The 72,089-nt window shown below is 32.1% G+C and overlaps 1 protein-coding gene across 1 annotated transcript; it reads left to right on the top strand.

The window, feature by feature from the left end:
• Window positions 1-15,387: 15,387 nt before the first annotated feature.
• LOC137390652 (adventurous-gliding motility protein Z-like) lies at window positions 15,388-45,234 on the top strand. Its single transcript, XM_068076979.1, has 3 exons — window positions 15,388-15,424; window positions 16,062-16,190; window positions 44,666-45,234. Exons 1-3 carry the CDS (start codon window positions 15,388-15,390, stop codon window positions 45,232-45,234), a joined length of 735 nt encoding a protein of 244 aa, XP_067933080.1.
• The last annotated feature ends 26,855 nt before the right edge of the window (window positions 45,235-72,089 follow it).

The following is a 72,089-nucleotide window of genomic DNA, read 5'->3' as shown; positions in this document are numbered from 1 at the left end:
TGGTTAATTAATTGATTCAAATGAAATTGATGTTTTTTGCGTTCACTACTTTGGTTAACTCAGAAAACCATTTGTTTTGTGCTTGAATCAACTAATCAAGTGTGACCAGTAAATTTTCTTCTACAAATTGATACTAATGACTACATGTAGATAGCGTTGACTATACATAAATTTTTTAGAGATACAGTTGGTTTCTCCATATATTCGAACAAATTTTGTTCGAAGATGAGACTTACTAACTTTTTTGTAGTAATTAGTTTCTGGTGTGGGTAGCAACTGAAAAGTTTGCTGATACAAAGGCCTTGGAGGAAATAAGTTAACTCAATGACGTAATTATCGTACACTTGTAGAGTCGTAGTTGGTACTCAAATGTTTACATAGCATTCAGAGGAACTCATATGACAATTTTTTATTTACCCTCTTGTGAGACACCTATAGCAATATCTACACAGCTAGATTAAAAATTTTATTCTGGTAACTATAAGCAAATACAAATTAATATATATACCAATAGCGCCACATAGCACTCGACTTTGATAGCAATATCCGATGTAATACGAGTGAGAGACAGGCAGTCTCACGGCTATACACATCATTTTGGGCAAGTCTGGACACATATTTTTCTTCTGAATATTTTAACAGCGATAGTTTTGTCAATTTTAACCTGGAAACATCTTAGCAGTCAGAACATCTCAAACATTAAAAACAACAGCAAATGATAGAATAATACCTGTACTTTCTGATAGAATCTACCAAAATTTGGTGCAATTAAATCTTTAAGTAGTCAGGTGCTGTTTTCAACATTTTCCGACTTTACCCAGCACTACAGTAATAACTGGTCTGATGCAGCACTTGCTATGTCTTAGATTTAAGTTATGATGAGTAAAATAATCATTCGCCAACAATAAATTATTCAAGTTTCTCATCAGGACAACAGACTCTATAGTCCATGTAAAACAACTGGCCATCAATGTTTCACCAGTCTTCTACGCAAGCAATCAATGCTGTATTCAATCTGTATTTATTGAATCTTAACAATTACGATGTGCTGTTGATTTGCTGCCCCCAGTTATGTGTCATATATATTAACTTACATAAAACAAAATAAGAAAAAAATTACGATGTACCAAAAAATATGTGTTTAAAGTTTTACTTAACACAGTTTCACCTGATTAGTCTGAATTACTCTACAGTTTTACCTGATTAGTTTGAGTTATTCTACAGTTTTACCTGATTAGTCTGAGTTACTCTACAGTTTTACCTGATTAGTTTGAGTTACTCTACAGTTTTACCTGATTACACTTAGTCACTCTACAGTTTAATCAGATCAACCTAAATTACACCAAACTACCAATTTGAAATTTTTTGGACGATAATGCCAAACTAAGTTATCAATTGTGGGAAAGTTTTAGGTGGTCAAATGATTGATTCAGCTACTAGACTTCATTCCATTGGGACATTAAGCAGATGTGGCTTGCTTGTATTTGACTTGCTATGCCATATTTTAATGTAAATGGTATAAACCCCCTGAACAATTGTTAGACTTCGATTTTGCTTAAGCTGAGCATATTCTTGCCAAAGTCTTTTTTCGGTTTGAGCCAACCTTTGTGACAGCAAACTAGCAAACGAACCAATCCACATGTACACTGTCTATTGATGGCAGTGTACACGTGGATTGATTCAGTGTACATAGCATGCGAGTATGTTTGTCATGCTTACAGATTATTAGTGCACGCTAGCTTGTTCAATGAGACAAAATAAAATCGTACTGATTGGTTGTTGCGGCCGATTATTTGTTTATAAATTGAGCAAGTCCAAACTGCAGCTTCAGTAATATTTCTAGTCTACCAGATACAAAGGTTTTTCAAAATTTATCAGCTTCTCAAATGTTTGTCAAAAGCTGCCTAATTATTGGATAATGCACAGACAGCTTTACTCAAAATATTAGCCTCATTTTCATTTGTTAATCAATTTGATCTTAGTTGATCTTAGATAAACATGATCGACTATCTTTTCAATGTTCTATCTCCAATATAGTATATCAAAAGGTTGAAATGTACATTATATGAAAACTAATAATGCAAGGTAAATAAGATTTTATAAACTAAAGTGAAAATACATGTGCACTCTTCAAGGTCATACCGTGATAAATAACACAATAGCGAAACAAGACAAAACAATCGAAGCATCAACCTGTTACATAATCTATGGCTTTTTGCCGGATAAGTTTTGACTTGTCCTTAAAATGTTTGTCAAACATATAAACTACTGTAAAAACTAGGTAGAAATAACATATAACTTTGTTTTGTATGAATTCACGCTATGTATGTAGTACGGAAACTGTTAGCTATATCTTGCTGTCAATGTGTTGTATAGGAATACACTTATCACCGGTGTAACATGTTTTAATTTGTATAGATAGCAATTATCACCTTGTTAGCAGTAAACAGTTAAATTGCTTGTTTCTTGAGTCTCATTAGATAACCTTGGGCCATTTTAACTATGATTCTTACAGAAGAGTGACAAGTGTCACATAGTTGTAGCTGTACACGCATGCTGGTTGTTATGGAAACGATGAATACAATAGTTTGTGTTTCCCATTGGAGTATACTCAGGTTCAACTCGGTGAGTTGGAGTTCGTCGAGGAATCAATGGTGTGATCACTTCACTTCACTCTTGAAAACAGTGTTTGCATTTGTCTTTTCAACCGAGATCTTCATAATGTTCCATTTTTTACAAGATATGCATCTTGATACTCCGATCAGCTTTAGTGTACATATTTATGCTTTCACATCTGTCATACTTGTACTGTGTTTTGCTGTTAGGATGAGACTCAGGTCTCTATTTGGTGCCTCTAGGCTATGGTTTGCAGAGTTTAGAACTTTCAACTGCACTTTTGATTGAACATACTATATTCTTTGTTGCTGAGCTACCACATACATTCTGCTGATTTGTCGGCATTGGCAAATGTTAGTACTCAGATTGTAACTTACCACTTTATTGATCATCATCTGAGAGTGCACTATTGCTGAGGTCAGACACAGATGTTTGAGATGTGCCATAGTATGGCTGTAACTTAAGGCAGTATAGTTATGGAAGAGGTTTGTAAAACAAAGGCAAGGTATGTGTGTAGGAAACTACATGTAGTTAGACAAATGTTCTAAAATAGTTAGTTCTATGGTATACATAAAACTGATTATTGTATAGCTGGTTGTGACCAAAATTGAACTTTATTTCTGGTTTTTTATAGAATTTATATAAGAGCTAGCAGTTGGTTTGACTGACACTAATGCTATATAGGCCAATCAAAACCGAGCTGGACTGACATGAACCGTTAAGCATTCCAAGTGAGAAGCCAACTCTGCTGGCTATCTGTTACATACTCAAGTGAGTGCTCCACCAATGAACCGTTCCAGACGAGGAAAGAAAGACTCATTGATTTTTAGTTTATAAAGCTATGTTGTTTCCTGCTAACAGTTTTTATTAATATTTTTATTCAAAAAATTGAAAATTAGGCTTACAAAAACTAAAAAATGATGCCATGTTCATATAACAGAAAACAAGCTAAGGTATATCGACCTGCAACACCTAATATTTGATATACTAATTCAGTGCACCCTCGAGATACGATGTTGATCAGTTCCAAGGTTGGCATCGTATAGTGAAAAAATTGGATGTAGGAGTACAGAAACCATTGTAATTACACAATGCAAAGAAAAAATGGTAAAAATCGTTCAAAATTTTATAAAAATGTTGTACATAATAAAAATAAGCAACAAAATAGTATGTTAACTTTAGTAACTGTAGTTACCTACAGTAGCTGCATTGTATTAAGTGCACCTAGTGATTACAATCTGCAAAACTGTAAAATGCAACATCATGTGTTTACTAAACACACATTCAAAGCTAGTTAAAGCTGAGTTTCAGTATGTATTTTTAACTATTAACTTTTCATCACTAAAATCTTTTTGCTTACCAGCTTAACTGTCGCCTTTAGCGAGTTTGGTTAAAACCTTTTTAAACCTAACTCGACCATAAAAGCCATGCGTTGCAATTCTCAAAAGCGGCCTCTCGTACACTTGACCATATAATGGCCATCAAAAAATGAAATTTTATTTACTATACAGTGGTGTACGCACATCCCTTTGGAGAAATGTGACTTGAGTCGTTGATCTAGTTTATTTTTTTGGGTCGTGAAGAGCAGAAACTGCCAGGAAGACACAACTTTGCTGCTGGTGCAGAGAGTGCTCAAAGAAAATAACCTAACTTAGTGCGGATTATCACTTATCGAGAATGACGCTTGCTCGTGCACTGTAAATGCTAGTGCAGTGCAGAAAATTGCTAGCTAGCTAACATTTGCAAAAGGATTTAAAAAAGGTTGTACAGTAGTTTGTCTTGAATGAAACGTGCACCAAAATCAATGTGCCCATACATACAGAGGTTTGTATGTATTTATACCCTAAAGGGCATGGTTTTAGCATTTTCTAGCAAGTAATATGGATGCGTCAACTATCTTGAGTAGCTAATTATATATGAGTTACCTACATACAAGGGTTTGTATTTACGTAATAAAAAACAGACCCATCTGCAGACATGGTTAAACAAAAAAATAAAACATAACATAAAAATAAAATAAATAAAACATAAAATGTATTGAATAAAGCACCAAAATTAATGCCACACAAAGAAGATAAATGATGATCTGCATTGTACAGTAATGTTTTTATGTACCAGTTCACATCGGTAAATTAACACTTAACACTGTTCTGTCGATGTAGGTTTTTAAGTCTCTTCTACATCCCGTGTATTGCTTTCAACTCCAAGTCGTCAGTCGTAAGCTCCTCCTTGTGCTTGCTTCAACGAATTTCTTATTTTTAATAATTGCAATTGTTGATTGGTTGCAAACATATTCCTTGGCAATATTAATAATACAGGCATCTTCTTTCTATTTATTTATGACCTTCAACTCTGTTGTCATGGAAATCATTTTTCCTTTGTCTTGTAGAGGGATTATAACGCTAAAAATGAATACTCGCTCTCGATTATGTGCTTTTTAAAAACTTCCCACGTGGAACGCTGACCTGAGAAAAGTCGGTCATTGTGTCTCTTCTAAACTTTGTGAAATTTTTTCGGCAAACCACATTTTGGCGTCTTTGTTATTTTGACGTGCGTTATGAGCACGCCGACTGCCAAATTTTAACTCTGGTGAAACTTTTCTCAAATTCGTATAGTGAAATAAAATTCGTATAACGAGGTCAAGATCGCACGATGTTCAACTACGTAAGGTGAAAAAAATCGTATATCAGGGTAATCGTATCTCGAGGGTGCACTGTAGATCTATGTCAATCACATGATTTGCTTAGGAGAATTATTAGTGGCTTGCAACATGAAATCAGCTGCTTGAAAAAAGGTTGTTCGTGTTAGCCCAGGCTTAAGTAAGTAGAGTCTGTTTGTCTGTTGCCAGATTGACAAGCCTTCATTCAAGCCAAACTAACTGCAGCTGTACTTGGTATAAATGAGCCTGGCCTGTAATGGTACTTGTCTAGTACGACTGTATTTCTAAGTTAATCTAGAATGTAAACTGGTTTTTCTACACTAGTACACTGTTATAACGATACACCCCAATGATCTCATTCGATGTATTGAGAAAAATAGGGAAGAGAAATGCCGATTTGAAGTTAAAAGCTATTTCTTTATTTTTATTCATTAATATTGAAGTGGTTAGTTGGATGTTAAAGCATTAAAACCTTTGGTTATACGGCAACCAATGATAGGTAAGCGGTGCTTTGAATAAAGGATGTGGTGATGTAACACCAAGTAATATGTTGATTTACCTAAGTTCTTGTTTAAATCTTACATAAAGCTGAAGCATTGACAATTGATCTAATGACTCATAGAAATGAAACTGCCGTTTGATCTGCCAATATATAACATGACAATAGGTCTGAGAGCTTTTCAATATGTTCAATGAGTGTGTTCACTGATACCTTAAAGTCATGCATCACTTTTTAAGAATCCTAGGAAGTACTTGAAGCTACATATGCAGCACAGCTGAACAGCCATGTTTGAGGTAAGATAGAAATTGCTTTCAAACTACCAAATTTGTAAATGAAAGTGTCTCCTATTGCTATATAGAATTTAAAATAGAAAAAAATATATTTCTGAAATACATTAATGTTAATATACTTGTGTATTGTTGATTACTAATGACAAGTGTTGTATCATCAAATTATAAACATTTATATCAGGCTCAACGTTTCAGCACAAAAATAAATTTCTTATGCTGCTTGATAGACTTTTAACACAGTAGTATCAATAGAGGAAAATTGTCTTTTGCCCTAGGCTTAGAATAACATTCGTCTGGCATAAAAGGGGAGACAACTTCACATTTGTCTGTTATTGATGATGTGAAAGCTCACATTTCAATCACAGAGTATATTTTCATGTATGTATTAAATAGTTGGCGTTAAAGCAAATTTAGAGGGTCTGTAGATTTGTACAAGAATAACAATTTGCAAAAAACAAATAGTTGGTATTAGACAGAGCAAACATGGACGGCCTGTAGATTTTTGTAAAAAATGTAAAAATAACAATACTCTGCTCGATTGACTGAAGGATAATGTTGATGAGCATGCATAGATGCTATTCTATAATTGATAATCGCTGTCAAAAATTTTTAATGCATCAATTAAAAAACTTCATGTTATAAATTGACCTCTTTCTCTGAATTGTTTGTCTGTCTTTAACACTGTTCACTAGTCAGACTAACTTAATCAAATAAATCCCAAGGAGTAAAAGTATTTTTCACTTTTATATTGAACATGATTATATATGTAGTGTATATACAGCATATATATGTAGCGTATATATGTAGCGTATATATACTGTATATAGCTTAGAGTACTTATCTTGGTTAGCTAATGGCAGTTTAATGCTTTTGCAGTCATCCAGTTGTAGGTCTCAACTCATCAGGCTGTAGTTGAAACCTACGGCTTGATGACTACACAAAGTACAAAACTGCCAGTAGCTAACCATTATCCAAGTTCTATATCTACTTCTCTATTACTTTATACAGCTCCATTACACGCTGAGCACTGCGCGGTTTTAGCTTTACTTCTGATAAATTGCAGCATATATATCACATCTCAGTGTTTGTCTTTTTGTGAAACCCTGTGTCTAATTATTGTCATTAAAATCTAACCATGAAAAATCTGCACTGAACTAGATTTGATCTCAAAACCACCAGGTCTAGGTTAACCATTAAACTACATAGAATACAGGGGATTTATTGGGTATTCATTCATTGTTTGGGGTTAATAACTAGCATGACATTTGTTAAGCTGGCCGAAAACGCAGGTATATCATTTTAGTAAAAATTTTAGTAAAGCTCCAGTTTTCTAGGTAAGTTACTCAAATTTATTAGGTAATCATTCTGTTATACATGCAACACGGGGCATTTAACTAGTATGTATATATAATCATGCTACAGACAGTACTGTTTAAGCTATTGAAGACTCATCTGTGCAGCTCGAAGCTGGCAAGGGATATAAATCCCATTGCAGATGAGAGTTACCTCCCTGCCGTGAAATAACTAAGTTGTCTCGCGGACTCCCTACAGTCAATGTGCTGATATAAGAGTGCTCAAATTACAAATGTGATGAGCTTAGCACTAAGGCTAGTAGTGTCCCACCTCTCACAGAGTGCTCAACCAAACCGAAGTAAGGGAGCAAATACTCATGCTACAAGCAGTACTGTTTCGGTTATTGAAGCATCATCAGTGCAGCTCAGAGGGTTTTTATTTAAATATCAGAGGCTATATATATATATATATATATATATATATATATATATATATATATATATATATATATATATATATATATATATATATATATATATGATGAGGAAATTGACTGTCACACGAAACCTCTTCATGGTGCTTACCACCAACAAATATCTAAGGTTGGCGATCTTCACCAGACATATATGTGGCTGAACAAAGGAAACCTAACGGCCAATACAGAGTCGCTAATCATGGCAGCCCAGGAGCAAGTGCTCCCAACAAGGCAACTCCAAACGAAAATCTATCACACTAGAGACGATCCTAGATGCAGACTGTGCAAAGATGCACCTGAGACCATCCAACACATCATTAATGGATGCAGGCAGCTAGCAGGGAACGCATACGCTGAGCGGCATAATCATGTCGCAGGTATTGTGTATAGAAGTCTATGTGATGAGTATGGCTTTAATAAACCACAACACTGGTGGGAAGCTCCTGGTAAGGTGAATGAAAATGACCGCACTAAGATCCTCTGGGACTTCTACATCCGAACTGACAAGCATGTCCTAGCAAACCAACCAGATATAGTGGTGGTAGACAAGGAGAACAAGAGGACTACTATAATAGATATAGCAGTACTCAATGACTACAATATAGCCAGCAAAGAAAAAGAAAACATAGAGAAATATCTCCCTCTTGGAGAAGAAATTGAAAAATGCTGGAATGTAAGAACAACTGTTGTAATCCCAGTAGTCATTGGGGCACTGGGCGCAATAACACCGGCGCATAAAATGTGGCTTGCCCAAATACCAACAACAATCAACTCAGGTGAGTTGCAGAAAAGTGCGCTATTGGGAACAGCTAAGATCTTGAGGCGAGTGCTCAAACTCCCAGGTCTCTGGTAGGAGACCCGAGTTAGAGCAGAATTTACCACCCATACGGGGTATCCGGGGTGAGGAAACAATTTTATATATATATATACATATATATATGTATATATATATACATTATATATTTTGATAATTATTATAGGACACAATTAGGCAATATAGATGTTTTGTGGCTGTCCCATCTCAGTTTAATAGCTAGATTTATAGCCATAGATACAGCCTACCTCTCGTAAACTAACTAACTTTATCTATGTGTTAGAATAAACTGAACAGATACTTGACGGCTACCAAGAGGTTAGCAATTGTCTCTATTAACTTGTCATTGTGTGAATCACTAAAGGCATTTATGGACATTTGATGAATACCGACTTCAGGTTGCTATGATGTCACTAATATCAAATGAGAAAGTAATCAAGGGTTAATAATGATAACATGTTTTGTTATTGTAGTTAAGGGCAAGCTTGCTGATTTGCTACATTTTCTTGGTGACAACTGACATCACTTTAGCAGAGATTTCGGGGTGAGTAGAGGCTAGGGAGACCTTCTACGAAGCACTAGTTATAAACATGTGATTATTTACTATCATCACTCAACTATCTTGATAGCTTCTTACAATCCACGAGTGTGGCTTGAGAGCGGCTTGAAAGGTTGGCTCGCAACAAAATTCACATTACAGTTATTTGGTATCAAAAGATTCACCATGTCTTACTCTGCTGTGTTGTAAGTGCAAAACATGTGGAAATGTGATTACAAGCTCTTAAAAGCTCAAAAACGAACAGTTAATCGCAGCCATCACAAAAACGCTGTAGATTGGAATCCCTTTTCAAAATGGCACAGTCGGGACATTGCTGAACATGATGGCTTCTGTTTATACTTTCATGCAACCTCATTCGTCGAAATATTTTCACAAATATACTTCACGCATTCAATAAAACCATGTCTATTGTTCTTACGCGTTTATTTCGTCATCATTGTAATGTTGTCACTTTGAGCACTAATATCTCAAAATCTACCGTAATAATTCATTTAATTTTTTAACCATAGCTCAAAGGAATACATATCATTCTCTGATAAACATGAGCAGCCTGTTGGTCACCTGTGATAGTTGAAAATTGCTGCAGAAATTATTTGCGCTATTTGGCAGAAAGTATGGGTCACATGATTAGATTACAACTAGGTGATAAGACCAAGCTGAAATGAAACTGTAAAGTAGCAAGCATCTATATTTGATACGGGCATTCGGGTAGAACCCGAAGTGTTTGTCATAAACTAATGCTACGAGACATTTTATATTGAGCCTTTCATTAGCCTTTAATTTCACGTGATAACATCACGTGTCAAAACACTAACCATAATGTTTAGACTTGAGTACCTCGTCGAACTAAAGGGATTCCAAACTACGGCGTTTTTGTCATGGCTACAATTAACTGTTCAATTTTAAGCTTTCAAGAGCTTTTAGTCACATTTCTTTTTATTTTGCATCTACAACACAGCAGAGTAAAACATGGCAAACCTTTTGATACCAAATAACTGTGATGTGAATTTTTTTGCAAGTAAACCTTCAAGGTATGTGAAACACTACGAGGTATAAATAGATGCTATTTTGCAACTACATGTATACTGAAGTTGTAGTATGTTCATTCACAACAAATAAAGAGGTCAAATATGTAAAAGGAAAATTTAGAGCAGTTCCTGTAAAATAAAGCATTTGTTAATTGACAGCACTCTGATATATTTTAGAGTGAGATATGGAGCTAACAATATGACTGAGGTTCTCTACACTCCGTATTGGACTGCGTATCACTTTGAAAAAAGTCTCAGCTCTCAAAAAAACATTTTGTTTTCCAGTTATGAAAAAATCAGAATTAGTAGTGGTACTGATGAAACATCATTAAAAAACAATGAAAATATTGTTCAAAGTGAAGAATTTCGTATCATCTCCGGGTTTTGTCAAAATGGAACTCACATTCTTATGGTTGATTATCTCAACCACTGCATCCGCTCAACTCAATACCCGACCTCACAACCGATAAAATCACCATCGACAATCGCAGGACAATGTGGACAAGCAGGTTTCAATAATGGCTATGCATTCATGGCACGCTTTAACGAACCACAGAGTATCTACCGAGTAGAGCAAGGAAATCAGTCATTATATCTAATCACTGACAAAATGAATGATGCCATCAGAATATTCAGCAGTGGAAACAGCGAAGTATCAACATTTCTAAACGACTCTATTAAGTTACCTGAACCGATAGACCTGATTGCGAGTGAAAACGGAAGTTATCTGTACGTCACAGTTAAAACAGGTTTGGTTAAAGTTGAAATTGCGTCCCAACAGATAACAGCGGTAGATTTACCAGGAAACCCAAGACTCTATAAAATTATCGCTATTACACCCAACGTTTATGTGACCTCAGCTAGGTTTGACAATAGACTGATAATCATATCCTGGAAGAGTGGAACACTCGAGTCAGAGTTTATATGCACTGGTGAAAGAGAGTCTAAAGTAGGAAACGCATCTGAATGTAAACTCAACCAACCGCATGGCTTGTTTTGGGACGAAAAGACTTCATCTATAGTCGTAGGGTGCTATCAATATATACGACGGCTAAAAGTGAGCATAGGTGAGTTGCACAAGTTAAACTACAGATAAAATCTATAGTAACTGATTATGATTATTAATGGAAAATATGTGCTATATAACAATTGAGGAATTATATTTAAACAATTTAGTCAGTGCAGAAATATTACATTAATGCAAGCAGTAATGAGAATAACTAATATCCTGAGGAACTTTAATGCATTGATGATCTTGGAGTTACTGAGAGTGTTAGTGCTGTCCAAACTCTGAAGTGATGTTAAAACCACTGTAGTAGATTAACATCATAGCTTAGGTTAACATAGTAGCTTAGGTTAGGATGTTGTTATTAACACAATAGCTTAGGCTAGGAAGTTATGATACCAACATAATAGCTTAGGCTACTGTCATAATACTAACATAGTAGCTTAGGCTAGGATGTATGATACTCACGTAATTTAAGCTAGGATGTTATTATACCAAACATAGTAGTTTAAATACAGTACAGTTAATAGTCCAGAACCATGCATATTGTAAGGCATGGTAAGGCTTCAGCCGACCTCCGCTTTGGATGGAGGATTGTCTTTGCTGCTCTGCCAGATAAGTGTGGTTGGGCCAAACCTTTATGATCTGATTTGGCCCAACAAACCTGGCCTTCAGCTAAGGGTTGTCTTCTCTCTTCCACTGCTTATTCACTATCCAGACCCAGTTTCCAAGAACATAAAGGAGTGGCTTGTGTCGGTCCTCTTTTTGGATTTCCATCTGTGCCTGGGAGAGAGTGTTGTGCATCTCTTCCAACCTTTTGAGTAGCACCACCATGTATTCATATGCTGGCTAGGACTCCGCGAGTAGAGGGTGCTAGTTTAGCAAGCCTGGCAGGCACAGTTCTCATTCAAACGTGAACAGGTTTGCTGTCTCCCCTGTGGTCAGTGAGGGGTACCCCAGTGCGCTCTCCTCACCTAGAGGAGTACCACAGCCCATTCCTCATGGTCTCAGTTTAGTAGCAGCTCCCTGAATGAGTCACCCAGTTGCCGATTGTTGGGCTCCACTACTCCGCTGGTCTGGTGATAATATAGGGTAGTTTGTAACTTATCCACACGCCAGAGTTGACACAGCTCAGTCATCAATTGACTCTCAAACTGGGTTCTTTAGTTTGTGTGAATCTGTTCCAGAAAAACCCATGCAGCAGAAGACCCGCTTGTCCAGAGCTCTGTCTACCATTGGCACCGTGAAGCATCCTGCCATCGGGTAAAGTGGTTGGTTAACACCAGTATCCATTTTCTACCATTTGGTACCACTGACAGGGGCTCTACCAAGTCTACTGCTACCTTTTTTAAGGGCATTTTTTGTACAGCCTTTTCCTTTGTTCTGGATGTCTTCGTCCTGCTGTGCTTTGTGGCTTGGCACAACTCACTACTTTTGACCAGTCTCTTAACGATCCCTGTCAGTCTTAGCCACTACCAGATCAGACAGAGGCAACTAGTGATCCTGATCACCCTAGAGTGAGCCAAGGCTTGCTCACAGTGTTTGCCACACAGTGTTTTTTTTAACAGACAGTAGACAGACTGCACACCATCTGGGTTGGTCGTGGGGTAATGTCTGGGTTTCTAACACTTCGTCTGATCACATTCTGAAAAATGGCCGGATTTTGTTGTGGGTGCCGGAGCTCTGATCTCCAGTTTCAATTGTTTCCTGGTCAGCTCCTTTCCCTCAAAATTGATTGGTACACGGTGGCCACGGGCCCTCGGCATTAGCCTGCATTTGTGCCAGCTTTTAGCCAATGTTACTTGAAGCCTTCACTTGAGCATGGTCGCAGTTTTCAGGGTGGCCTCAGCTGGTTCTGAGTCAATCTCTCTAGTTATTACTTTAAAGGCAGCGGGTTGACTTAAATGGCCAGCCATCATGCATGACAAGGGCTAGCTCTTCGTGACAAGTTTTTTCTGGATGAATTCACCATTCCTTAGCTCAATGAGCTTGCACTGCCAGCAATCTTCACAAGTTTGCCGAATCAGCCCATTGGCATTACCGTGTATTGAAACTTTACCATGATCTCCAATCATCTCAACACCTAGTTAAACAGCTCCTTCCCCCTGCACAGCCAATGAAGTGAGGCATGGTCAGTTTGGAGTACGAACTGCCAGCCATATAGATACAGTCAGAAGTTGTTCACAACCTTGACTATGGCCAGTAAATCCCTCCATGCGCTGCCATAGTTCTTATTGACAGTCGTCAGGGTTTTGCTGAAGCAGGCAATCTATCTGCTCTATTCTGGACTTGAACAATACTGCCCCTACCTGCATCCACTCGTATCCGTATCTAAGATAACAGCAGACTCAGATTGGGGTATCCCTAAACAGGTACTGAGGAGGTGCGTTCCTACAAATCATCAAAGGTGACCTGCTTCTCCTCCCATGTCTCTTTCTCTGATTTATCTGTCATCTTGTGCAAAGGCCATGCCATAGTAGTGAAGCTTGGAATGAACTGACAGTAATGACCTACCATACTTAAGAAACCTTGCAGCTCTCTGAGTTCTTTGGGTTTTGGCTATTTTTGGACCGCTCTTCTTTTCTCAGAGTCGATAACCACTCTTTCTTCCCTTACAATGTTGACCAGGAAGAAAGTGCACTTGCGACTAAAAAAGTTGGCATTTGGCTGGCTTGAGACCCATTTCCTTTAGCTGCAGCAACACCTCCTCTAACCTATGCAAGTGCTTGTCAAAATCTGTTGCAAGGACTGTGATGTTATCTAAGTAGAATAGCAGTGTCTGCCGATAAAGGCTGTGCAATACCAGCTCTATCAGCCTCTAAAAAGTGGCTGGAACAGAAGTGAGTTCAAATGGTAGGACTTTCTACTTCTATAAGCCAAAGTGGGTTGCAAGCGCTGACTTCTCCTGTGCGGCAGCATCTAAAGACATTTGCCAGTAGCCACTGATGACATCCAGCATACTAAATAACTTGCTGCCGGTGAGGCCATCAAGTTTGTTGTTGATCTGGAGAAGGGGTAGGCATCCTGTTCCGCAACTACATTTAGCTAGTGATAGTCAACACAGAACTGCCATTTTCTATCCTTCTTCCAAATCAACACTACAGAAAAACTTGTGGCACCTCTGGCGAGTTCAATGAGCCATTTGCTAAAAAGATCCTAGATCTGGCCCGGGATCCTGAAAAATGAATACTGGCCTCCTTCTCTGATCCGAGCCATTTTGGAGATTGATGTATAGGCCGAGCTTTCTCCTTCAGTTGAATGGAGTGTTAAACTTCAGAGGTCTGGCCAAATCTCTTTTTCTGATGCTGAATGGGGCCTGGCGGCGTGTCTGCAGTCTGGCCAATTGTTCAGCTTGTTCTGGCTCCTTACAGTTTTTTCTCGCTGCTTGGAACAGGTTTTTTAGGTGGGTTGGCACCTCTAGCTACTGTTCTTTCACGTCCTGGGCTATGAAGCTCATACAGGTGAGGGACGGTTCTTTATCAGTCTGGTGGTCCTCTACTCCCACATAACTCAGACATTGGTTGATAAGGTTCAGACATAAAGTGACTACGCTTCCCCTCAGCACAGGCTGGTTTGACCTTGTAGCCAGCAAGGGATCTCCTCTTCCGACAGTCGTGTATCAGTCTTAAATGGCAGTAGTTTCAGGTGGTGAGCCGATATGGAATGATAATTTTGGTTTGGGCTAGTACTACCATATCTCTCACCACCTGCACTTTGCTAAGTAACAACCACCAGTGTTTATCGGTACATGTCAATGGTTGTTCATTGACAGAAATCACGAGTTTGGCCGAAGTGGCCTTCTTCGGGCCATGACATTTCTCTTGTAGATTTCAAACTTGCTTCATCGACTGCTGCAGCAAAAGTACAAGCTGACTGACAGTGTGGTCCTGGACCACCGTCACTTGTTCGGTGACTCCTCCTCTACGAACCAGACAGCCAGTTGTTGGCATTCCCAGGCCATATCTGAAAGAACTCCTTGATAGCTTGCACTACGTCAAACAACGTAGAAGTAGGCACAGCCAGTAGAAACCGTTGCAGGCCGAGGTTGTTCAGCATATTACGAAGCATCTCTTTTGCCATGTTTGTCTGGTGAGGGTTTGGCAGATGTCGTATGCTACCCGGCCCAGCTTCTCTATTCAGACAGCATGCTTTTAGAAGATGGTCTGCGCGTCTCTTCTCAAGGTACTCAGTTCAGACTGAGCCTGCCTAGAAGAAAAGCCAAATGCAGCCCTCTATGCACCAAAGACGTCTTCGACATGATTTGCCTGACAGCAGTTTTCTGCATTCTTTTTACATGTTGAACTACTCATAGGTGTAGCAGCCTGGCTACCCTCGTTTAACGGTTGACCTCGGCTACTTCTTGGAGGCGGCTTATGAAGTATTCTATATTCCCGGGACCTGCATATTGAGGTGTGTTAAATTGGAGAGCTGGAACCAGAGTCCAAGGCACCATCATCAACTTTTCCAACACATTGGCCAGATGTGTTTTGTTTTTTGGCTTGACAGAAATCAAATTGAAACTGAAGTCACCAATTTTTGCCTCAATAAAATATTTTTGAGACTGTTACACCAAGCTCCAAATTTTTTAGTACAAATCAACTTTTTTAACTGATGTGGCTGCTATGAATTGAAAGTATTCACCGTGTTAAATAAACTAGCTATCGACAAAGCAATAAATAGTATCAATAATATTGATTTAGTAAGTAGTAGTTCTTGCTCCTTAGCTTTTGTTTGGCTATATTGATGATGCAAAATGGAGCAAAAATTTTAGTCGACGAACATGTATTAGATTGCTACTGTTGTACAACTTTCTGTTTAGATGTAGGCGACAGTGTTAATTTTACAGCTCAGGCACCACAATGGCCTACATCAACTGTTGATTCTAATACGGTGGCTGCATATTTGACTTCATCTACGTCTACATATTCCATTTCTCCAGCTCTCAAATGTACGTATATAGGTTATATATTTTCAATATATTAATATATCTTTATACCTTATATCAAATCTCAGTGTTTGTTTGTTGGTCGATCATTCATATGTCCAGTTATAGTAGTAAAGTTATAGGAAACTTGCCATATCATGAAATACATGTTACTATGGATTCAAACTAGCAGGCTTGAAGATCACGATTGGATGAGAGATCATGACCTGTATTATCATAAGTACAATTATTCCAACCTGTGGCTAACTGGCTGCGTTGCTTAATGGTATTGCGCTCGGCTTCACTTTCCTGCATTCGCCCAATTTATGGGTTGAATTCTTGTGAGGCGCAATCTTTTTTCTAGCACCCTGAAAGACAGACACGGTTATTAGTATAGTAAAGGTTTAGACTGACCGAAGTTACTCAAATTCATTGGGTAGACTGAGCCCATGGCAACTACAATACCTGACACTGTTTATAAGCTGTTTTAAATCTTGAGCAAATGTGTAGCATAAGAAGTAAGAAATGTTTTCAGCAATCTGTCTTAGCTTTGCAACAATCTGTCTTAGCTATGCAACAATCTGTCTTAGCTTTGCAACAATCTGTCTTAGCTATGCAACAATCTGTCTTAGCTATGTAACAATCTGTCTTAGCTTTGCAACAATCTGTCTTAGCTTTGCAACAATCTGTCTTAGCTTTGCAACAATCTGTCTTAGCTATGCAACAATCTGTCTTAGCTTTGCAACAATCTGTCTTAGCTTTGCAACAATCTGTCTTAGCTTTGCAACAATCTGTCTTAGCTTTGCAACAATCTGTCTTAGCTTTGCAACAATCTGTCTTAGCTTTGCAACAATCTGTCTTAGCTATGCAACAATCTGTCTTAGCTTTGCAACAATCTGTCTTAGCTATGCAACAATCTGTCTTAGCTTTGCAACAATCTGTCTTAGCTACGCTTCAAGCATTCAAATATTTGAATTATGGATTGACCAGACACAGAAATAAACAAGTATCTTCATTCAAAAGTTAGAATAGAAAATGTTGATTAGAAATAAATCATCTGTGCAAAATATCTTTTATTACCCGTGCAATGCTGGGCATTCACCTAGTATTATTATAGAAACATTAACAATAGCTAACAGACAGTAATAAATTTATATAGCTTGTTGTTGGCCTTCACACTGAGGTGATATATGAAGCCAATTGAGAAAACATCTAGTATTAATGTTTTAGTGAAATATTATAGTGTTACACTTAAACATGACAGGGGAGACAATTAGCAGAGTTAATTGTGAGCTCACCTCAACCTTTGGTATTATTAACATAAACTCTTAGGTGATTTTACAATTCATAAGCTAACATAATTTAGAGATAACCAATAGAAATATGGCAAGTACAAGTAGCAGTGATATAGAAGACTACGTAATAATAATCACTAATTTTCTTTGTAGAAACTTTGTGATCTGTAATCTAACCTTGATAATATCATATAATAACTTCTCTTTAAATACATACTCTATGAGGAGGTATCATCTGTCATTTAGAAATTTTCAAATCGAAGTCACCAATTTTTGTCACAATAATATAAGCTGTGAGAAACTTACACGTAGCTCCAATTACTTTTTATTCAAATCAATTTTTTAACTAAAGTCACTGCCATGAATTGAAAGTATTTAGTATTTACTATGTTAAATGAGCTAGCTATTGACAAACCAATAAATAATATCTATATTATTGATTTATTAATTGGTAGTTTCTGTTTATCAGCCATTGGGTGGATATATTGAGGATGCAAAATGTAGCAAACATTTCAGTCACGAAATAAGTATTAGATTATTACTACTTTAGAACTTTTTGTTTATATAAACAGTGTTATAGATTGTGATAACATATTTATATATAAATCTGTCGCCTACATATATGTAGGCGACAATTCCAACTTCACAACTCAGGTAACACAATGGCCTACATTGACTGTTGTTTCCATTACAGCGGCTACAACTTTGGCTTCATCTAAGACCACATACACTACATCTCCACCTTGTAAATGTAAGTACGTAAAGTATATATTTCCAATATATGTATATCTATATATATATATATAAATAAATATACATATGTATAACATTTTTAGTGCCAATTAAAATATGGAAAAAATTAAAAAGTTTATATACATGTATATATATATATACATGTATATATATATATATATATATATATATATACGAAACCTTTTCATGGTGCTTACCACCAACAAATATCTAAGGTTGGCGATCTTCACCAGACATATATGTGGCTGAACAAAGAAAACCTAATGGCCAATACAGAGTCGCTAATCATGGCAGCCCAGGAACAACTGCTCCCAACAAGGCAACTCCAAACAAAACTCTATCACACTAGCGACGATCCTAGATGCAGACTGTGCAAAGATGCACCTGAGACCATCCAACACATCATCAGTGGATGCAAGCAGCTAGCAGGGAACGCATACACTGAGCGGCATAATTATGTCGCAGGTATTGTGTATAGAAGTCTATGTGATGAGTATGGCCTTAATAAACCACAACACTGCTGGGAAGCTCCTGGTAAGGTCAATGAAAATGACCGCGCTAAGATCCTCTGGGACTTCTACATCCAAACTGACAAGCATGTCCTAGCAAACCAACCAGATATAGTGGTGGTAGACATGGAGAACAAGAGGGCTACTATAATAGATATAGCAGTACCCATTGACTACAATATAGCCAGCAAAGAAAAAGAAAGGGTAGAGAAATATCTCCCTCTTGGAGAAGAAATTGAAAAATGCTGGAATGTAAGAACAACTGTAATCCCAGTAGTCATTGGGGCACTGGGCGCAATAACACCGGCGCATAAAATGTGGCTTGCCCAAATACCAACAACAATCAACTCAGGTGAGTTGCAGAAAAGTGCGCTATTGGGAACAGCTAAGATCTTGAGGCGAGTGCTCAAACTCCCAGGTCTCTGGTAGGAGACCCGAGTTACAGCAGAATTTACCACCCACACAGGGTATCCGGGGTGGGGAAACAATTTTTATATATGTATATATATATATATATATATATATATATAGACAAAGTGGATGCTGCCCAGTTCATTACAGAGTGCTCAATGATAAATCAGAGCTAAATAAAATATGTATAAGTGGAACTTCACTCTATAAGTTAAACATTAAATGTTTAGCTTATAGAGTGAAGTTCCACTTATACATATTTTATATATATATACTAGCTGGATGCCTATCGTTGTACAGCTAATAAAAAAGTTTTTGTACAGAAAATTTGCTTTGAGACAACATATGCAACATCAAACATTCTAACTTTTAAATGAAGGTGTTTGTTTATTTCTGTGTACTGTGTTATTTCTGTTTACTGTGTTTATTTCTGTGTAATTCATACCGAACTGGCTGCAGTGCCTACTACAGATCTATTCTGATTGCAATAGTATTGTTGGCTATTTGAGTTTACGCATTTTTCTTCACTTATGGAAATGCAGTTTTCTTCTTTTATAGCTCCACAGATTTTTTTTCTGGTATGGCTTTACGCATAACGCTAAATGCAGTGTTTAACAGAAAGATATGAAAAATTAGCATGTATTCCAAGTAAGTGCCAAGTATGTGCGGTGTATTGGATAAATGAATGTCGGAAGAACTGGAGGTTGTGAGTTCAAATCCAGTTCGCAGCGGATATCTCATTCTTAAAACCTTATCGCTATAGCTGGACAGACGGAAGTACAGACAGACAGGCGAACAAACATTAAGATTTATATATATAATTAGCTGTGCTACCCGGCATTGCTCGGGTATTAAAATCAGCTTATAAATAATGAGAGGTAATGAGAGTTGCCTGCCACTTGCTATTAGCCTATTTGGATTAATTTGAGTAAGCTTAATAATAAGAGCTACCCCTCTTCGTGACGTTAGGCCATGACTTTGCGTCGTGACCAAAAGCAGTAGCCTATTTTCCCATATAGCGACATATATCGCCTAGCAAACCTATCAAGCACATGTGGCTTAGTTAGTAAGGCTTTGGACTGGTGAACGGTAGGTCGCGAAATCAAATATTCTACTTAATGGATTCTTTATTTCAAGACTTTATTAGCTTTAACTGGACATATACAACGACGACGAACTTTGAGAAATATATATATATATATATATATATATATATAGATAACTTGCTGAATGCCCGGCGTTGCCCGGGTAATAAAAAAGTCTTTAGACAAAAAATTAATTTTATTTAACATATACAACATTTACCAGTTTAAATTTTTTAAACTTCATAATATGAGCGAAGTGTTTTCTGTGCAGTTCAAATGAATTATGAGAAAAATAAAACAACTTACATTCAAACTTTTTCAAACAACTTTAACTTTTAAATTTCATATAATCAAAGAAGTGTTTTGGTGAAATAAGTTAGGAGAAAAAATAAAATTGTGTGTTAAATAGGTTGTTGTATTATATTGCGTTAAAATAAAAAGGTGTTTAAATGTAAATGTGAAATCATTAACAAGTAATGGCTATGTATAGTCTGTTTTGTTAAGATTGCAATGAAAAACTATTTGGTATACGATTAAATGATTTTAGTGCGTTTCCGTGTTGGCATCATAAGTCGAAAGTATTGTATAGAGTAGTATAGAAACCCATAGTAATTGTCTTATGCAAACGCCTAATAAAAATCATCAAAATCATCATCACAAAAAATTAGTAACAAAACAATATGTTAACCTTAATAATTATAGTTACCTACAAAAACTTGAATGTATTTTGTGGTTATGATCTGTAAGAAAATGTAACATTACAATGTATTACGCGTAGAAAGCACCGTGGAGAGTTCTTACCTTCGAGACAGACGTGTAATGTAAACGCTGAATCTAACTTAAATGAATTTAGCTTACTAAACACAATCATACTTAAAGGAAGTTTTAGTATGTATTTTAGTAAACGTCAAACTTTTAACTAAAATTTTATCACCTATCTGTTTGCGAATCCGTTTTTACCATAACGGATAATGCTGAACTCACCATGGCGAGCAACATACATATTTTAATAACATACTTAATCAGAACACAAATCGCCAAATTTTAATTTCGAGAGAAATCTTTGTTAATATTATATGGCGAAAAAACAATGTTGACACAGTATGGCAAAGACGAAAAAGCATCGTGTTTTATAGAGTTAAGCAAAAAGTATTTTATAACAGCATCATCATAACCCGTAGACACAATGTATCAATTAATATGTCATTTAGCGTGTGAAATTGGTAAAAGTATTGGTAACTTTTTCTTACTATACAGCAGGGGTGGGCAAAGTTTTTTCTCAAAGAGCCAAATTTCAAAGTTGCAAGATTTTTGGGAGCCGCATAATGTGTGTATTACAGTATAACATTTCATACTAATAATACAAATTTGGTAGTTGTATTGTAATTAAATTTATTTATTAGAATACTTTTACAATAGCATTGAATAATGTTGGAGTAAGCCTAAAGAGCTTTGTATAGCTTAAAGTTTAGTGAGATACATGGAATTGTTTATGGCTGCTCATTATCTCTTGGTTATCTCTCTCTCCTGCAGCATAATATTCTTAGCAGCTGAGACAAGTGATCTTGAGTCAAAGTGGATCTCAACTTGCTGTTGATATTATTCATGTATCAAAACGCTGATTCACCTATAAATGTGTGCAACCATCTTCCTAGTTGAGCAAGCTATAGACATTCAACCTTTGTTGAAGCTTTCAAGTAGAAGCCCTCCTCAATTTCATTTATATCTGTACCTTTGAGGTGACACAACTCCAGTTGCAGAGATGAAGCATTAACACTCTTCAATGGCAACTGAGTAACCCCTCTCTATTAGGCTTTGCCTTCTGAGGTGCTTTTATGAGTTGTATGATGTGTTTCAAAAATTAAAACTGACTAAATCGATTGTTAAACTTTTGATGCAGCTTTTCTATGAAGTGAGTGTAATCAGCTGCACAAGAGGCATTTCTTCATCCTCATCTAAAACTGCTTTTAGTGTAGGAAAGGGAAACACATCATCTAGCACATCACCTTGCACATCTACCAGAAACAACTCCAACTTATGGGAGAAGGCTTAAACAGCTGGTAGTGTATCAATGATAGTCTTGTTCTTCCCTTGAAGCTTGAGGTTCAGATCATTCAAATTGCCACAAATGTCAACAAGGAAAGCGAAGTCACTCATATCTTTAGCAGAGCTCATCATCTCTTAAAACTGTTTTGCATTCAGGTTTGTGCATGTATTTAAAAATGAGGTTAGCTCTTGACGAATACTTCACAACCTCGACAGAGTATTTCCATTACTTAGCCAAATCTGATTATATTGTATGTTAGTAAATCTTCACAAGTGGCATCACTTTCTTTGAGAAACTTCCTTAAGTTTCTGTGTCTGAGAGTTGATTGACTTCTGAGAAAATTGATAGTCTTCATAGCCTTACACATTAGTTGTTGAAAGTGATCATTTAGTTTTTAGCATAATACAATTTGGTGGATAATGCAATGGAATTTTAGCATTGATGGCATATCCTTCTTCGATCTAGCTATGAAACCTTGCTCTCTTCCCTTCCAACCATGGCTGGTGCGCCATCTGTTGTTGCAGATATGCATTTTTTGAGAGGTATCTGCATATTATTAAGTCCTTTAACAAGGGCATCATAGATAATCTGACCAGTGGTTTCTCCTTCTCATCCAACCAAAGTAAGAAGCTCCTCCTTCATTTCTTCACCATCAAAGAATCTGTAACACAGGTTATAGGACTAAAGCATAATACTATGCTTTATAAAGAAACATGCTGATGCTTTATAAAGAAGCATGTAGTATAAATGTGTGGTTAGTAATTTTGACACAAATATCATAAAATAGGTGCATCCTTTTCCAGTTGGAGCTGCGTTCTCTCTTTACTGTCTCTTAAAATGCACATGTATGATTTCAGCTTGCAACTACATGGTAAAAATGGCATTACCAGTTGTTAGTGTACACACAGTAGCCTATATACCTTACAAAGACTGCTAATTGAGCTACATCCATTATATCAGTAGATTCATCAATAACGATTGAAAAGTAATCTGACCAGTCTATATGGGTTAGCTAAGTCATACTGAGATAATCATTAATACCTTCAATTCTGCCAGTAGAAGTTTTCCTAGAAAGTGGTATCGCCTTGACTTTACCAATCACATCACGCTTATCTGGAAAAGGTGTTTGCATAGCCTCAACCATGCATTCTTTACAATCTCAGCATGAGAATAGGCAAGCATTGCTTTTGCTGGAATCTTTGACACTCGTAGAGAAGCTAGCATATTTTCTGAAAAACTTAGTGATTTTTGAAGTTTATCTAACTTTTGATGTCTAGCTACAGATCCCAGTAGAAATGTAGTAGTAAGCTCTCTGTGTTTCGTCTCATGATGTCATTTGATGTTCATCTTCTTGTTAGCGGAGATCGTTTCCTGGCACAATAGACATTGCGGTTTGCCATGCCTAAAGATGAACGCATATTCCAAGGTCCACTCATCTTTGAATTCTCTTGTAGATTCGTTTCAATTTTGTTTACTTTGTGAGGCTCCCATTGTAACTCTGGAAATGGTTTGTTTTGTTGAAGATGCCATCGCAACTCCCGCTGCATTAATTGGCTTAACTGCAAATGACATGTTCAACTAAGACACAGCATCTTATATAAGCCAGCATTATGAAATCATGATGAAATGACTTCCAGATAAACGTTTCTGGAGCATTCTAATTTTGTCATTATTAAGTCAGCAACCCACGTTATTACATCAGAAAAGCTACATGTGCACGATGTCATGAATTATGACTCATGATGCATGTGTAGGCTATATATAATGCAGTAATAATGCACTTTCAAATAAGCCTAATATGTCACAATGCATGTAGTTTTGTACAGCATATTACAAGGATATTTTTATATACGTTAAAAGAATCAGAATTTTCACAGTTGAAAGAGCCGCAACAACAACTTTACCCAGTTCTGTTATACAGTATATAGTAAGAGCATTGGAGTTGTAAGAACCTTTGTGGACTTGTGGTTAGATGATTGGTTCCCAAACATGCGGGTGCAATATTTGTGAGTTCAAATCCAGCACAGTATGAGCTTTTCGTCGTAGGATTTTAATAGTTATAACTGGACACACAGAATTACAGAATAAGAAAAAACACACAAAGACTGAGATTTATATATAAACTAGCTGTGCTACTCGGCGTTGCCCGGGTTATAAAAAAGTATTTGGACAGAAAACTTATTTGTATTTAACATATAACAACATTTCCCATTCTAACTTTCAAACTACACATCATGAAAGAAGTGTTTTGTGTAGTTGAAATAAATTAAAAAAGAAAAAAGACAGCTGTAAAGGTTTTCAGACTTTGTCAAACAACTGTAACTTTCAAACTTCATATCATGAAAAAAAGGTTTTGCGCAGGATAAGAACAACTAAATTAAAAATAAATAAAACAACTGTAAAAGTTTTCAAACGACTGTAAATTTAAATTTTCATATTTTTCAGCAGCGTATATCTTTTAATAACGTACAGTGGAACCTCGGTTCTCAAACATAATCCGTTCCAGAAGGTTGTCCGAAAACCGAGTTGTTCGAGATCCAAAACAACTTTTCCCATTAGAATAAATGTATGTAAATTTTAATCCATTCCAAGGCGAGAAAACAACTTTGGTAAAGTATTTTACATTTTACACCATAAACTGTACTGTATACTGCATACTATAAATAAAAACGGGTAGAAATAGATCGTGTTTAATTTTAATAAAAGGTTTTCTATTTATGATGATGGAAAAAGAAAACAAAAGTAAACATTTTGTATGTTTTGCTCTTAAAAGGAATATGATATATAGCCTCATGCAGTGACACAGGAGATAGCCTCATAGACTATTATAATAACAGAGGATATAGGCTATTATAATAACAGAGGATATAGACTATTATAATAATAGAAGATATAGGCTATTATAATAACAGAAGATATAGAGTATTATAATAACAGAAGATATAGAATATTATAATAACAGAGGATATAAACTATTATAATAACAGAAGATATAGAATATTATAATAACAGAGGATATAGACTATTATAATAACAGAGGATATAGAGTATTATAATAACAGAAGATATAGAATATTATAATAACAGAGGATATAGGCTATTATAATAACAGAGGATATAGACTATTATAATAATAGAAGATATAGGCTATTATAATAACAGAAGATATAGAGTATTATAATAACAGAAGATATAGAATATTATAATAACAGAGGATATAAACTATTATAATAACGGAAGATATAGAGTATTATAATAACAGAAGATATAGACTATTATAATAACAGAGGATATAAACTATTATAATAACAGAAGATATAGACTATTATAATAACAGAAGATATAGAATATTATAATAACAGAGGATATAGACTATTATAATAACAGAAGATATAGAATATTATAATAACAGAGGATATAGGCTATTATAATAACAGAGGATATAGACTATTATAATAATAGAAGATATAGGCTATTATAATAACAGAAGATATAGAGTATTATAATAACAGAAGATATAGAATATTATAATAACAGAGGATATAAACTATTATAATAACAGAAGATATAGAATATTATAATAACAGAGGATATAGGCTATTATAATAACAGAGGATATAGACTATTATAATAATAGAAGATATAGGCTATTATAATAACAGAAGATATAGAGTATTATAATAACAGAAGATATAGAATATTATAATAACAGAGGATATAGACTATTATAATAACAGAAGATATAGAATATTATAATAACAGAGGATATAGACTATTATAATAACAGAGGATATAGAGTATTATAATAACAGAAGATATAGAATATTATAATAACAGAGGATATAGGCTATTATAATAACAGAGGATATAGACTATTATAATAATAGAAGATATAGGCTATTATAATAACAGAAGATATAGAGTATTATAATAACAGAAGATATAGAATATTATAATAACAGAGGATATAAACTATTATAATAACGGAAGATATAGAGTATTATAATAACAGAAGATATAGACTATTATAATAACAGAGGATATAAACTATTATAATAACAGAAGATATAGACTATTATAATAACAGAAGATATAGAATATTATAATAACAGAGGATATAGAGTATTATAATAACAGATGATATAGACTATTATAATAACAGAGGATATAGACTATTATATTTTTGCTCTTAAAACATCAAAAACGTTAAAGGTTAAGATACAAGACAAAAATGGCAGAAATTGATGATGAAACAGCAAAAAAATGCAACAGATCAGTTACATCAAAAATCGTAAGAAAAAAATATATAAACAGCAATGACACATTTACTTCACATCTTTGAAAGAGAATTCTCCTCCAAAACAATTTAGGGTAACTCGACTAGAGGGCTTATCTCCTTAGCAAATCTCTTCAGTGAAGGAGACGTCGTCCCAGATGGTTCCTCCCTTTTTGTAAAGAAATTATGAAGCGTAAATTGCTTCTCTGTTTGTTAACAAATGTCTCCATGCTGTTTCCGGAGCTGTACCAATTCCAATGCGCATGATCCGGTTTGGTCAAGAACTGAATTTATGTTCGAGATCCGAGACAAACAAATCTCAAAATCTTTGGTCAAAAACGCAGTTGGTCAAGAACTGAAGTGTCCAAGAACCGAGGTTCTACTGTATATGATCAGTACACGAATCGCCAAATTTTAAGTTCGAGATAATTTGTCAATATTGTGGGGCGGAATAAATTAGCCCTAACGAAAGAAAATGAAGAAGCATCGTGCTGCATAAACTTAGGTCTCAACAGAGTTATTAACAGAGGCATCGTAACGCGTGCTTGCAACGCTAAAATAATTAGCATGCAGATGGGGTATGCGATAAATAAAAACATCTTTGACCAATATGCCATTCTAGCTCAATGGTAGAGCGTCCAGATAAAAACTTGTCGATGCATTCGTCGTGAGTTCAAATTCATCAGCACGCAGAAGTTGAATATGAAGATTCTAATAGCTATAGCTAGAATGACAGACGACATATGACATACTTTGAAAAATATATATAGATATAAAGTATATAATTATATGCAAATGTACAAATATATACATGTATACTAGATGATTACTTGGTGTTGTAAGGGTAATAAAAAAGGTTTTTGCACAGAAAATTTACTTTTAATTTACATTATATATACAACATTTCCAATTCTAACTTTTAAATGAAAGTGCATTTTTAATTCTGTGTAATTCATATGAAATCGGCTGCTGTGCCTACCACAGCTCTATACCAATTGCAAAAATCTTGTTGCCATGTGAGTTCAAATCCAATGCAAAACAGATTTTTCATGTTTGAAACTTTGTCACTATAATTGGACAGGCGGACAGACAGAACACAGACAGAAACTGAGATTTACATACATATGCTAGTTGAATGTCCACGTTGCATGGGTAACAAAAAAGTTTTTGCACTGAAAATTGATTTTTAATCAATATATACAACAGTCATCAGTCTAACCTTTAAATCAAGGTGTTTGTTTAATTCTGTGTGTGTCTGGATAATGCATGATTCAAATACATGTATTTTAAAATTCAAGGCAAAGATGAAACAAATTGTTGAAAAACATATTTTACTTCTTATGCAACATCATAGTTCCAGATTTAAAACAGCTTATAAACAGTGGCGAAGTTACAGTTAGTACAACTGTATGCAGAACTGAGGTTTCCGAGTTCAAATCCAGTATGAAGTGTTTTATCGTTGATAAAACTGCATCAATATAACTGGACATACGAATGACAGACAGACACTCATATTTATACATATATAGATATACATTATTGTAAGTACACTTTTTGTTTATTTATAACTTCATGATGCAACCATTTACAGAGTTATCTGTTTGATTATGAAATAAGGCATCAATATGAAGCGTGTGCACAGCTGCATCATGACAACACATCTGATCAAGTGATTCAAAGAGAGTACAACTACACTTAGTAAACTGGATGGGCAAAACAAATTTATGACATTTTCAATTTGAATTTACACTCTTCTGCTTATATAACCTGTTTTATTTGATAGTGAAACGTCTATGTTGTTTAGCTATATGAAGGTAGAAACAATATCCAAATATTTTAAATAAGCTGCTCTAAACTACAGCAAGTTCTGCTATGTATATCAAATTCAAACAAGTCACTTTCTCAAATTTTGGAGGGAGCTGTAACAAAAATAGCAAAAACAGAAATAAAATTAGTAACACACCATACCTTTTTGTTAGACTGAGCTGCAGCAATAATAGCAAAAGCATAAATGAAATCGGCAATACACCATACCTTTTTGTCAATAAAAAATGTAATTCTATGAGATGTTGTCACTTTCTCCGGCACTAGTTGATGAAGTAGAGTACTATTATGAATTGTTAATGAAACTATTTTGTTCTGCTACTATGCATGACGGGTGGTAGCCCATGTTTTAGATTTAGGGTGGAGCACAATGGAACAATGTATCGCGTTCTACACAACCTTTGGCATCTTGTTGGTAGGAATGGCAGGTGTGGTCATCGCGCTACTGCGAGTTAGAAAGATGGCTCGACAAAACAGGTATACTTTATGATAAGAGATAGAAACAATTTTAGATCCTTCCCAAAATGCGTATTCTAAAAATGTAATTAAAAAAATGAATAAAAAGTTGAAAGATTGAAGATATACTATAAACTAATACAGAAAAGGATAACTTTGTTTCCTTTTATAATAATAGATGTCTTTTTTAGTCCGCTAACATTATTGTGTTCTTTTGTAAAAGAGAGAAGCATCTTACCATTACTTTTGTATGTAAATGATATAAACATAAACAATAACAGCAGGTATAAAATATTATAATAACAGATGATATAGACTATTATAATAACAGAGGATATAGACTTTTATAATAACAGAGGATATAGACTATTATAATAACAGATGATATAGACTATTATAATAACAGAGGATATAAACTATTATAATAACAGAGGATATAGACTATTGTAATAATAGAGAATATGGACTATTATAATAACAGAGGATATAGGCTATTATAATAACAGAGGATATAAACTATTATAATAACAAAGGATATAGACTATTGTAATAATAGAGAATATAGACTATTATAATAACAGAGGATATAGGCTATTATAATAACTTATGATATAGACTATTATAATAACATAGGATATAGACTATTATAATAACAGATAGATATAGATTATTAAAATAACAGAGGATATAGACTATTATAATAACAGATGATATAGACTATTATAATAACAGAGGATATAGACTATTATAATAACAGAGGATATAGACTATGATAATAACAGAGGATATAGACTATTATAATAACAGAGGATATAGACTATTATAATAACAGGGGATATAGACTATTATAATGAGAGAGGATATAGACTATTATAATAACAGATGATATAGACTAATATAATAACAGAGGGTATAGACTATTATAATAACAGGGGATATAGACTATTATAATGAGAGAGGATATAGACTATTATAATAACAGATGATATAGACTAATATAATAACAGAGGGTATAGACTATTATAATAACAGAGGATATAGACTATTATAATAACAGAGGATATAGACTGTTATAATAATAGAGGATATAGACTACTAAAATAACAGAAGATATAGACTATTATAATAACAGAGGATATAAACTATTATAATAACAGATAGATATAGATTATTATAATAACAGAGGATTTAGACTATTATAATAACAGAAGATATAGACTATTATAATAACAGAGGATATAAACTATTATAATAACAGAGGATATAGACTATTGTAATAATAGAGAATATAGACTATTATAATAACAGAGGATATAGGCTATTATAAAAACAGAGGATATAGACTATTATAATAACAGAGGATATAGACTATTATAATAACAGATGATATAGACTATTATAATAACAGAGGATATAGACTATTGTAATAATAGAGAATATAGACTATTATAATAACAGAGGATATAGGCTATTATAATAACAGAGGATATAAACTATTATAATAACAGAGGATATAGACTATTATAAAAAACAGAAGATATAGACTATTGTAATAACAGATGATATAGACTATTATAATAACAGAAAAAATATAGACTATTATAATAACAGAGAATATAGACTATTATAATAACAGAGGATATAGGCTATTATAATAACAGAGGATATAAACTATTATAATAACAGATGATATAGACTATTATAATAACAGAGGATATAGACTATTATAATAACAGGGGATATAGACTATTATAATGAGAGAGGATATAGACTATTATAATAACAGATGATATAGACTACTATAATAATAGAGGATATAGACTATTATAATAACAGATAGATATAGACTATTATAATAACAGAGGATATAGACTATTATAATAACAGAGGATATAGACTATTATAATAACAGATAGGTATAGATTATTAAAATAACAGAGGATATAGACTATTATAATAACATATGATATAGACTATTATAATAACAGAGGATATAGACTATTATAATAACAGATGATATAGACTATTATAATAACAGAGGATATAGACTATTATAATAACAAGGGATATAGACTATTATAATGAGAGAGGATATAGACTATTATAATAACAGATGATATAGATTATTATAATAACAGAGGATATAGACTATTATAATAACAGAGGATATAGACTATTATAGTAACAGGGGATATAGACTATTATAATGAGAGAGGATATAGACTATTATAATAACAGATGATATAGATTATTATAATAACAGAGGATATAGACTATTATAATAACAGAGGATATAGACTATTATAATAACATATGATATAGACTATTATAATAACAGAGGATATAGACTATTATAATAACAGATAGGTATAGATTATTAAAATAACAGAGGATATAGACTATTATAATAACAGATGATATAGACTATTATAATAACAGGGGATATAGACTATTATAATAACAGAGGATATAGACTATTATAATAACAGATAGATATAGATTATTATAATAACAGAGGATTTAGACTATTATAATAACAGAAGATATAGACTATTATAATAACAGAGGATATAGACTATTATAATAACAGAGGATATAGGCTATTATAATAACATATGATATAGACTATTATAATAACAGAGGATATAGACTATTATAATAACATATGATATAGACTATTATAATAACATAGGATATAGACTATTATAATAACAGATAGATATAGATTATTAAAATAACAGAGGATATACACTATTATAATAACAGAAGATATAGACTATTATAATAACAGAGGATATAGACTATTATAATAACAGATGATATAGATTATTATAATAACAGAGGATATAGACTATTATAATAACAGAGGATATAGACTATTATAATAACATATGATATAGACTATTATAATAACAGAGGATATAGACTATTATAATAACAGATAGGTATAGATTATTAAAATAACAGAGGATATAGACTATTATAATAACAGATGATATAGACTATTATAATAACAGGGGATATAGACTATTATAATAACAGAGGATATAGACTATTATAATAACAGATAGATATAGATTATTATAATAACAGAGGATTTAGACTATTATAATAACAGAAGATATAGACTATTATAATAACAGAGGATATAGACTATTATAATAACAGAGGATATAGACTATTATAATAACATATGATATAGACTATTATAATAACAGAGGATATAGACTATTACAATAACATATGATATAGACTATTATAATAACATAGGATATAGACTATTATAATAACAGATAGATATAGATTATTAAAATAACAGAGGATATACACTATTATAATAACAGAAGATATAGACTATTATAATAACAGAGGATATAGACTATTATAATAACAGAGGATATAGACTATTATAATAACATATGATATAGACTATTATAATAACAGAGGATATAGACTATTATAATAACATATAGGTATAGATTATTAAAATAACAGAGGATATAGACTATTATAATAACAGATGATATAGACTATTATAATAACAGGGGATATAGACTATTATAATAACAGAGGATATAGACTATTATAATAACAGATAGATATAGATTATTATAATAACAGAGGATTTAGACTATTATAATAACAGAAGATATAGACTATTATAATAACAGAGGATATAGACTATTATAATAACAGAGGATATAGACTATTATAATAACATATGATATAGACTATTATAATAACAGAGGATATAGACTATTATAATAACATATGATATAGACTATTATAATAACATAGGATATAGACTATTATAATAACAGATAGATATAGATTATTAAAATAACAGAGGATATACACTATTATAATAACAGAAGATATAGACTATTATAATAACAGAGGATATAGACTATTATAATAACATATGATATAGACTATTATAATAACAGAGGATATAGACTATTATAATAACAGATAGGTATAGATTATTAAAATAACAGAGGATATATACTATTATAATAACATATGATATAGACTATTATAATAACAGAGGATATAGACTATTATAATAACAGAGGATATAGACTATTATAATAACAGAGGATATAGACTATTATAATAACAGGGGATATAGACTATTATAATGAGAGAGGATATAGACTATTACAATAACAGATGATATAGATTATTATAATAACAGAGGATATAGACTATTATAATAACAGAGGATATAGAATATTATAGTAACAGGGGATACAGACTATTATAATGAGAGAGGATATAGACTATTATAATAACAGATGATATAGATTATTATAATAACAGAGGATATAGACTATTATAATAACAGAGGATATAGACTGTTATAATAATAGAGGATATAGACTACTAAAATAACAGAAGATATAGACTATTATAATAACAGAGGATATAGACTATTATAATAACAGATAGATATAGATTATTATAATAACAGAGGATTTAGACTATTATAATAACAGAAGATATAGACTATTATAATAACAGAGGATATAAACTATTATAATAACAGAGGATATAGACTATTGTAATAATAGAGAATATAGACTATTATAATAACAGAGGATATAGGCTATTATAAAAACAGAGGATATAGACTATTATAATAACAGAGGATATAGACTATTATAATAACAGATGATATAGACTATTATAATAACAGAGGATATAGACTATTGTAATAATAGAGAATATAGACTATTATAATAACAGAGGATATAGGCTATTATAATAACAGAGGATATAAACTATTATAATAACAGAGGATATAGACTATTATAAAAAACAGAAGATATAGACTATTATAATAACAGATGATATAGACTATTATAATAACAGAAAAAATATAGACTATTATAATAACAGAGAATATAGACTATTATAATAACAGAGGATATAGGCTATTATAATAACAGAGGATATAAACTATTATAATAACAGATGATATAGACTATTATAATAACAGAGGATATAGACTATTATAATAACAGGGGATATAGACTATTATAATGAGAGAGGATATAGACTATTATAATAACAGATGATATAGACTACTATAATAATAGAGGATATAGACTATTATAATAACAGATAGATATAGACTATTATAATAACAGAGGATATAGACTATTATAATAACAGAGGATATAGACTATTATAATAACAGATAGGTATAGATTATTAAAATAACAGAGGATATAGACTATTATAATAACATATGATATAGACTATTATAATGAGAGAGGATATAGACTATTATAATAACAGATGATATAGACTACTATAATAATAGAGGATATAGACTATTATAATAACAGATAGATATAGACTATTATAATAACAGGGGATATAGACTATTATAATAACAGAGGATATAGACTATTATAATAACAGATAGATATAGATTATTATAATAACAGAGGATTTAGACTATTATAATAACAGAAGATATAGACTATTATAATAACAGAGGATATAGACTATTATAATAACAGAGGATATAGGCTATTATAATAACATATGATATAGACTATTATAATAACAGAGGATATAGACTATTATAATAACATATGATATAGACTATTATAATAACATAGGATATAGACTATTATAATAACAGATAGATATAGATTATTAAAATAACAGAGGATATACACTATTATAATAACAGAAGATATAGACTATTATAATAACAGAGGATATAGACTATTATAATAACAGATGATATAGATTATTATAATAACAGAGGATATAGACTATTATAATAACAGAGGATATAGACTATTATAATAACATATGATATAGACTATTATAATAACAGAGGATATAGACTATTATAATAACAGATAGGTATAGATTATTAAAATAACAGAGGATATAGACTATTATAATAACAGATGATATAGACTATTATAATAACAGGGGATATAGACTATTATAATAACAGAGGATATAGACTATTATAATAACAGATAGATATAGATTATTATAATAACAGAGGATTTAGACTATTATAATAACAGAAGATATAGACTATTATAATAACAGAGGATATAGACTATTATAATAACAGAGGATATAGACTATTATAATAACATATGATATAGACTATTATAATAACAGAGGATATAGACTATTACAATAACATATGATATAGACTATTATAATAACATAGGATATAGACTATTATAATAACAGATAGATATAGATTATTAAAATAACAGAGGATATACACTATTATAATAACAGAAGATATAGACTATTATAATAACAGAGGATATAGACTATTATAATAACAGAGGATATAGACTATTATAATAACATATGATATAGACTATTATAATAACAGAGGATATAGACTATTATAATAACATATAGGTATAGATTATTAAAATAACAGAGGATATAGACTATTATAATAACAGATGATATAGACTATTATAATAACAGGGGATATAGACTATTATAATAACAGAGGATATAGACTATTATAATAACAGATAGATATAGATTATTATAATAACAGAGGATTTAGACTATTATAATAACAGAAGATATAGACTATTATAATAACAGAGGATATAGACTATTATAATAACAGAGGATATAGACTATTATAATAACATATGATATAGACTATTATAATAACAGAGGATATAGACTATTATAATAACATATGATATAGACTATTATAATAACATAGGATATAGACTATTATAATAACAGATAGATATAGATTATTAAAATAACAGAGGATATACACTATTATAATAACAGAAGATATAGACTATTATAATAACAGAGGATATAGACTATTATAATAACATATGATATAGACTATTATAATAACAGAGGATATAGACTATTATAATAACAGATAGGTATAGATTATTAAAATAACAGAGGATATATACTATTATAATAACATATGATATAGACTATTATAATAACAGAGGATATAGACTATTATAATAACAGAGGATATAGACTATTATAATAACAGAGGATATAGACTATTATAATAACAGGGGATATAGACTATTATAATGAGAGAGGATATAGACTATTACAATAACAGATGATATAGATTATTATAATAACAAAGGATATAGACTATTATAATAACAGAGGATATAGAATATTATAGTAACAGGGGATACAGACTATTATAATGAGAGAGGATATAGACTATTATAATAACAGATGATATAGATTATTATAATAACAGAGGATATAGACTATTATAATAACAGAGGATATAGACTGTTATAATAATAGAGGATATAGACTACTAAAATAACAGAAGATATAGACTATTATAATAACAGAGGATATAGACTATTATAATAACAGATAGATATAGATTATTATAATAACAGAGGATTTAGACTATTATAATAACAGAAGATATAGACTATTATAATAACAGAGGATATAAACTATTATAATAACAGAGGATATAGACTATTGTAATAATAGAGAATATAGACTATTATAATAACAGAGGATATAGGCTATTATAAAAACAGAGGATATAGACTATTATAATAACAGAGGATATAGACTATTATAATAACAGATGATATAGACTATTATAATAACAGAGGATATAGACTATTGTAATAATAGAGAATATAGACTATTATAATAACAGAGGATATAGGCTATTATAATAACAGAGGATATAAACTATTATAATAACAGAGGATATAGACTATTATAAAAAACAGAAGATATAGACTATTATAATAACAGATGATATAGACTATTATAATAACAGAAAAAATATAGACTATTATAATAACAGAGAATATAGACTATTATAATAACAGAGGATATAGGCTATTATAATAACAGAGGATATAAACTATTATAATAACAGATGATATAGACTATTATAATAACAGAGGATATAGACTATTATAATAACAGGGGATATAGACTATTATAATGAGAGAGGATATAGACTATTATAATAACAGATGATATAGACTACTATAATAATAGAGGATATAGACTATTATAATAACAGATAGATATAGACTATTATAATAACAGAGGATATAGACTATTATAATAACAGAGGATATAGACTATTATAATAACAGATAGGTATAGATTATTAAAATAACAGAGGATATAGACTATTATAATAACATATGATATAGACTATTATAATAACAGAGGATATAGACTATTATAATAACAGATGATATAGACTATTATAATAACAGAGGATATAGACTATTATAATAACAAGGGATATAGACTATTATAATGAGAGAGGATATAGACTATTATAATAACAGATGATATAGATTATTATAATAACAGAGGATATAGACTATTATAATAACAGAGGATATAGACTATTATAGTAACAGGGGATATAGACTATTATAATGAGAGAGGATATAGACTATTATAATAACAGATGATATAGATTATTATAATAACAGAGGATATAGACTATTATAATAACAGAGGATATAGACTATTATAATAACATATGATATAGACTATTATAATAACAGAGGATATAGACTATTATAATAACAGATAGGTATAGATTATTAAAATAACAGAGGATATAGACTATTATAATAACAGATGATATAGACTATTATAATAACAGGGGATATAGACTATTATAATAACAGAGGATATAGACTATTATAATAACAGATAGATATAGATTATTATAATAACAGAGGATTTAGACTATTATAATAACAGAGGATATAGGCTATTATAATAACAGGGGATATAGATTATTATAATAACAGATGATATAGACTATTATAATAACAGAAAAAATATAGACTATTATAATAACAGAGAATATAGACTATTATAATAACAGAGGATATAGGCTATTATAATAACAGAGGATATAAACTATTATAATAACAGATGATATAGACTATTATAATAACAGAGGATATAGACTATTATAATAACAGGGGATATAGACTATTATAATGAGAGAGGATATAGACTATTATAATAACAGATGATATAGACTACTATAATAGTAGAGGATATAGACTATTATAATAACAGATAGATATAGACTATTATAATAACAGAGGATATAGACTATTATAATAACAGAGGATATAGACTATTATAATAACAGATAGGTATAGATTATTAAAATAACAGAGGATATAGACTATTATAATAACATATGATATAGACTATTATAATAACAGAGGATATAGACTATTATAATAACAGATGATATAGACTATTATAATAACAGAGGATATAGACTATTATAATAACAAGGGATATAGACTATTATAATGAGAGAGGATATAGACTATTATAATAACAGATGATATAGATTATTATAATAACAGAGGATATAGACTATTATAATAACAGAGGATATAGACTATTATAGTAACAGGGGATATAGACTATTATAATGAGAGAGGATATAGACTATTATAATAACAGATAATATAGATTATTATAATAACAGAGGATATAGACTATTATAATAACAGAGGATATAGACTATTATAATAACATATGATATAGACTATTATAATAACAGAGGATATAGACTATTATAATAACAGATAGGTATAGATTATTAAAATAACAGAGGATATAGACTATTATAATAACAGATGATATAGACTATTATAATAACAGGGGATATAGACTATTATAATAACAGAGGATATAGACTATTATAATAACAGATAGATATAGATTATTATAATAACAGAGGATTTAGACTATTATAATAACAGAAGATATAGACTATTATAATAACAGAGGATATAGACTATTATAATAACATATGATATAGACTATTATAATAACAGAGGATATAGGCTATTATAATAACAGAGGATATAAACTATTATAATAACAGAGGATATAGACTATTATAAAAAACAGAAGATATAGACTATTATAATAACAGATGATATAGACTATTATAATAACAGAAAAAATATAGACTATTATAATAACAGAGAATATAGACTATTATAATAACAGATAGGTATAGATTATTAAAATAACAGAGGATATACACTATTAAAATAACAGAGGATATAGACTATTATAATAACAGATGATATAGACTATTATAATAACAGGGGATATAGACTATTATAATAACAGAGGATATAGACTATTATAATAACAGATAGATATAGATTATTATAATAACAGAGGATATAGACTATTATAATAACATATGATATAGACTATTATAATAACAGAGGATATAGACTATTATAATAACAGATGATATAGACTATTATAATAACAGAGGATATAGACTATTATAATAACAGGGGATATAGACTATTATAATGAGAGAGGATATAGACTATTACAATAACAGATGATATAGATTATTATAATAACAGAGGATATAGACTATTATAATAACAGAGGATATAGAATATTATAGTAACAGGGGATACAGACTATTATAATGAGAGAGGATATAGACTATTATAATAACAGATGATATAGATTATTATAATAACAGAGGATATAGACTATTATAATAACAGAGGATATAGACTATTATAATAACAGAAGATATAGACTATTATAATAACAGATGATATAGACTATTATAATAATAGATGATATAGACAATTATAATAACAGATGATATAGACTATTATAATAACAGAGGATATAGACTATTATAATAACAGAGGATATAGAATATTATAATAACAGAGGATATAGACTATTATAATAACAGATGATATAGAATATTATAATAACAGAGGATATAGACTATTATAATAACAGAGGATATAGATTATTATAATAACAGTGGATATAGACTATTATAAAAACAGAGGATATAGACTATTATAATAACAGGGGATATAGACTATTATAATAATAGAGGATATAGACTATTATCATAACAGAAGATATAGAGTATTATAATAACAGAGGATATAGACTATTATAATAACAGATAGATATAGATTATTATAATAACGGAGGATTTAGACTATTATAATAACAGAAGATATAGACTATTATAATAACAGAGGTTATAGACTCTTATAAAAACAGATGGACATAGACTATTATAATAAAGGATTCATTAATACGGATTATAATTAGAGAGAATTAAATAAACAACTGTTAGAGTTCAATTAACTTTGAATAATATAAATTACATAAAAAGGCATGTGAAGTTCTTTTCCATTATAAAATGAGAACTTTTAGAGCTACTAGATTACATATCCTGGCATTATTAACATTGTCATTTATCAATTTCTTGAAGAAATACAGATTAAATATCACAAAATATTAGTAAACTGACAATGGGAAGTTTAAAAATAAAAATATTCTAATAGTGCTAAGGTAAATGAGTAATTGCTAATGGCATATCTAATGTTTGTTTTAACTATTTTGTCAGATGCGAAGTAAGACCTCAAATACGAAATCCATCAAGTAGACTCCCTAGACCGCCTCAAATCATTATACCAAGCCATACTACTACTATTGATCCTTATGGAAATGTAAATATGATAAGCAGCTACCATTCCTCTTCCCCACCAGACACGCTGTCATCATGTATCAGCACCCCCGCGATCCTTCAACGAACTCCAACTCATCAAGTTGATCCCGAGTATACTTCAATGGGAAACACAAGTTATTATAATCATTGTTTCCATAACAACCAGCATGCATGTACAGCTGCAACTTCATGACTCTCCTGTAAATAAAAAACCTATAAATACGTAGAAAGACGTTCACATAAAACTTTGTAAGCCATTTTGTTAGCCAAATGCTTATTAAACCATACTTACCTAGTATTAACTTTACTAGTTTATCGATACCAGGGTGAAAAAGACAAGCTATTCCTGTTAGAACAATTTTCTTTGAAAGGTGAACATTTCCTATATCTTATATCATTCGTGGACAGCCTGAGACGGCTACAATGAATTTTTGCATTAGATCGTATGAGTCGACACAAATAGAGTCGCTTGCACGCTACTGTATCTTTGTTCTCTACTTTCTATAATCTTTATAAATACTTCAAAAAAACACTAAACCTTATTTCCCACATTGTCTAGTTATGAATGTACCATAACAGCTATATGTTTGACTAATTTTTGGCTTATTTTGCATTTGTAGTAATTGTCGCTTATTTGGAGGTCCTATCTGCTTTTCATTCATGGTGTGCATACAATGTACATTTCATATCTACGATGAACATTATCTGATATAATGCATTAAAGAAAAAGCTGCTGCGTTAATTTTGGAAACTGAGAATCAAGAATCAGTTTCAAATAATTTACAGCATTCTTTACTATAATAAGAGTCATTTTCGTCCATCTGTCCGCAGCAGCCACGAATTATCGTTAATAAAAACAACTGCACTCCATAAGAATCAAACCGAGTTATTTGGATTTTCAGCCTTGCATGCTACCAACTGCGCAGCTCGATCACCTTGCTGCACCATAGAATAACTATGCATATAGTTATTACACAGACAAAGGATAATCTTTCATGGCACATAGGGCTGCCAGCATTTATATTTTGCGACGCTCTTGGCTTTTGTATTTCAGATACTACAGCAGCATGCGATCTATCCAGATCAAGTTCAAGATATGTAGCTGTTGTCTTCTCTATTGAACTTGCAGATTCAGGCAGTCATTCACATTCGACCTCAATTGGTTCGGCTAGACTGTCTTCAAGTTGATTTGGTCATATGTCGATCTCATTTTGTACTTGAACTTTAATATAAATATTTAGTAAATATGTATATTATATACAGAATATACCTGAGAGTATCAAATGAGCAGCACATTTTTATTGGTTACCATTAACGTAGACAATTTGCCAGACTGATATTTACTACAACACAATAGCTTTGATTAACTGCTAGTGTTGACATACTCTGATTGTTACTGTTACACGAGAGAGCAATACAAAGTCTAGCAGTTGCCCCGTATTTGTCTGCTTGACACCTAGTTGAAGTAATGTGAACCTGAGAACGGGGTTGAATATTCTGACTTATAGATTTTCTAACAATATTTTAGATAGTTAATAGAATTCTGCCTTATTAACTATCTTGAAAGCTTCTATGCCTTGATTGAAGCTGATGTCTATTCTATCTTGAAACCTTCAAGCACCTTATCGGACCAGACAAGCTATAAATACAAATATAATGCTACGGGTATTTCCAAGTCTGAGTGAGGCCCTTCTAGAGTGTCATGTTGCCTATGTTTAACATCAGTTGACTAACATCTTGTTGGCAGATGTGACCCTATGTACATAAGAAAAGGTGTTTGTGAGCAAGAAACTTTCCATTCATGATGAACCAGTTATACCCTCATCAACTATGAAAACTTTTCATTCATAGGTCAAGTTAGCGATGTTAGCAGTGTTCTAGCAAGTAATTGTTGTTAAAAGTTCCATACCTTATCAAGAGTTCTGATGGTCATAAATTTCTAAAATGTGTAATATTATGAATTATTCGTTTAGAATAAGTTGCAACATTTGCGCAATGAATAGCTGGCACAGTTGAACATAATTGCTTTCATAGATTGCTGTAAAATATATATGGCGGTTTTTTTCACATTCAGTAATGAGTCTGTCATCCTGATGAGAACCTTTAATAGACTATTGTTGGCTAAAGGTTGAGTATTTTAACCATCATAGCTTAAAATTTAAGACATAGAAAGCACTGCACCAGACCAGTTGATTACTTTAGTGCTGTTCAGGGTCGGAAAAGGTTGTAAACAGCAACTGACTACTTAACGTATTTTTGTACAGATTGACTTCTAAGAGAATCCATCATTATGGTGTTTGAACCAGTCAGGTGTACATGGCAAATGATCTCTGTCATAAAGAACACAGAATTGGCTACAATTACATTTTGTATAAAATCAACCTAAAGTAGTTGTCTCTGCTCGAAGATTACATCAAGGGCATTAAACTAACTGTTTAGAGTAAGTACAAAATATGATAGGTGTAACTGTAATTGATGATTTACCTAGCGGAATAAAACTTATGGAAACTTATGTGTCACTCTACAAAGTCTGATAATTATAAATACTCTGCATACAAAGATCTGCTTTCAAGACCTGAAGTCATGTGACACAATGAATGAATAAGTATTGAACTTATTATGTTTAGAATATTATATTTGAACTGATCAAAGAATATGAGAATAGCCTTTTCTTAAGAGAGGAGCAACTTCTCCTACTTTATACAAACATTGTGCAGTTAAATTAGGGCCTTCCCCATATTTCCAACATGTCATGCTTATAGTCTAACACTATTATTTCAATGGTACAGGATAGTGTGAATAGTATATAAAAAGACCATATAAAAGAGACAGCCAGATTTTCACCATCCAGTATTATCTAGAGTTGTTTGTGTTAGCAAGGGCTTCAGTAAGTAGGGTTTGTTTAGCGATGAAAACGTTGAATTTCAGTAAAATAGTTAGAAATACATACTAAAACTTAGCTTTAAGTATGTGTTTAGTAAGCTAATATATGTTTGCCTCGAAAGTAAAAGCTCCCTACGGTACGTACTGCACATACTACATTGTAACTTTACATTTTATTGCAGATCATAGGTAGGAAATGCACTAAAATTACTGTAGGTAACTATAGTACTAAATACATGTAGTAAAATTAACAATGGTACATTATTGGGATAGAAAACAAGCCAAGGCGCATCTGCTTCTATTGAAATAGCTCTCTCAAACTTTAATTACGGCTCACACCTCGTAAAATATCCCTGCCTTCTAGCAGAAGTATTAGTCATGCAAAGTTAATTCCTTTCTATAATCACTTTCTATGTTGAAACTGTTGTGAATGTATGTTGGAGAATAATTTTTATAAAAATTTATATTGTTTTTCATGATTCGCTCAACAGCTTAAAAATAGTATGAATACTACAGGTAACTGCATATACTAAGAAAACAAACGCATATATCAAACTTTATAAGAAACCTTAATAAAACTTTACTATAATAAAAGCTGTGTCTGTCCAAAACCACACCAAGTGCCTTAGGAATAAAATTGCCTCGCATGGTAATTAAACCCAGGTACCCCAATTTACAGTCCAGCACTTTCACCACTACACTACTAAGTTACCCAATGGTGTCTGTACTTAAACAAAAGGAAACAATTATTTGCATGCATTGAGCCAATAAAAAATATGGCCGCAGTTTCACTTAGCAAAAACTTATTTTTTATCGCATTTAATTGTTCGCAATGAGCTGTCATGCTAGACTTTTAGATCTATAGACTAGAAGTGATTTTTATTGAACGATAGTACTACTGAGAGGAATTATTCTTATTTTATCAGTGATAATAACGCCGTAAACTGTAATAATATTGATAAATTGTTCGACTCAAACATGCTCACACCCTTTTTGAAAATGGCCAAAAAAGTGTCTGTTCTCATTCTGCAACACATTTGAGGTATTTTTCGTAGCATCAGCTGATGTAAAATTTTATGATGATGAATTCGGTATTAAAATATTTTGTATAGACCAGGTGCTTCAAAAGTTATGACATGTCGATTTATACGCGCCCCTGTCAAATATTTGGTATAACGAATATGTAATCCTGGCCTGGTGAAGAAATTAATTTGGTAGCGAAAGAGTTAATTATGCGCATACTTATTACTCTTTACAATTACTTTATGGGACTGCCGAGTGTACTAGTAGTTATAATCAATAAATAGAGGTTTTATTGTCACACCACCTTTGCTCTAAAGTCAAGTGAATTGATATATAGCCTCAGTGACACGGGAGACAAATGGGGCATTGATATATAGCCTCAGTGACATCAGTGACACAGGAGATACCCTCAGTGACACAGGAGATAGCCTCAGTAACACAGGAGATAGCCTCAGTGACACAGGAGATACCCTCAGTGACACAGGAGATAGCCTCAGTTACACAGGAGATAGCCTCAGTGACACAGGAGATAGCCTCAGTGACACAGGAGATAGCCTCAGTGACACAGGAGATAGCCTTAGTTACACAGGAGATAGCCTCAGTAACACAGGAGATAGCCTCAGTGACACAGGAGATAGCCTCAGTGACACAGGAGATAGCCTCAGTTACACAGGAGACAAATGATGCATTGATATGTAGCCTCAGTTACACAGGAGATAGCCTCAGTGACGCAGGAGATAGCCTCAGTTACACAGGGAATAGCCTCAGTTACACAGGAGATAGCCTCAGTGACACAGGAGATAGCCTCAGTGACACAAGAGATAGCCTCAGTGACACAGGAGATAGCCTCAGTGACACCGGAGATAGCCTCAGTGACACAGGAGATAGCCTCAGTGACACAGGAGATAGCCTCAGTGACGCAGGTGACAAATGGCACTTAAAATAAGATAAACTTGTATGGTTTTTTGTATTCATAACTATCAGTATTTGTTTTTGTGTGTAGTTGTGTGTGTGCCAATTCACAGTTATTTAAAAGTCTTTTGGTTTTCGGGAAATATCAAACTGCTCACTAACATAAAAGTAATGCTTTAGAATAACATAATTTTTCTAACTGCTGAAAATACCTCAACCATCAGCCAAATCATTGCAATATGAATCTTTGGTCTAGCACCATAGAGCAGCTCATGAAGTGCTTCCAATACAAATGGCTAAATTTCATTCATCACGGATGATACGTCTGCTAGCACGCAGATGACTATGACATTCATTTTAGGGGTTGGCTTTACCATCTTCACATGCATCAATAAGTAGAAGATGAACCGCAAGAAGAGACCCAAGGTGGTTAAAGATTCTGACACTCCCCCCTCCTACACAGAAGCGCAATCACAACGTAAGTGCACTGCTCAAAATATCTTACCAATTCAGCTAAAACATGTAGCAGTTGGAAGTCTGCCATATTCAACTAACAATTTGTTCATAAGTATGTATGTACATCTATCTCGGATTTCTGAAAGTCTATTGTACTAAAGTATCATAAGATGGAATCTTTTACTCACGTTCAGTATCAAATTTACTGGCTTTGATAAGAATAATAGCTCAATGTTTTATTTTGGAGTGAAGCCAGCAGATGTTGCTGTGGAAAGGAGATTATTAGTTTCCTAGTAGAGGGCAGTATGAGATGGCAAGCATGAGACAAATCTTGTTTATTTTATCCTATGAGCACGACCAGCAGTTCATAACAAACACATTAGCACTTTTAATTGAATACGCAAGTGGGCTACATTGTGTATCTCTGTCTGATAAAGCAGAAAATAATACTTACAAACATACAAAAGATGACCATGCTGACAGCGGCTGCATATTTCAATATTCTAGAGTCACTTCTGTATTGCTAATTGCTACACATCAGAACTTTCAGATAAAATGAGCTTAACTGGGTTTTTTCTCACCCAAAACTGATTCATAGCAAAAGGACAGCCATTATCCATTATATCATAAGCTTTCTAGTTCTTCATTATGAGCTGTTATTATTATTATTACTATTATTATCATTATTCAACACCATAGTTTACACAGTCATTGACTGGTTTCATGGTGACCCTGGGTCCTATCTAAAGTGTAATGGCTTGTTACATAATTGAATACTACTGAAGCCTTTTTGGAGAACTTCTTCTTTCCCTACAAGTGCTGATTTCTGGACCTTTTCAAAGGACAAGTCAGTCCGTATCTCAGCTAGGTATGAGGTCAGTTTGTGGCTCATGGTTTCCAAGGCTAGGTATGATGTCAATCTGTGGCTCATGGTTCCCAAGGCTAGGTATGAGGTCAGTCTGTGGCTCATGGTTCCCAAGGCTAGGTATGAGGTCAGTCTGTGGCTCATGGTTCCCAAGGCTAGGTATGAGGTCAGTCTGTGGCTCATGGTTCCCAAGGCTAGGTATGAGGTCAGTCTGTGGCTCATGGTTCCCAAGGCTAGGTATGAGGTCAGTCTGTGGCTCATGGTCCCCAAGGCTAGGTATGAGGTCAGTCTGTGGCTCATGGTTCCCAAGGCTAGGTATGAGGTCAGTCTGTGGCTCATGGTTCCCAAGGCTAGGTATGAGGTCAGTCTGTGGCTCATGGTTCCCAAGGCTAGGTATGAGGTCAGTCTGTGGCTCATGGTTCCCAAGGCTAGGTATGACGTCAGTCTGTGGCTCATGGTTCCCAAGGCTAGGTATGAGGTCAGTCCGTGGCTCATGGTTCTCACGTGGTTCCCAAGGCTCTAATGATTATTGGTATCACTTTTGGTCTTTCACTCCAGTCTTCCCTCGAATCGCAATTCTTTTTATTATCTATTTCCACTTCTTTCTCATACACTCACATCACCTGGTATAACAATGTCAATAATCTGACATTCTTTTGTTTCTTTGTCCACCAGTACTAGATCCGGTCTGCATGTGTCAATCGCTTCTTTGTTTGCATATTACAACCCCATAGTAGATTGACCTTTTGTTTTCAATCAGCTGTCAGTACGATGGTTGTATACCATATTTATTATTATCATTATAGCTTCCAATTCCATCCCAAAACAAGTAAGATGTTTTTTAGAAAATTTAGTTTGTAAGTCATACATATGTACTGAATTCCTAGAGCACAAGAATAAGTACACTGTGTTGTTAGATATGACCTTCCTATGCAGTTAAGTACTGCATCTTTGTTGTTGTCTGAAACCTTAACTGGGGCCAATTGTACATTACAGCAGTCATTAGCACTTATATTTAGTTACTCACTGATAAGGTCAAACTTATACCGGACTTGCAATATGTGCCTGCGACTAACTAATCATTCAAAAACATAAATGATTTTACACATGAAATATTCAACTGGTCAACAGAGAACATTTAGGAAAACAATTGTTTTTTATACTATACCTTTTCTTTGAAATCTCTAACTAATTACAGAGCAGTCATGGCCTAATGCTGTAGAGCAGTGGTTCCCAACCTTTTATTTGCTTTTACCCCTTTGCAAAATTTTAAAATACAAATTGTCCCCCCCCTGAAAAATGTGGAGTGTGAACCTTTTACTACATTGTATTCACTGAAAGGGCTGCACAGGTACATATATGTAGGTCAGCAGCATATACGTGTATTTATTTGTTAAATAACTGAGAGTAGCATATATAGTAATAAATCATGTCAACATTTTTGTTATTCCGGTACACTTACCAGGTGTGGGGTGAGATTATGAGTTTTAATGAGATGACTGCTGCTGATACCCCTTTGCAAGTTTACACAAATCAGGCTTTGTTTTTGATAATGCACATCTCAAGTCGCTCTCAAGGTCAAGACGATTTCTTTTCTCAGTTTTAAGATGCATCATTGATGAAAATTTTACTTCGCATAAGTAAGTAAAGCTAAATGGCATCAGAATCTTTATTGCTTTTCCAGCAATGAGTAGAGAAATGTTTCTTGCTGAGAGCCAAAACTGGTCAATAGACATTGATCTGAGATCATCTTTCAGTGCAGAAATGTTAACCAACTCAATAAACTCCTCTTGTAGCTCCTCTGGAATTTCTTCAACAGTGCATTGAAATGGATTTCGTGTGATGTTGAGCATCTTCTTTTTTTCCGAAGGTAACTCAGGGAAGTAGCGTCCAAATTCTATTATGAGATCAGACAGGTGTTCAGTAATGGTTACCACCAGACTACCAGGAGCAGGTTTGTCTTCCAATAATTCAGTGAGTGTGGAAAAGGATACCGTGTTTCCAGTGCAGGTTCGTGTATGCGACAGTACCAGCTATGCTTTGAAAGCATCAATGCTGTCATAAAAGGCAAGGACAGGATAATTGCTCCCTTGTAACTTCAAGTTCAACTTGTTTAGGGAGGCAAATATATCAACCAGGTATGCAGTCTCAAATGCATAGTTATTAGCTTTCATGGCTTCTAAAATTCCTGCTGGCCTTTACTTTCAAGAAATTTCATAACCTCAGATCGTAGCTCAAAGAGCCTGCCTAACATGTTTACTTTGGACAACCTCCTCACTTCAGTATGAAATAACAAAGTTGTAAACATGACATCACTTTTAGAACATAGTGCTGAGAACAATCTGGTATTTAGTGCTGATGCTTTGATGTAATTCACAACTTTTATGTTCACATCCAAGTTCGATTTCAACGCTTGTGGAAAAGTTTTTGATGCCAATGCTTCACGGTGAATGAAGCAATGCACTCCTTCTATATCAGGGTTCTTCTGCTTGATCTGTTTTACAAAGCCTGATCTACATCCTAACATAGCAGGTGCTCCATCAGTGCATACACTTATTAGCTTTCTCCAACCTAACTTGGCCATCTCAAGGAAATTTTCAACTACATGTACTTTCAACACATCTCTTGCCGTAGTTGTTCTAAGCAAGGGCTGAAAAACAGAAACTCTTCTTCAATGAATGTGTCATGCACATATCTACCATACACCAATAGCTGGAAAAGAGTGGCAACATCAGTTGACTCATCAAGTTGTATGGCCCAAAATGGGGATGTTTTAATCTTAACAACTACTTTCTTCTCAATATCTGCTGCAATATCATCAATGCGTCGCTTCACAGTGTTGTTGGATAGCGAGAGGTCTTGAAACTTTTGCTCAGCTGATTTTCCAAGTACCATTGATGCTCAGTCTAACATACATAGCTTGATCAGGGTCTCTCCTATTGTATGTGGCTTTTTACACTGAGCAATATGGTAGGAGACAGCGTATGAAGCTGTAATAAGTGCATTACTATGAGCATAAAGATCTCCACTTGCATCAAGTCTACTTCGCTTTACTTGCCGCTCTTTGGACTAAAAGTAATCCCGGTCATTCTCAGCTAATGTGGGGTGAATATTTTGTGAGTGTTGCTTCAACTGAAATGGTTTCATGGAGTCATTTGAGAAAGTTTTCAAGCATATCACACATTGCGGAGGCTGGAGACCGTTTTTCATGAGATACGAAAACCCATACTCCAAGTAACTCTCATTGTAGGTTCGTTTTTTTGCCTTTGACATCCTGCATTAATTGATAGTTCTAAAATAAAGTGGCCAATGAAAAATATTATAAGTGACCTAGTATATGTCTGTACAATAATAATAATCTGTGACTGTATTAGGATTTTTTATTTGATCTACTACTATCAATGCATGATTATATGACTTCTTTGCAGAAAAGCAAGTAAGACATAACATGAGTGATAATAGGAAACAATAATGTGAACATATATGTAATTATACTTGTACAAATAATCTTACATATTATTTTCTTTTACATGTGATGCAGTAGTTGATAAGTGAGTGTGTCCTTGTGTCAAATACACGCCCACTGTGAGCAGCACAACATCAAACTAAGGCTTAGTTTGACCTTCGTTAATAAGGTCATTAATAAACATGTAATAGAAGAGGAAAGAGAACAGAAAACACCTTTAGGATTTTGTCAAAGCTTAAAAGTGCATTCGGCAAACGCGAAATTATAAAAACTAAAATTCTCCCTTTAAAATGCCAAATTCCACCCTGGGAGAGAATTCCCCCCAGGTTGGGAACCACTGCTGTAGAGCATTTGACTTGTGAACAGCAGGTTGGGTTCTACACATGTAAAATGCCACTGATGATGGCAGGAAAGACATCAGACCTTGAATTGCTATTTCTGCTAAAATCAGCTCTTGCAGATTAGTTTATACACTGACAGACAATAACCTTGTTTAGCAAGACTAATTTTTACAGATGGCCAAAGACATGATGTTAAGGAAAACCAAGACAGACATGGCGAGCGCCTCCACCATATAGAAAAACTGCATAACAGTAGAGTTTCACCAGCCGAACAACCGTGATACCCTCCTGGACCGCTATAGCATAGTACTGACTCTGAATAGTAAAACAGAACTAATTACATATTGTTGGTAATGTATGGTTTTAAGGATAGTTAACTAATTTATACACGTTTTGTACACATTTCTTAGGTTAGTCTCACGCTTTAGGTCATGCAAAGTTTTTAGTATTGTGCACATTTGAAATGCCATGCATAGAATGTATTGCTGTTGTTTGGGAAGTTCAAAGAAGCTTATTGTTGGGCATAACCATAGAATTATCTCCCCTTAGAGTGATAACTGTGCATTCAACAACACGAGCGTTTCCGGTGCCAACAAGGAGCGTTTAGGCCACACCCCTTTTTTGTGCTAGTCAATCCTAGTGATTGACAGAACGATAACATCTGCCATGTGAATGATCATGAATTTCCACAGTTAAGATAGCAATTATTGCTCATATTAAAGAGATGATGATTATAGTTTATTACTCTAATATATACTTATTATTTAAAGCAATTCAATACCTACATGCCTTGCAAAGGCACTGAATAGATAGTGTTAAGTAAGTGAGTTAATGCAATCAGTTACTCCAATGATATACAGCCCCCACACATGGGGGTCAGTATATCTTTGGTTACTCATAGATAAGATAGATAGTCATACTGGGGATGTATTACATTGGTGTGATAGGTAGCTAATCGACTGCCATCAACTGAAAGTATTGACATTGTATGGTGATAGAGTGATTCATTGACACCACAGTTCACAAACAGCCCTTGCATGTAATATTAGATTTCAATACATATCAATCAAATACATAGACTAGCTTGAACCAAAGATGTCCACTAGTTAGTGGACATCTTTGCTTGATGTAAGCAAGCAAAAAGTTTGAAAGTTAGAGTGGCAAATGTTGTTATATGTTAGATAAAAATAAATTATACCTAATTATACTAAATTGTAATTATTTAAAAATAAAATAGACTTTTTTATTACTTTAATTATTAAATAATTTTGTATTGTAATCATAGCTAAACAGATTATATTTAGCCATCATTTGCTAATTATTTCACATTTACATTTAAACACATTTGCAGTTTCATTTTTCTTCCTAATTTATTTCAACAAAACACTTATTTCATGATATAAAATTTAAAAGTTGTAGTTGTTTGAAAAAGCTTGAAAACATTTACAGTTGTTTCTATTTTCTCTCCTCTCTTCATTTATTTCAAGTACACTAAAACACTTCTCATAATATGTAGTTTGAAAGTTAAAGTGGCAAATGTTGGTATATGTTAAATAAAAATAAATTATAATGTACTTAATTATACTAAATTATAATTATATAAAAATAAAATAGACTCTTTTATTACCTTATTTATTAAATAATTTTTCATTGTCATCATAGCTAAACAGATTATATTTAGCCATTACTTGCTAATTATTTTACATTTAAACACATTTACAGTTTTTTTCTTAATTTATTTCAATAAAACACTTCTTTCATGATATGAAATTTAAAAGTTGTAGTTGTTTGAAAAAGCTTGAAAGCCTTTACAGTTGTTTTCTTTTTCCTCTTAATTCAATTGAACTGCTTAAAAATATTTTCTCATGATATGAAGTTTAAAAGTTAGAATGGTAAATGTTATATAAAAATAAACTTTCTGTCCAAAGACTTTTTCATTACTCGGGCAACTCGGGTAGTACAGCTCATAGTTGATGGCAGTCAATTAGCTTCCCATCACACTAATGTAATGCAACCCCAGTATGACTATCTTTCTTATCTATGAGTAACTGATTGCATTAACTCACTTACTTAACACTATCTATTCAGTGCCTTTGCAAGTCAAGTAGGTATCAGGGATTACATGTATGTCACAATTTCCATTTCCATAATTCGTTTCCATATAATTCCCATTTCCATAAAATTTCCATAATTTATTTCCATATTAATTCCATTTCCATACATTTCCCTACATCATTTCTATATTATTTCCATTTCCATAACATTTCCCTACTTCATTTCTATATTATTTCCATTTCCATAACATTTCCATAATTCATTTTTATATTATTTCCATATTAATTCCATTTCTATAACATTTCCCTACATCATTTCTATATTATTTCCATTTCCATAACATTTCCCTACTTCATTTCTATATTATTTCCATTTCCATAACATTTCCCTACTTCATTTCTATATTATTTCCATTTCCATAACATTTCCATAATTCATTTTTATATTATTTCCATATTAATTCCATTTCCATAACATTTCCCTACTTCATTTCTATATTATTTCCATTTCCATAACATTTCCATAACTCATTTCTATATTATTTCCATATTAATTCCATTTCCATAACATTTCCATATTATTTCCATTTCAATAACATTTCCATATTATTTCCATTTCAATAACATTTCCATATTATTTCCATTTCAATAACATTTCCGTATTTCTAAAATAAAATTTCCATATCCATTTCCCTAAAATTATGGACATATTTATGTTTATGGAAACAATGATATGCAGGGGGCCTGTATATCATTGGCTGTATATCATTGCTGTGTGGGGCTGTGGGGGCTGTATATCATTGATGGAAATAGATATGAAAAAGTAAACATTTCCATAATATGCTTAGCGATCCCTGGTAGGTATTGAATTGCTTTAAATAATAAGCATATATTAGAGTAATAAACTATAATCATCATTTCTTTAATATGAGCATTAATTACTATCTTAACTGGAAATTCATGATCCTTGTTTAACCCTTCTCATGGCTGATGTTATTGATCTAGTCAATCACTACGACTGACTAGCACAAAAAAGGGGCATGGCCTAAACGCTCCTTGTTGGCACCGGAAACGCTCGTGTAGTTATCACTCTAGGGAGAGATAACTCTATGGGCATAACCTTGAATTACTGCCAGACAATATGTATCAACAAATCATTAACTTTTAGGCGTGTTGATAATAATAAAAATAGTTGTAATTCAGTGATGATAAAAGAAACAAGTGTGTCTGAATTTTCCTGTATTTGTTGCATTTAACTGGCATCTAGAAATAAAGTCTAGATAGTTTCAAACAATGATTTTGTCGCTTTCTTTTCCTTAGTTGGAGTTATCCTATCTTAGCCTTATTTTATAATATACATAGATGTACAAAAGCAGAAAGGTTCACACTCTCAAGTTAACAAATTATTCAACTGTGTAACTGTTAAGCTGGTTTTGTGAAAAACACACATACAAGAAACACTGCTGGGATTTTTAAGGAATGATTAGGTAAGCAGCTTAAGGTAGTCAGCATTTTTAATGAAAGCATATTTTAACGAGTCCAATTCAGGTAGCACATTTTTAAGAAAAACGGCTGTTTTCATCGATCAGCATTGTTTTTAAGCAAACTAATTTTGCGAAGAAAGTTTTCTTTTTCAACCCTTCTGTTTATCAAACTGGTTGTAGAATGTGACCATACGCTAGTGATTTCCCGCAAAGTTAGTTTGGAGGTTGCCCAATGGCTTCATCATTATTGCTTACACACCAGTCATCTTGTAGTGGTTTTATGTAAAGATGTGCAAGCAAAATATTAAAACAACTGCTATCTCTCATGACAGCTACATTGATATCTGTTGGTTAAATGGCAAGACATCAAGCTTATCACTGTTATGGACTCAATCTTGTGTCTTATATGATCGTTATCATGTCGTAATATTACATAGCTCATGTTTACCAAGTTGTCATTAAAGTATCTTTACAACTAGTATGAACTATAATAAGCTTCTTTCCCAATGCAATCTGAGAGGACACATTGACAGAATAGAAGCCACGGACTCTCACAGTGATTGCACTCCCTCATCTGATTGCATGTAACTTATGAGTGTTTATCAATACATGCGCTTCTATTAGACTGAATGCCAAAAGATTTTTCCTTGGTACTCTGCCAGTCTATGAATAGTTGCACCAGATGATAAGCATGTTATTTATGTGGGTTGATAGATAGTGCAGTCATTGTATAGAAGGAAGTTTTACAACATAATATCCTAAATATAATAAGCTCATTACTTATTCATTTAATGTGTCACATGACTCCAGGCCTGGAAAGCAATCATTGTACATGTATTGACATTTTTCAGGCTTGGTAGATTAAAATTTTGACTTACTTCAAACAGATAGTGCAAATTCCTTGATGTAATAGTTGAGCATTATTAAACAGCAATTCTATGTTGACTATAAAATGGAGATCATCTTTCGCATACAATAGACTTGTTCAAACACCAGAATGATGTGTTTGCTAAAAGATTGACTTGCAACAAAATTCACATTACAGTTATTTGATATCAAAAGATTCACCATGTCTTACTTTGCTGTGTTGTAGGTGCAAAATATGTGGAAATGTGATTACAAGGTCTTAAAAGCTCAAAACAAATAGTTAATTGCCGCCATCACAGAATCTCTTTCAAAAATGGCTCAAATGGACGCACTTGAACAATTTGGCTTCTGTTTACACTTTCATGCAACCTCATTCGTTGAAATATTTTTCACAAATATACTTCACGCATTCAATAAAACCATGTCTATTGTTCTTACGTGTCTATTTCATCATCATTATAATGCTGTCATTTTGAGCACTGATATCTCAAAACTTACCATAAAAATTCGTTTAATTTTTTAACTATAGCTCGAAGGAGTGCATATCATCCTCTGATAAACATGAAGAGCCTTTTGGTCACCTATGATAGTCAGAAAATGCTGCAGAAACTATTTTGGGCTGTTTGGCAGGAAGTATGGGTCACATGATCAGATTACGACTAGACGATTAGACCAAGCGGAAACAAAACTGTGAAGTAGCGAGCATCTATATTTGATACGGATTCTTCGGTAAAACCCGAAGTGTTTGTCATAAACTAGTGCTTTGAGAAGTTTTATATTGAGCCTTTTATTAGCCATTAGGTTCTTGTGAGAACATCACGTGTCAAAACAATAACCAAATGGATTGACAACGTCAGAGAAATAAACTGATTCCAATCTGCGGCGGTATCGTGATGGCGTCGATTAACTGTTCGTTTTTGAGCTTTTAGGAGCTTGTAATCACATTTCCGCATATTTTGCACCTACAACACAGCAGAATAAGACATGGTGAATCTTTTGATACTAAATAACTGTAATGTGAATTTTGTTGCAAATCAACCTTGGAGTCAATATGAGGAGGAATATCCAGATACGCTACATACAGAGTTTGAGTTTACGACAGTAGAGTAATTTGTCCTATTATATAAGCTGAAACTATGCGAGTTGCCACGAGTTGAATGGATGTTTTTAATGAAAACTTTATACTGGAATGAAAATCTTTTGGTTTGTAAAAATTATATAATAAAGTAATAATGTTAAAGATAACGTAAAACATGGTTTGCAGAACATTTTGAATACGTCATTTCTCCGTTGCGACCTGTGCCAAAATCTTGTCTGATAGATGGGTTTATGATTTGTAATCAGAGCTGTATTGGCAGGAACTTTTGCATAGCTTGACTCAATTCCAACGAACCAAATAATAAGGGGTACTCGAAAAATTCTATGCCCCACACTACTAAGTGAAAGCAGGTGAGTCCACGCCACAAACCACCAACCAGGTGCAGGAATGGCTTATTAACCCTTTGTCAAAATTGGGAGGTTAATAAAATATAAAAGAAATTGATGTTGTTTTGCGTTCACTATTTTGGTTAACTCAGATAACCGTTTGTTTTGTACTTGAATCAACCAATCAAGTGTGACCAGTAAATTTTTTTCCAGAACTTGATACTAATAATGGCTAAATAACATTGAGTATACATAGCTTTTTGAGGGATACAATTGGTTTCCCACATATTCAAACATATTCTTTTCAAAGATGAGACTTACTAATTTTTTCGTAGTAACCAGCTGTAACTAAGATGCAGTTTGTTTCGCCAAATAGTTGAACATATTTTTGCGAAGATGTGGCTAGCTTATTTTTTCTAGTAATTAGTTCTTGGTGAGGGTAGCAACTGAGAACTTCGCTGATACAAAGGCCTTGATGAAATAAGTTAACTCGACGACCTAATTACCGTACACTGGCAGAATCGTAGTTGGTACTAAGATGTTTACACAGCATACAGAGGAACTCGTATGACAATTTTTTAATTACCCTTGTTTGAGACACCTATAGCAATATATACGTAGCTAGATTAAAAATTTTATTCTGGTAACTATATATGAGCAAATACAAATTAATATATATACCAATAGCGCCGCGTAGCACTCGACTTTAATAGCCGTATCCGATGTAATACGAGCGAGAGACAGGCAGTCTCACGGCTATACACATCATTTCGGGCAAGTCTGCGCACATCGTTTTCTTCTGAGAGTTTTAACAGCGATAAAGTTTTGTCAATTTTAATCTGGAAACATCTTAGCAGTCAGGCTACCTCAAACATCAAAAACCACAGCAAATGATAGAATAATACCTGTACTTTCTGATAGAATCTACCAACATTTGGTGCAACTACATCTTTAAGTAGTCAGGTGCTGTTTCCAACATTTTCCGACTTTACCCAGCACTACAGTAATAACTGGTCTGATGCAGCACTTGCTATGTTTTAGATTTAAGTTATGATGAGTAAAATAATCATTCGCCAACAATAGATTATTCAAGTTTATCATCAGGACAACAGACTCTTTAGTCCGTGTAAAACCACTGGCCATCAATGTTTCACCAGTCTTCTATGCAAGCAATCACTGCTGTATTCGATCTGTATCTATTGAAGCTTAACAATTACGATATGCTGTTGATATGCTGTCCCCAGTTATGTCTCATATAGATTAACTTACAAAAGACAAAATAAGAAACAAATTCCCATGTATCTAAAATATGTTTTTACAGTTTTACAAAAAACAGTTTCACCTGGTTAGTCTGAGTTACTCTACAGTTTTACCAGTTTAGTCTAAGTTACTCCACAGTTTAACTATAGATAGTGTGAATTACTTTACAGTGTTACCTGATTAGTATGAGTTAATCGACAGTTTTACCTGATTAATCTGAGTTATTCTACAGTTTAACCTGATTAGTCTGAGTTACTCTACAGTTTTACCTGGTTAGTCTGAATTACTTTACAGTTTTACCTGATTAGACTGAGTTACTCTACAGTTTTAGCTAATTAGTAAGGGTTACTCTACAGTTTACCTGATTAGTCTGAATTACTTTACAGTTCAACCTGATTAGTCTGAATTACTCTACAGTTTTACTTGATTAGTCTGAGTTACTCTACAGTTTTACTTTAGTAGTCTGAGTTACTCTACAGTTTTACCTGATTAGTCTGAGTTACTCTACAGTGTTACCTGATTAGTCTGAGTTATTCTACATTTTCACCTGATTAGTCTGAATTACTCTACAGTTCAACCTGATTAGTCTGAGTTAATCTACAGTTTTACTTGATTAGTCTGAGTTAGTCTACAGTTTTACCTGATTAGTCTGAATTACTCTACAGTTTTACTTTATTAGTCTGAGTTACTCTCCAGTTTTACTTGATTAGTCTGAGTTACTCTACAGTTTTACCTGATTAGTCTGAATTACTCTACAGTTTTACTTGATTACTCAGATCAACCTAAGTTACTCCAAACTACCAATTTGCATTTTTTTGGAAGATAATGCCAAACTAAGTTTTCAATAGTTGGAAAGTTTTAGGTGGTCAAATGAATGTGTCAGCTGTTAAACTTTATTCCATTGGAACATTAAAGCTGATGTGGCTTGCTTGTATTTGAGTTGTTATGCCATAAGTTTATGTAAATGGTATAAACCCCCTGAACAGTTGTTAGACTTCGATTTTGCTTAAGCTAGGCAGATTCTTGCCAATAAGCCTTTCTTCATTTTGATCCAACCTTTGTGACGGCAAACTAGCAAACGAACCAATCTACATGTACACTGTCTATTGATGGCTGTGTACACGTGGATTGATTCAGTGTACATAGCATGCGAGTATGTTTGTCATGCTTACAGATTACTAGTGCGCGCTAGCTTGTTCCATGAGACAAAATAAAATCGTACTCATTGGTTGTTGCGGCCGATTATTTGTTTATAAATTGAGCAAGTTCAAACTGCAGTTTCAGTAATATTTCTAGTCTACCAGATACAAAGGTTTTTCAAATTTATCAGCTTCTCAAATGTTTGGCAAAAGCTGCCTAATTATTGGATAATGCACAGACAGCTTTACCCAAAATCTTAGCCTCACTTTCATCTTGATCTTAGTTTCAATTTGATCTTAATTGATCTTAGATAAAAGTGATCAACTATCTTTCCAATGTTTTATATCAGATATTGTATGTCAATGGGTTGAAATGTACATTATATGAAGACTAATTATGCAAAGTAAATAATCTTTTATAAACTAATGTGAGGATACATGTCACTCTTCAAGGTCATATCATAATAATTAACACAATAGCAAAACAAGACAAAACAATTGAAGCATCAACCTGTTACATAATCAATGGCTTTGTGCCAAATAAGTTTTAACTCGTCCTTAAGGTGTTTGTCAAACATATAAACTATTGTAAAAACTAGGTAGAAATAACATATAACTTTGTTTTGTATGAATTCACGCTATGTATGTAATATGGAAACTGTTAGCTATCTCTTGCTGTCAATGTGTTGTATAGGAATACACTTATCACCGGTGTAATATATTTTAATTTGGATAGATAGCAATTATCACCTTGTTAGTAGTAAACAGTTAAATTGCTTGTTTCTTGAGTCTCATTAGATAACCATGGCTCATTTTAACTATGATACTTACAGAAGAACGGCAAGTGTCACATAGTTGTAGTAGTACACGCATGCTGGTTGTTATGGAAATGAAGGTTAGAATACTCTGATTTTCCCATTGGAGTATACTCAGGTTCGATTCTTTGAGTTGGAGTTCGTTGAGGGATCAATGGTGTTCTGATGCGTGATGACAGTGTGTCTGGCTGGGAAGATGAATGGCAGCTGCTTATATTTTCATCTCCATAAGGATCAATAGTGGTAGTATGGCTTGGTATAATCATTCGGGGCGGTTTAGGGAGTCTGCTTGATGGGTATCGTATTTTATGTCTCATTTCGGATCTGAACAAAATAGTTTGAACTAACATCAGATATTCCATTAGCAGTTACTCGTTTACCTGAGCACCATGAGAGTATTTTTATTTCTAAACTTCCCATTGTTAGTTTACTAATGTTTTGGGATATTTAAAATGTTAAAATTATTTCAAGAAATTAGTGAAATGACAATGTTAATAATGCCAGGATATGTAATCTAGTAGCTCTAAAAGTTATCATTTTATAATGGAAAAGAACTTCACATGCCTTTTTAGATAACTTTTATAATTTAAAGTTAATTAAACGCTAACAGGATTGTTTAGTAATTCTCTCTTATAATGATAGTCTATATCATCTGTTATTATAATAGTCTACATCTTCTGTTATTATAATAGTCTACATCCTCTGTTATTATAATAGTCTGTATCCTCTGCTATTATAATAGTCTATATCCTTTGTTATTATAATAGTCTACATCTTCTGTTATTACAATAGTCTATATCTTCTGTTGTTATAATAGTCTATATCCTCTGTTAGTATAATAGTCTATATCCTCTGTTATTATAATAGTCTATATTCTTTGTTATTATAATAGTCTATATCCTCTGTTATTATAATAGTGTATATCCTCTGTTATTATAATAGTCTATATCCTCTGTTGTTATAATAGTGTATATCCTCTGTTATTATAATAGTCTATATCCTCTGTTGTTATAATAGTGTATATCCTCTGTTATTATAATAGTCTATATCCTCTGTTATTATAATAATCTATATCCTCAGTTATTATAATAGTCTATATCATCTGTTATTATAATAGCCTATATCCTCTGTTATTATAATAGTCTATATCATCTGTTATTATAATAGTCTATATCCTCTGTTATTATAATAATCTATATCCTCTGTTATTATAATATTCTATATTCTCTGTTATTATAATAGTCTATATCCTCTGTTATTATAATAGTCTATATCCACTGTTATTATAATAGTCTATATCATCGGTTATTATAATAGTCTATATTCTCTGTTATTATAATAGTCTATATCATCTGTTATTATAATAGTTTATATCCTCTGTTATTATAATAATCTATATCCTCAGTTATTATAATAGTCTATATCCTCTGTTATTATAATATTCTATATTCTCTGTTATTATAATAGTCTATATCCTCTGTTATTATAATAGTCTATATCCTCTGTTATTATAATAGTCTATATCCACTGTTATTATAATAGTCTATATCATCGGTTATTATAATAGTCTATATTCTCTGTTATTATAATAGTCTATATCATCTGTTATTATAATAGTCTATATCCACTGTTATTATAATAGTCTATATCATCGGTTATTATAATAGTCTATATCCTCTGTTATTATAATAGTCTATATCCACTGTTATTATAATAGTCTATATCATCGGTTATTATAATATTCTATATTCTCTGTTATTATAATAGTCTATATCCTCTGTTATTATAATAGTCTATATCCACTGTTATTATAATAGTCTATATCATCGGTTATTATAATAGTCTATATCCTCTGTTATTATAATAGTCTATATCCTCTGTTATTATAATAATCTATATCCTCAGTTATTATAATAGTCTATATCATCTGTTATTATAATAGCCTATATCCTCTGTTATTATAATAGTCTATATCATCTGTTATTATAATAGCCTATATCTTCTGTTATTATAATAGTCTATATCATCTGTTATTATAATAGTCTATATCATCTGTTATTATAATAGTCTATATCCTCTGTTATTATAATAATCTATATCCTCTGTTATTATAATATTCTATATTCTCTGTTATTATAATAGTCTATATCCTCTGTTATTATAATAGTCTATATCCACTGTTATTATAATAGTCTATATCATCGGTTATTATAATAGTCTATATTCTCTGTTATTATAATAGTCTATATCATCTGTTATTATAATAGTTTATATCCACTGTTATTATAATAGTCTATATCATCGGTTATTATAATAGTCTATATTCTCTGTTATTATAATAGTCTACATCATATGTTATTATAATAGTCTATATCCTCTGTTATTATAATAGTCTATATCATCTGTTATTATAATAGTCTACATCTTCTGTTATTATAATAGTCTACATCCTCTGTTATTATAATAGTCTGTATCCTCTGCTATTATAATAGTCTATATCCTCTGTTATTATAATAGTCTATATTCTCTGTTATTATAATAGTCTATATCATCTGTTATTATAATAGTCTATATCCTCTGTTATTATAATAATCTATATCCTCAGTTATTATAATAGCCTATATCCTCTGTTATTATAATAGTCTATATCATCTGTTATTATAATAGTCTATATCCTCTGTTATTATAATAATCTATATCCTCTGTTATTATAATATTCTATATTCTCTGTTATTATAATAGTGTGTATCCTCTGTTATTATAATAGTCTATATCCTCTGTTATTATAATAGCCTATATCCTCTGTTATTATAATAGTCTATATCATCTGTTATTATAATAGTCTATATCCTCTGTTATTATAATAATCTATATCCTCTGTTATTATAATATTCTATATTCTCTGTTATTATAATAGTCTATATCCTCTGTTATTATAATAGTCTATATCCACTGTTATTATAATAGTCTATATCCTCTGTTATTATAATAATCTATATCCTCAGTTATTATAATAGCCTATATCCTCTGTTATTGTAATAGTCTATATCATCTGTTATTATAATAGTCTATATCCTCTGTTATTATAATAATCTATATCCTCTGTTATTATAATATTCTATATTCTCTGTTATTATAATAGTCTATATCCTCTGTTATTATAATAGTCTATATCCACTGTTATTATAATAGTCTATATCATCGGTTATTATAATAGTCTATATTCTCTGTTATTATAATAGTCTATATCATCTGTTATTATAATAGTTTATATCCTCTGTTATTATAATAATCTATATCCTCAGTTATTATAATAGCCTATATCCTCTGTTATTATAATAGTCTATATCATCTGTTATTATAATAGTCTATATCCTCTGTTATTATAATAATCTATATCCTCAGTTATTATAATAGCCTATATTATCTGTTATTATAATAGTCTATATCATCTGTTATTATAATAGTGTGTATCCTCTGTTATTATAATAGTCTATATCCTCTGTTATTATAATAGCCTATATCCTCTGTTATTATAATAGTCTATATCATCTGTTATTATAATAGTCTATATCCTCTGTTATTAGAATAATCTATATCCTCTGTTATTATAATATTCTATATTCTCTGTTATTATAATAGTCTATATCCTCTGTTATTATAATAGTCTATATCCACTGTTATTATAATAGTCTATATCATCGGTTATTATAATAGTCTATATTCTCTGTTATTATAATAGTCTATATCATCTGTTATTATAATAGTTTATATCCTCTGTTATTATAATAATCTATATCCTCAGTTATTATAATAGCCTATATCCTCTGTTATTATAATAGTCTATATCATCTGTTATTATAATAGTCTATATCCTCTGTTATTATAATAATCTATATCCTCTATTATTATAATAGCCTATATTATCTGTTATTATAATAGTCTATATCTTCTGTTATTATAATAGTCTATATCCTCTGTTATTATAATATTCTATATTCTCTGTTATTATAATAGTCTATATCCTCTGTTATTATAATATTCTATATTCTCTGTTATTAAAATAGTCTATATCATCTGTTATTATAATAGTCTATATCCTCAGTTATTATAATATTCTATATTCTCTGTTATTATAATAGTCTATATCTTCTGTTATTATAATAGTCTATATCCTCTGTTATTATAATAGTCTATATCATCTGTTATTATAATAGTCTATATTCTCTGTTATTATAATAGTCTATATCATCTGTTATTATAATAGTCTATATCATCTATTATTATAATAATCTATATCCTCTGTTATTATAATATTCTATATTCTCTGTTATTATAATAGTCTATATCCTCTGTTATTATAATAGTCTATATCCACTGTTATTATAATAGTCTATATCATCGGTTATTATAATAGTCTATATTCTCTGTTATTATAATAGTCTATATCATCTGTTATTATAATAATCTATATCCTCTGTTATTATAATATTCTATATTCTCTGTTATTATAATAGTCTATATCCTCTGTTATTATAATAGTCTATATCCACTGTTATTATAATAGTCTATATCATCGGTTATTATAATAGTCTATATTCTCTGTTATTATAATAGTCTATATCATCTGTTATTATAATAGTTTATATCCTCTGTTATTATAATAATCTATATCCTCAGTTATTATAATAGTCTATATCATCGGTTATTATAATAGTCTATATTCTCTGTTATTATAATAGTCTATATCATCTGTTATTATAATAGTTTATATCCTCTGTTATTATAATAATCTATATCCTCAGTTATTATAATAGCCTATATCCTCTGTTATTATAATAGTCTATATCATCTGTTATTATAATAGTCTATATCCTCTGTTATTATAATAATCTATATCCTCTATTATTATAATAGCCTATATTATCTGTTATTATAATAGTCTATATCTTCTGTTATTATAATAGTCTATATCCTCTGTTATTATAATAGTCTATATCATCTGTTATTATAATAGTCTATATCATCTATTATTATAATAATCTATATCCTCTGTTATTATAATATTCTATATTCTCTGTTATTATAATAGTCTATATCCTCTGTTATTATAATAATCTATATCATCTGTTATTATAATAGTCTATATCATCTATTATTATAATAATCTATATCCTCTGTTATTATAATATTCTATATTCTCTGTTATTATAATAGTCTATATCCTCTGTTATTATAATAGTCTATATCCACTGTTATTATAATAGTCTATATCATCGGTTATTATAATAGTCTATATCCACTGTTATTATAATAGTCTATATCATCGGTTATTATAATAGTCTATATTCTCTGTTATTATAATATTCTATATTCTCTGTTATTATAATAGTCTATATCCTCTGTTATTATAATAGTCTATATCATCTGTTATTATAATAGTCTATATCATCTATTATTATAATAATCTATATCCTCTGTTATTATAATATTCTATATTCTCTGTTATTATAATAGTCTATATCCTCTGTTATTATAATAGTCTATATCCACTGTTATTATAATAGTGTATATCATCGGTTATTATAATAGTTTATATTCTCTGTTATTATAATAGTCTATATCATCTGTTATTATAATAATCTATATCCTCTGTTATTATAATATTCTATATTCTCTGTTATGATAATAGTCTATATCCTCTGTTATTATAATAGTCTATATCCACTGTTATTATAATAGTTTATATCATCGGTTATTATAATAGTCTATATTCTCTGTTATTATAATAGTCTATATCATCTGTTATTATAATAGTTTATATCCTCTGTTATTATAATAATCTATATCCTCAGTTATTATAATAGCCTATATCCTATGTTACTATAATAGTCTATATCATCTGTTATTATAATAGTCTATATCATCTATTATTATAATAGTCTATATCATCTATTATTATAATAGTCTATATCATCTGTTATTATAATAGTCTATATCATCTGTTATTATAATAGTCTATATCATCTATTATTATAATAGTCTATATCATCGGTTATTATAATAGTCTATATCATCTGTTATTATAATAGTCTATATCTTCTGTTATTATAATAGTCTATATCCTCTATTATTATAATAGTCTATATCCTCTGTTATTATAATAGTCTACATGTATATCATCTGTTATTATAATAGTCTATATCATCTGTTATTATAATAGTCTATATTTTCTGTTATTATAATAGTCTATATCTTCTGTTATTATAATAGTCTATATCCTCTGTTATTATAATATTCTATATTCTCTGTTATTATAGTAGTCTATATCCTCAGTTATTATAATAGTCTATATTATTTGTTATTATAATAGTCTATATCCTCTGTTATTTTAATAGTCTAAATCATCTGTTATTATAATAGTCTATATCCTCTGTTATTATAATGGTCTATATCCTCTGTTACTATAATAGTCTATATCATCTGTTATTATAATAGTCTATATCCACTGTTATTATAATAGTCGATATTCTAAATTGTTATAATCATCTGAAGAGGAAATTGTTGATAGCCATTAAATATCATGAAAAATACTGGCAATTCAAAATTGAAAGATGGCTATATATCTATGACAGACAATTACAATTTGTTTTAATCTGATACCATATACATTACCTGTTAATTCTAAGGGTATTGGTAACCCGTAGTAAGGCAATGGTAACACAAAATATCACCAACACAAAGATTCCACACATAGCGCAGATAAGGATGAACTCCTCCTTTGTGTTCATTATTAAACCTGAAACATTTGATTTATCAGCTACTATGCTTCCTACTAGAAAACCATTTGAAGGAATGGGTCCACTATCAAATTTACAGTAGATCCCTCAATTATGCTGCCATCAACTATCTAACACAAGACCTAGTTAGTTAGGGTATGTAATCGTTTGATATAGATTCATACTTCATTATTCACATCTTTGGACACATGGCATCTACATGTAATTTCATCGAATAATTATCTTGGCCTCTAAAGTATTTTCTAATATCCAATGTCAAATGTTTCTGGAAATATTATCATTAAAATTAGGTGAGCAGACAGCACTAAAATACAAATGTCAAAATTATTAAAGAAATAACTAACGTTACATCAAATTATATTTATTGCAGTTAAAATAAGTCGAAACGTATTTTTTGTCACTCACTCTATCAGCAAGTTTATGAACCTGTAGTTACGTTCATATGACTCTAAACTAAAATAGTAGTAATCCCCTTTTTCATTGTTTGTTACTTCAACAAATATTATGCATATACTTTATCATTTAAATATAGATTTTTACTTGATTCATGTACTTGTTTTAATAATATGTGACTTTGTGTATGCGTTTAAATTATTTACATTTGAATATTAGGTTCCGTAAAGAATAAGAAAACTTCTGTTTATATGTGAATGTTTTTCATTATTTCACCAGTTTTACATGCAAAGCAAATATCTGAACAGATTTACTTTGAATATCAAGGTTTGACTGTACAGTGAAACCTCGGTTCTCAATCGCTTCGGTTCTCAACCAAATCGGTTTTTGACCAAAATATTGAGATTTGTTCGTCTCGGATCTCGAATGTAAAGTTGGTTCTCGAACAAACCGGAGCATGAGCATTAGAATTAAACATTTGGGACAGCTCCGGAAACAGCATGGAAACACTCATTAAGAAAGGGCGAAGCAAGTTACGCTTTATTAATTCTTTACAAAAAGGAAGGAACCATCTAGAACGGCGTCCCTCTACCGCAGTGATTTGCTAGGAACACAAGTCTTCCAATCGAGTTAACAAAAATTGTTTTGGAGGAGTATTCTCCTACAAAGATGTGAAGTAAGCGTACCATTGCTGTTTATATTTTCTTTTTAACACAATTTTTTATGCAACTGATCTATTGTATTTTTTGCTGTTTCAATATCAATTGATGCAATTTTTGGTATTGTATCTTAACATAAAATGTCTTTGATGTTTTAAAAGAAAACATATGGAATGTTTACTTTTTATTTTCTGTTTTTATCATCATAGATAGAAAATATTTTATTGAAATAAACACGATCTATATCTACCCGTTTTTATTTATAGTATGTAGTATACAGTACAGTTTATGGTGTAAAATGTTAAAAAAATATTTTACCCAAGTTGTTATTTTGGCTTGGAACAGATTAAAATTTACTTAAATTAATTCTAATGTGAATAATTGTTTCAGATCTTGAACAACTCGGTTTACGAACCTTCTGGAACGGATTATGTTCAAGAACCGAGGTTCCCCTGTACACTTTTGTTGGACAATCACTATTTGATTAAAGGACAAACACAGATTCTCAATGATTATACTTAGTAGAATATGTAACAGTTTTTGACAACATATTGTGTCACATCAAACATTCGTTCAAAACATTGTCAATCGTCTATTTGACAGGATTCGTAATTATAGTTATAGGAGACAATAGGGATGTAATATATAATATGATACCTTTGTAAATAAATGAAATAATTTATGTATATTTGATTCATTAAAATAGGTGGTTGAAATTACATATTTTGCAGAATTTATTACTATAGCTATAACTTCCATGTTTGTATATATAACTTAACTAAAAAGGAGACAAGATATGCAATTGTAGAGCAGCCTATATCAAAAATAGAGGTATGCTAACTTAAAACCCAACCACTACAAGTTCCTTCTCATACTCGCTTTCATCTGACATTTCAAAGGAACTTATCAGCTATGTTGGCATGATAGTGTTGCACACATGTATTTTGTCCAAGTTATTTACCATGATTATGAAAAAACCTTGCCATGCCTACATGATGATAAGGGCTTGCTGCCATCTTTAAAGAGAGTAAAATAACTGTTAGTATATTACGTATATGCACAAAACAAGTTGAATGAAAATTGACATTTACTTTAGTTGAAACTCATACGGTTTTGTGTATACAGCCTGCGTTGTACTTTACTTGCGTTGTACTTTACCGTAAGCTATCTTTATAGTTTAAGGTAATACAAACATAGAGCAATTTGTACCACTTTATATACATACGTTCTGGCTTGCTAGTGGCGTGTGACGTATGAGGTGTAGCGGTGGAGGTGGAGGTAGAGGTAGAAGTAGAAAAGACAGTCAACTTAGGCCACTGTGGTAGCTGCGTTGGAGCATGGAGACTATCATCTGCTTAAAAGTAGAAACCAGATTTATTATGTAGCAGTGACTTCAGGAGTTTGCAAATGTAACATCAATCATGAAAATTTGTTTATTGCTCATAAAATATCAATTGTTTTTGTTTACAAGCTAGTGTAATTGTCTAAATGGATACTCTCGATGTGTGGCAGTAACTCTAATTAACAAGGCCTACATTTCACGGACTAAGTCTGATAAGTCAGGCTGTTTCAAATGGTTACTTGTAGTTCTGTTATCTTGATTCAGTGTAGCAAATTTCGATTACTTGCAAGTATAGAGATACAAATTGGCAACTTTTCAATTTAGAGATATTTATTTGTGTTCGCCAAGGAACTGTCACGCATTTAAAAAGCTACACGCTGTCTGATAAGGAAATGATGTCTCATTGAAATATGTATTAAAGAGAGATTAGCATTTCATATTAAGGCTAGATTAGAGATAATAAAGTTGTTACATAGAAAACCAGTGATTATCGTTAACTAATCCTCTGTATCACTGACTACTCTGACTTGCCATATTCTCATTGGCTATCTGTAAATTAGGTTAGCATACTTCTTGTGACACCACTTGAGTTAATGATAATAATAACAAAGGCTGAGGTAAGCTCACAGTTAACTTTGCTAATTGTCTCCCCTGTCATTGGTACATGTAGCACTATAGAATAAGATTTAAACAATAATAATAGATGTTTTTTTCAGTTGTCTTTACCTAATGCTTCAGTATGAGCTACGAGTAAGAGCTATGTAAATTTCTTATTGGTTGTTGGTCATTACTATTGTTTTTGTAAAAATATATAAATGGTACAAAGCTAATAGTTGGTATTATTGCAGGTGTTACAGTAAAAAAAGTTATTTTCGTTAACACCATCTCTAAGAAGTAATGACATGAGATATATGCTGAGTGTTTATCTGAGAGTCGTCTTACTACAGAAATATCCGTGGTTCTTTACTATCAACTATTATTATTGCTCTCATTATTATTATTATCGTTATTCATTTTGTAAGTATTATACATCCTAGCCTAAGCTACTATGTTAGTATCATACATCCTAGCCTAAGCTACTATGTTAGTATCATACATCCTAGCCTAAGCTACTATGTTAGTATCATACATCTTAGCTTAAGCTACTATGTTAGTATCATACATCCTAGCCTAAGCTACTATGTTAGTATCATACATCCTAGCCTAAGCTACTATGTTAGTATCATACATCCTAGCCTAAGCTACTGTGTTAGTATCATACATCCTAGCCTAAGCTACTATGTTAGTATCATACATCCTAGCTTAAGCTACTATGTTAGTATCATACATCCTAGCCTAAGCTACTATGTTAGTATCATACATCCTAGCCTAAGCTACTATGTTAGTATCATACATCTTAGCTTAAGCTACTATGTTAGTATCATACATCCTAGCTTAAGCTACTATGTTAGTATCATACATCCTAGCCTAAGCTACTATGTTAGTATCATACATCCTAGCCTAAGCTACTGTGTTAGTATCATACATCCTAGCCTAAGCTACTATGTTAGTATCATACATCCTAGCTTAAGCTACTATGTTAGTATCATACATCCTAGCCTAAGCTACTATGTTAGTATCATACATCCTAGCCTAAGCTACTATGTTAGTATCATACAACCTAGCCTAAGCTACTATGTTAGTATCATACATCCTAGCCTAAGCTACTATGTTAGCATTATACACCCTAGCCTAAGCTACTATGTTAGTATTATACATCCTAGCCTAAGCTACTATGTTAGTATTATAATATCCTAGCTTAAGCTACAATGCTAGTGTTATAACATTCTAGCTTAAGCTACTATGTTAGTATCATATATCATATTTTTCATTGATAATCATAATCAGTTACTTTAGATTTTACTGTAGAATTTGTGCAATCTACTCACCTACATGTATGTTCACTTCTAGCCTCTTGTTCAATCTACTCACCTATTTTCACTTCTAGCCTCTTGTTCAATCTACTCACCTATGTTCACTTCTAGCCGTCGTATATATTGATAGCACCCTACGACTATAGATGAAGTCTTTTCATCCCAAAACAAGCCGTACGGTCTGTTGAGTTTACATTCAGATGCGTTTCCTACTTTAGACTCTCTTTCACCCGTGCATATAAACTCTGACTCGAGTATTCCACTCTTCCAGGAGATGATTATCAGTCTATTGTCAGACATAGCCGAGGTCACGTAAATGGTGGGTGTAATAGCGATAATTTTATAGAGCCTTGGCTTTCCTGGTAAATCTACTGCTGTTATCTGTTGGGACTCAATTTCAACTTCAATCAAACCTGTTTTAACTGTAACATACAGATAACGTCCATCTCTGCTCGCAATCAGGTCTATCGGTTCAATTAAATTAATAGAATCGTTTAAAAATGTTGATACTTCGCTGTTTCCACTGCTGAATATTCTGATGGCATCATTCATTTTGTCAGTGATTAGATATAATGATTGATTTCCTTGCTCTACTCGGTAGATACTATGTGGTTCGTTAAAGCGTGCCATAAATCCATTGCCATTATTGAAACCTGCATGTCCACATTGTCCTGCGATTGTCGTTGGTGATTCTATCGGTTGTGAGGTCGGGTATTGAGTTGAGCGGATGCAGTGGTTGAGATGATCAACCATAAGAATGTGAGTTCCATTTTGACAAAACCCGGAGATGTCTTTAAGGTTTTTACTCTCAGCAACTATCATAGGGTTTCTTAATGATGCTTTATCAGTACCCTTACTAACCTCAACTTGTCCATAGCTGGAGATCAAAATATTCTCTGGAAAGCTCAAGCTTTTTTCAATGTGATACGCAATCCAACCCGAGGTGTGTAGAACTTTTGTCATATTGTTAACTTTAAATCTCACTCTAAAATATATCAGAGTCAATTATCAGATACTTTATTGTACAGGAAGTACTCTAATTTTTTCCTTTTATAACTTTTCAAATGATAAATCAATCAAAACTTGTTGAATATTGACATGTGCAGACAGTTGGAAACTGACCCATTCATGTGTTGTGAATAAACATACAACTTCAGTATAATTACAAAAGTAGCATCTATTTATACCTCTTAGTGTTTCACATACTCTAAAGCCATTCTTGATGGCCATAACAACACTCATGGATTGTGAGAAGCTATCATGCTAGTTGAGTGGTGATAGTAACTAATCAAGTGTTTATAACTAGTGCTTTGCAGAAGGTCTCTTTAGCCTTTACTCACCCTGGACTATGTGTCAAAGTGATGTCAGTTGTCAACAAGAAGATGTAGCAAATCAGCAAGCTTGTCCTTGACTACAATAACAAAACATGGTATCATTATCGACCCTTGATTACATTTCCTCCTGATATTAGTGACATCATAGCAACCTGAAGTTGGTATTCATCAAATGCCCATAATCTATGGCTAATCTGTACTAAACTATCATAGTTTTTATACATCTATGGCTAATCTGTACTAAACTATCATAGTTCCTACACATCTATGGCTAAT

The sequence above is a fragment of the Watersipora subatra genome, chromosome 3 (assembly GCF_963576615.1).
Source record: "Watersipora subatra chromosome 3, tzWatSuba1.1, whole genome shotgun sequence".
Lineage (NCBI taxonomy): Eukaryota > Metazoa > Bryozoa > Gymnolaemata > Cheilostomatida > Watersiporidae > Watersipora > Watersipora subatra.
This window is presented reverse-complemented; position numbering and strand designations above follow the sequence as displayed.

Bases quoted from the DNA above. Each gene is read 5' to 3' on its own strand.
- LOC137390652 (XM_068076979.1), top strand. From the start codon at position 15,388: ATGCTTTTAGAAGATGGTCTGCGCGTCTCTTCTCAAG. The intron at 15,425-16,061 runs GTACTCAGTTCA...CTTTCTGTTTAG, and splicing joins TCTGCGCGTCTCTTCTCAAG to ATGTAGGCGACAGTGTTAAT. The intron at 16,191-44,665 runs GTACGTATATAG...ATTGATATATAG, and splicing joins CATTTCTCCAGCTCTCAAAT to CCTCAGTGACATCAGTGACA.